We start from the raw sequence: 72,089 nt of genomic DNA, 5'->3' as shown, positions 1-72,089 counted from the left end.
GAGAGAGAGAATGTGAGGAGTACGCTTACACCGACATCATCTTATCCCATAAAGGTAATGAGAAATGTTAATTAATTTGAGAATGGAAGTCTTGTTACATGTCTAAAAATGATCAAGAAGAGGGGAGCTAATGTTAAAAATAATAAACACATATACGTAATTAACATTTAGGGTGGAATTCTTCACGTCTGCGGATCTAATTACTTGGGTCAGGAAGTGAGACGTAATAAGATTATTAACACGAAATATAAGAACTATTCATTTAGGGTGGAGAGCATTAATTGCAAGCGTAACCTAAGTCACTAATGATATTATATTACGCTTGGAATGCGGAATGTGTGTGTGTGTGTGTGTGTGTGTGTGTGTGTGTGTGTGTGTGTGTGTGTGTGTGTGTGTCTAGGTATCATTCAACACCTTTAGCGTGTGGATGTGAAGCACGCAATGTAAATAGGTCAATGGAAATTACTTGCGTTAAAGAACAAAGAACAATGGAGAGAGCAGTGTCGGGATGGCTCTTGTAAGACATGGTGATAGTTAAGATCAGATATCACCAGTTTGAATTAAAAGAAAGAGCAGGTAGAGGTGGTGGAAAACAGAGAGTAAACACAGACAGACAGGCAGAACTTGGTAAAAAGGTTGGTATTCTAAACGCTTTACGATTTCTCCAGTAGTTTCAAAGGCTGCTGAAAGAGTTAGTCGGGCTCTCATAGATATTTTCCCACTTTGTACGTGTAGAGTCTTTGTTTAACTATCACTGGAGCCACAGGAACTCTTGAAATCCCCCCTAGAATTTATAATACAGTCTGTTCATAAGGTATAGAAATGTTTAAGAATACGAGCGAGAGACTCATGAAAGAGATGAAGAATTGCCTGTGTCCACCACCCACCGGGGAGTCGAGCAGTGGCTGGTGCCTGGGGTGATAAATGGGTCAGTAGTTCTTCTTTTTGATGCACAATGTTTTTCGGTTGGCAGTGACGCAGTTGACAGCAGTGGGTAACCTGGCGTTCACTCAGCCCATGTACGAGGTGTTCGTGAGGGAGAACACGGCGCCAGTGGTCTTGCTGACACTTCACGCCACCACTAACACTTCGGGTAAGTGCATTAAATTACATTGTGGTTAATATACTTAAGCTCTTTACAGGTTAACTTTTTTTTCACAGGTTTTGATATGGCTTGGCTAAAGAATATTTTTCCCTTGTTTTCCACTGATCTTTCAAATATTATCTCATACTGAGGTATAAAATATTCACATTCCTGTAAATATCTAGTTATTTTAGGGTTTACATTTCCATCTTTTCTGAAATTCGAGATATCACAGGTGAGGGACTGCAGGCCTAGATCAGAGACCAACGCTGCGAGAAACAGAACAATATTTTATGATTCGTTGTTGTCTGAAAATAATAAAATAGAAGAAAAGGAAAATATTATTGAAATCGGAATGGATTTCTCTCGTCAGCGTGCATTCGGGATACGCGAGTGTCTGTAGCGGGAAAAATTGAAAATATACTTATCAAAATAATATCATAGTTAATTAATCCAAAAAAATCCTGCAGGACTCGAAGAATTATAGACAACAGGGAAAATCTGTAATGACAAATTTTCGAGCAGCACGGAATTTTTTATCTAGGTGAAAATAATGGCAAGGAATTCAGGAATGACATTTTTGACGCGCCATCACTCTTCTGACACAAATGGAAGGAAGAACTTTTTTTCATGCCTTTGTTGAAAAATCTCAAAAGAATCTATTGTAAAAGGAAACTATTTATTAAATTTATGGTACAGAAACTTTGCATCTTTCTGGTCAGGTTTATTGTTTTATTTATGCCGTCGATACTTTTTCTTTTATTTCTTTATTTGCTTAGAAAAGAACGCTGACCTGAATCTGCAAGCCAAAATTATTTCTCTCCTCTCAAGAAAAATATATCTCTCACACCCCCCTGAAATATAATCAAGAATTTCATTTATTATTTTTCTTATTCTGGTACATACTATTGTTGTTATACATCTTTATATCATCATCATCACCGCCACCACCACCTATGCTAATCCACAATTTTTTTTATTGGTTCGTGGTTCTCAAGAGGACAGAAATCTTGCAACCCTGAGCATTCGCCTTCTGACCACAAGGCATGTCTAATTGTGACGCCACGAGCAGGAACACAGACAATTATATTCGGTATGGCGCATCACCCGGGGGTGTGGCTTCCAGTGTATAGCTCTAAATAGCATGTCACTTGCTGGGCCATTGTAAAAACAGTCTTATTAAACCTCTGACTGCTGATGACACATTAGACATTGTTTTATGAGAGTAACCCTGAAAAACTTTACTGAGATAAAATACAGTTACATTTAGAGATTTTTCAACTTCTTCACTACTTTTAATTTTGCTGTCAGGGATATCTTTGATAATTAAACTCTAAACTTACACCAGACTATTTTTGTCGAGTCCAAGGAGAAGCCGCAGCAATGTAAAAGGGTTAATTTGGCTTCCTTTTAAAAGTAACCAACGTAACCTCAAAATTAAGTTCTCCGTTTACTCGTGCAGTTTCTCATCAAAATTTTACATACCTTGCTGCCGCCAGTTAGTAGAAGAGTCATATACTTGGCTCCCTTACAGTTTCCTTCATGACTGCGAGAGTAAGGCATCCATCCATTCATCAGTACGGTTCTCATCGAAATTTCAGGTCACTTGCTTGACCCGTGTAAAAAAAAAGTTCCATTAGTTTGTCCGTTTTCAAGTTTCCTTCGTAACTCTGAGAATATGGATCATGTTTACCTATACTGACCATACTGTAGAAATGTACTATATGCCTACTATACTTCGAGACTTTCTTACGTAAACAGTTTCAGCTTATTATTTTTCTTCTCCTTTCCATCTTTTTTTTTTTTTTTTATCTATAGGAGCGCCTTATCACTTTATTTGTATTCGTTTCATCTGATCTTGTTTCTTTTTTACTCAGTGTTTTACTTTCTGTGCAACAAACACATGCATGCAAGGAAACACCGCATCTTTTCAATGGTAGATGATGGTGGTGGTGGTAATGGTGCTGATTGTTGTTGTTGTGGTGCTGGTAATGGCGGTCTGCTTCGGCGTCTCTAGGGAGTTTATTTCCTCATCTATCATGGATACTCGTACATAGTCTGCTTTAATCTGCATTATTGAGCACTTCATTCCAGGAGAAGCTTGTTTTTTTTTCTTTTCTTTTTCTTTTCCTTTTTTTTCTTTTTTCTTTTTTTTTTTTTACGTATTCATGGGAGACTGCAGTATCTGGAACACAACCGGAATGCTGTGCTTCATGTCCTCTGGGAACATTGTCTTTCTTCGCTGATTTTCGTGGAAGTTTCTCTTTTTCTTGGCAGTGGCGAATGTTGCAGGTCGGCCCATGAGCAGCCTTGTTGATAGAGCATTTCTGATTGGGAGTCTAATGGCATCCTCTTTAGAATAAGTGCTTTATCGTCAGGAAGGTAATTGTAGACAGACTGCGAGATTGTTTTGCTATTTCTGATGGGGTATCTTATTTTCTCTGATTTATATAGTTTTGGTCAGAAATCAAGGAATCTTATCATTTCCACCGTGTTTGGTGTTTCTCCAAAATCCTAAGGACCTGATCTGCTAGAATCCATCGGTTAGCATGCTTTGTTACAGCTTGTCACTGGATCAGAGGACTTATTGTTGGGAGAGAACATATACACAGTGGAAAACCAAGAGTGATATGTTGTTTGATTCCTGAATATTGTTCTTTCGTCTTCCAGGTCTCTAAACTCATTATTTCAGGATTATGTAATGTAATATCTCATCTTTGTGCTTTGCTGAGTTAACTAATTACGTACCTGAGCCCCTTCATAATGGTTCGAAAAACTACCTTAAATAAGTCAAACCGTAAACCAAGTTAAAATTCGCATGCACTAGTAAATTTAGGTGGTGAATAAGTTTTTTTTTTTTTCAAATGTTTCAAACGTTTCGATTGTTATGACAGTTTTCTCCACGATCTGCTGAGAGTTTAACAAGTGACAGAATCCTTTGCATGAAAATTTGCATGATAGTGTTTCAAAGCTGGTGTCAACCCGAAGAACAGCAAGCCTTGTTGTGTGGCCTGGCTGCTGCATAAGAGCTCATGCCAATTCAACAACTGACAGATGCTTGCTTGTCTCATAAGTGCTTCATGTAAAAACTCTGCATGATGGCCTTTGGAGGTCCCAAGGCTGCTGGCACTACCGAACAGTAAACTTTGTAGTGTGACATGGCTGCTGCATAATGGAAATGTTCTGCCTGCTGTGAGTCTGGTGCTTGGGAACGCTGTGGTTTCCATGAAGCTAAAATTAGTAGCTACAACCTTGCCATTCGCACGCGCCCGCACCGATTGCAGGCTTATTGTGGTGTGCAGCTAAATGGATTTCGGGGAATCTAAGTTAATAAGTCAATACACAATAGGTCAACAATCGTAATTAGTGTTGAATGTGCAGATATTCTACATTACTGATTAGTTTTAGTATGATTGTATTTTATGTGTGAAAGAGTCAGGCCACTGAAAACAATGAATCCCGCTTATTGACCGCTTTCCCTCTATTCTCTAAAAAAGAAAGAAAAAAAAAAAGAAAAAAAAAAGAAAAACAAGGAAGACAAACCGCTGAGAAGAGTTTGCAATCCTTCACAGTGATCCCTTTACCCATTTCTTCTTCCACTATTTACTAACATTGAAGAGTCTAGTGAATTACTTGTGTTATTTATACGAGTGATAATAGTAAGGACATTTTTCTGCAGTGCCCAAACATCCCAGGTGTGTTGCCAAGGGACGAAGGATGAAGTGTAGCTTTCCTCCAGCCAACACCCTTGAATTCTCGATGAACATCTGCCTTTCTCATGCCTTCAATATCTTATTCGTTTCTCAGAACAAAATTAAGAAAGTCCTCTCCTCTCTAATCGCTGATGAAATTAACTTACATCGCTTCGTATTCTCACAATTAAAGCACTGACAACGATAAATGCTTAAAGTCCTTCACAGTTTTTGTGTCTGTACATCTTTCCGTCCGCTGTGTGTATAGTCGTGGCCAGTTAAGCGCACTCGGTTTTCCAGCTCTGACCTTTTTCCTTTTTTTTTTTTTTTTTATGCGGAAAGGTTACTGACCAACGGCAAGGAAAAATAGGGAAGAGAAAAAAAGAGCTCACTGAGAGTGCCAGTCCCTAAGGAAGACAGTCCGAAAGCAAGTCCAAAATCAGAATGACAAGTGTTTTTAAATCTACCGACAATCTCCTTACGAAACCTGATAAATAAGATAAGCCGATCATGGGACTTGAGACTGACGGAAAAACTAACGAAACATGAAAAAAATGTGTGTGCTTAAGGTTACTTTGACTAAGAACTATGACTGATCATGTCTGGTAGAGCAGCAAAAGAATGACTTACGAGTACAAAATCTTTTAATGTGTGTAGTGGAACAGACATGAACAGGACATTAAGCACACTACCTACATACATCCCAACAGCTGTCCACGACCACAGCGCCAAAACCCAAGAAGGAACAGACAAACTATCCAATACTACCAAGGCAAACTATCCAATAACGGTATCTAACTGCCACTGGTCCTGTTGTTGATTTTTACTTTTCTCTGTAATGTTACTGCCTTTGTTCCTGTTTATGTAGTTCTCGGGAGTGACTCTCTCTCTCTCTCTCTCTCTCTCTCTCTCTCTCTCTAGGTATTTATAGCCTTGTATGAATCTTCCTTCCCTTTTGTGTACATCTTCTGTTATTCTTGTGCCGTATTTTATGATGTCGCAAAACCCGTGTCTTTTTTTCCTTTGTTTCCTTTGACTACCCCTCCTTGCTTTTTTCCGGCCCAGCATTTGTATATTACATCCGTGTTTGTGTTCGTGTGTGCGTGTATTTGGTGCTCTCTAGATGGCGCTGTGGATATAATGTCCAGGAAAAGCTTCTCTGCCTTTCGTATGGTCCGATAGTCCACCTGTGCCATTTTTTCGTTTCATTAACTATGAACTTCAACCCCTGACCCGCCACGCCGTGCCTAAAGAAGAGCTTCGAACAGCGACTCGAGCACCGGATGAACCTAAGCGCGATGAACTGGGAAAGACAGTGATGTGTGAAATTGTAAGAAAGAATCATGTTCGTGTCTCTATGTATACAGGCGCAGCGCATCCATTGCTTTCATCGTTTATCAGAATATGCAATTGTATCTAAGTAAATGACTCTACTCTGCCATCCGACGCGAACCGCTAATGGGGAATCCGCTAATGGCCAATCATTTAGCAATTTTTCAAAGTGCGCGTGAGTTGGTGAGCACACTGGATGTTTTTATTGGGGAAGTGTAATCGCGCACCAGAGTTATGTAAAATTTACAGAAATAGGCCACACGACCTCATAGCTCAACGGACATCTACTTGAAGGAGGTAATGGTCGAGTGGATATCTTTTTAATGAATTTGTCGTGTTCCACAGCTCGCCTGGGGATGGAAGCTTATTCCTGTTCGCTAACGACGTCGTTGGGGAAGAAATATTTGGTGTATTCTAGCTGTATCTCTGCTTCTCTTAAATTTCATTCCTTCTCCTCGAGAAGTGTAATCAAATAACACAATTTACTTGGATTAGAATAAGCAAGGTATTTGAAAACTTCTATGAGATGCCGTTCCTCCAGAGAGACCATCCAGATCTTTCTTTGGGATGTTTATTGCGTAATGAAGGAAAAGCTTCCTTTCCTTAAACTTATTATTATTATAAATATGTAGTTTGTATATATATATATATATATATATATATATATATATATATATATATATATATATATATATATATATATATATATATATATATATATATATATATATATATATATATATATATATATATATATAGCTTACAGTCTGATCCTCACATAGTAAGAATAGGTAGTGTTGAGTGATTCAGCTGTATCATGTAGAGCGAAAAGTTCGTTATGAAATAACACACCCGAAATAACAGACACATATACGTGATATCATCAATACACGTGCAATATTGTATGAGTGTTAGAATATAAATGTTAGTGTTTTACATAAAGATTACATTTAGGATAACGTAAATAACTGACGAATTGATTTCGACGGAAATTTCAACTTGGTGAGCGATCATAAAAGCTTGGTAGAGGGAAAAAAGATTAATTTTAAACAGAAACAGAATATATTATAAAGCAGGAATGAAGGAAAAGTAAAAGTGTAAAGTGGAGTTGCCATAAATTATTACCTCATTACCATTTTATGACAAGAGAATGACTAGAGAGCTTTTGCCCTATTAAACTTGGAGAACTTAAGAAAATACTCCTACCACACTCCCTAAGTATGTAAGGTAAACGTTCTTCTCTGCAAGTAATATTGTTCTCCTACACATTCCCTTTATTTATAGTCACGTTAGGTTTCGGGGATAGAGAAAAACTGGCGATACTAAGTGTTGGACGGCACTGTAGCCCTGCCCTGCTTGGGTACAGCAACACATATTTTCAGAGCGTAACACTAACGATTTACCGCCGCGATAACAACACTCAACATCAACCGTGAGAACGCCCGCCTCGCTCACGTAACGTTCACTTATGGTTTAATGGTTTCGTGCTTGTAGCCTGTTGGTGCAGACTTATGGAAGCACGCCGCTCGCATCACGAAAGCGTAAAGACTTGTGTGCGTCAAAAATATCGCTGCGTAGAGGAAATGAGAGTCGGTTTTACTTACCTAAACGTGATTTTAGCTCGATGATACTCTGAACTGCAGACGAGAGTACGTTCTGAGGAATAAAGAATGAGAAGCCTGCGGTCCGTGTTCCCTTCACCATCTTGTAAATAAATCTAGCTATTTACCAGGCTGGAATAGTGTGACTTATACACCACTATTCCTATCGTCACCAAATTCAAATCTGATACACACGCAACCTAATACAAGGAACCATACACGTCACTAAGATGTAACAGTGTATGAGTTGGTCCTCCGCACTCGTATAATATCAAATTCAGATCTGATACACATGTTGTTTAGTATATCTGCTTTAACACAAATAACTATATAAACTAATCCATCCACGTCCACGAAGATGCGATATTGCGAGTTGTCCATTCGTATTGACATCAAGTTAAATTCTGAAGCTTGCTGACTTGATTTAACCTGGGATGTCTGAAATCTGACATGCACTGTCCATCACCACTATCAATAATAAAAATTCAAGTACTATAAATGCAATTTCTTGTAAGTAAAGAGATTCAAAGAGCCTTTAACGACAAAGGTCAACATGATAATGTAAGTTTATCGTAAATAATAGAGGCTCCTTTTTAGTGTATCAGGGAGCTCGGATATGGGAAAATAAATAAAAGAAAAAATCTATCAATCAATAAATTAATTAATTAATCAATTAATCAATGATAAACTAATAAATAATTAAATGAATAAATAAACTCCGATCTAATGCCGTTCCCCCCACCCCCCCCAAAAAAAAAAAAAAAAAAAAAACAGGGAAACAGCATATAACAAACGCTCTTGTGAATTGTATTGTTTTTCCCTCAAGCTTAAGTCCTTTGGTGTGCTGACAATCTCCTCACCACACATGACAAGTAATATATTTCACCTCCTCTGAGAACTCACGAATGCTAAGAAGTTAGAAATACAATGGAACTAAGTGATGGAGGTTACTGACTGTATTTTACTGCTTTTACGCAAGACCCACAGAAGCTTTCCTAGAGCTTGACTCTACGTATATGTTATGTCCATGTGATATTATCAACTTCATAAAGTAAGGTGCTGCATATTCATTTACTCACTCTTTCTGAGAATCAAAACCAAAAGCAAAAATCATAATAACATTAGAATTCACAGCAAAAATAGTTGGAATCTTGATTTAGAAGCCCGGGTGAGTGTTTTGCTTTAAATATTAATTTTACCACGTCATAGGATCAATGCATGACAGGACCAAATATTGTGAGCATAAATCAGTTAGAATTTCTGTTGTTATTATTATTATTATTGTTATTATTATTATTATTATTATTATTATTATTATTATTATTATTATTATTATTATTATTACTATTATTAGTCATTATTATTACTACTACTATTATTATTATTATTATCATTGTTACTATTGTTATTATTTTTGTTCTTGTTATTATTATTATTGTTATTATTATTTGAAGAAGCAACTCCTATGCTATACCTGAAAAGAGATCCAGGAATTCGAGTCTGACGAATGAGCAGCAGCAAAAATTAATGATACGGACCTTCCCAAGATTCTAATACTTCGGAAGTACGATAACCCAAAAAATAATTATGTGTGCGTGAAGGAGGAGGCAAAAGGAATCGAAAAAAAAAAGCGCTAATATGGCCCTCTAAAAGTAATTAATCGTCCTAAGAGGGAAAAAAAAAAAACCATCCGATCAGAAGACCACAAAGAACTTACGTAACACTACAAAGTTGTTAAAATATGAATCACTTGGAAAATTAAAGATTCATCATACATAACTGAGACAAGTTACACATGGCAAGAACGGACTGTTCTTCCTGAAAAAAAAAAATCACTCGTATAAACCACAGAGAAGAAATCATATACTGAAATACTACTAGAATATGAATCATTAGGGAAAAGTAAAAATTTAACTTTTATATTCGAGAAAAGCTGCACATGGTAAAAATGGGCTCTCTTTCCTGAGTGAGAAAGAAAAAAAAAAGACCCCAAAGATGAAATAGCATAACACTTAAAAGTTATTGAAATATGAATCACTAGGAAAAGTAAAGATTCATCCTACATAGTTCGAGAGAGGAACGGAACTCCTCAATGAAACACGGTAAGAAATGGCGACAATGCTCCTAATTATGCAAAGGTTTGGTTCACTAAATTCATCGAGCGCGGGTATTGAATTCTATGCATCAGATGCAGTTCGCAGTCATGTACCTCGACCTATACGAAATTACAGACATAAATCGCCTCGAATGGTCCATAGGATGTGTAATTTGCAATTTTACCACACTCTCGTTCTCCTCTCTCTCTCTCTCTCTCTCTCTCTCTCTCTCTCTCTCTCTCTCTCTCTCTCTCTCTCTCTCTCTCTCTCTCTCTCTCTCTCTCTCTCTCTCTCTCTCTCTCTCTCTCTCTCTCTCTCTCTCTCTCTCTCTCTTTTTGTGTGTGTGTGTGTGTGTGTGTGTGTGTGTGTGTGTGTGTGTGTGTGTGTGTGTGTGTGAATGTGTGTTTGCCTATACGTCTGCCTGTGTTTCTGACTGTCTTTGTCTGTCTGTCTCCTGGTGTTTGTCTGACTGCCTGTCTGACTGTCGCCCACCCTGCCTCCTCCCAGTCTCTCTCTCTCTCTCTCTCTCTCTCTCTCTCTCTCTCTCTCTCTCTCTCTCTCTCTCTCTCTCTCTCTCTCTCTCTCTCTCTCTCTCCACATGACTGGTAAATTCAGACAGTCCGGGCGTGGAATGGAAACGCTCTGAACTAAAATCAAGCTTCCTCGTCTGTGCAAGATTATTCTTTTATGCTTCCATTTTTTCAACACATTTTTTATAACAAGATTTAAGAACACTTGCCGTACTTGCAGTACATATTTAAAAACAGTTACACGGACATTCAATTGAGTTTGAGAGGAAAGAATAATTTTCCTTGATTAGAATGTGCGAAAAGTGAGAGAGAGAGAGAGAGAGAGAGAGAGAGAGAGAGAGAGAGAGAGAGAGAGAGAGAGAGAGAGAGAGAGAGAGAAAACAGGATTCCTTTTTTTTCAACAGGATTAAGAAGAGGAAATCCTGAATGGAAAAATAACAAAGAAACAGGCAATAGATTTACAGCTATATATATATATATATATATATATATATATATATATATATATATATATATATATATATATATATATATATATATATATATATATATATATATATATATATATATATATATATATATATATATATATATATATATATATATATATATATATATATATATATATATATATATATATATATATATATATATATATATATATATATATATATATATGGCGTTCACCATATTACCTCAAGGATTTTTTATATTACTTCATTTAATCATTTATAAACGGGCTATGTTGTCATCTGTAAAGCGACGGAAGTTGTGAAAAAAAGACGAAAAAAAAAGTGTTCGTACTCAGCTTATGGGAGAGAGAGAGAGAGAGAGAGAGAGAGAGAGAGAGAGAGAGAGAGAGAGAGAGAGAGAGAGCTTTTTCCTCACTCCAGTACTGTTCATCCAGTTCGCCGCGGAAAGAGAATGACGATGATGACGAAAACTACCGCTGCTGACGATGAAATAAAAAGAGGGAAAAAATACAACGGTGATGATGGCGCTTTTTTGTGGTGTGGTTGTTTCCTGTGGTTTTTATCCTGTGTTACGGCGTTGTATTGATGTTCCAATCCCGGCAGAGCTTTTAGTGTCGGGAGATAGTTGTCTTGTTTGTGTGTGTGTGTGTGTGTGTGTTTGTGGGTGGGTGGAGATGTGTGTGTGTGTGTGTGTGTGTGTGTGTGTGTGTGTGTGTGGGTGGCTGTTTGGGTCGGTGGGTGGATGGATGTGTTTCTCAAGTAATTACAAATATCGTGCCTTTCAATATTAATTAGTACTTTGTTTTATTTTATGAATTTAGATAATTTTGATTTTTCCATTTTATCTTTGTGTTGCATTTTAAATAAGGAGGTTTTCTTTATGATTTTCTGTGAATCATAAGAGGGTACGTGTGATTAGGTGTATTATGATTTTTTTTCCTTTTTCTCATAATTATTGTTTGTAATGGTGTACAGTACTTATGAGCATTAAACTGTCTATCTATCTATCTGTGATGGCGTCCTTTTAAAGTCAGGTTTATTTTCCCTTTTTCTAACTACTTAGCTGGATCATAAACGTGATCATAAACTGGGCAACACGCAGAAATGGTTCAGCAGTTGGCGACTTAGCATGGACTTCTTCCGGATCACCAGTGGTTTTCCGGCGATAAACTCAACTTTGGTGATGATGGAAGAGCGTTTGAAATGACTTCCTGATTAATTAATTAGTTGTCCTGTATTTACTCTGGTGAAATAAAGAGATTCGTCACCTCTCAAACATCATGATAAAATCATTAAAAGCTTGTACGGATATGGAAACACAGACATACATTACGAATTTCCTAGGAAATTCCAGGTTTGGGAAGCCTCCAAATGTTTCCCTGGAAGTTTTCCACCATTGTGAACTAATCATTTTCACCAAGTTCAGATTACAATCATACACTGCAGCTGCCTTACCTACAAACATGATAAGACTTTCACTGCTGCAAAATTTCAATGTGTGCAACAAAATAACCTGTTTTGCAACAGACTGATCCTCACACTAGAATATATTTCATCACATGTGAACGCCACTGTGAGCTGTACCTGTTCATCCATTATGAAAAAGGAAAAGGCATCAAGTTTCCATATAAAAACTGCGATGTACCTATGAAATGGCAGGCTTGTCGCTGTATTTGCTTGCGAATAGTTGTTACCTGTTTTGTTGTCTGTGTTTGTATTTTTCAAGTAAATTTCATGCGTGTCATTCACAGCGAAAAAGAAAGTTTTGCATATGCATCGACTGGAACAAAACACTTATATGTCTAATATATATATATATATATATATATATATATATATATATATATATATATATATATATATATATATATATATATATATATATATATATATATATATATATATATATATACTTCGCGAAAACGTTTTCGTGCGAATGTCGGTCGCTTGGGACGCAGTACGAACGCCTTACCGTCCACATATCCCACGCCACAGTACCGAGCTTGACGTGGGTTTTGAATGTTATGCTTTGACCTTAAACTCGTCCCTCTCATGATGATGATGATGATGATGATGATGATGATGATGATGATGATGATGGCAATGCTGCGCAGTTCTTTTCACGTGTTCTAGACATAAGCGTGATATGTTATTTCAGTCCCAAGTGGAGAAGATTCTTACCGCGCTAATATCTGTAAATCAGCGGAAAATTTCGGTCCAATTTCGTTTTAAGTACATAATACTGATAAGTCTTTTTATGCTCTCTCTCTCTCTCTCTCTCTCTCTCTCTCTCTCTCTCTCTCTCTCTCTCTCTCTCTCTCTCTCTCTCTCTCTCTCTCTCTCTCTCCAGACGCCTCGGTGGAGTATCGCCTAGTGAGCGGGGCTGCGGGGGGTCTGTTCGTGGTGGGACGCCGCTCCGGCCACCTCACCCTCACAGCGCCGCTTGATTATGAAGCCAAAAACAGGGTAAGTCTCCTAATTGAGTTCACTAGTGTACAGAGCTGTGGGGGAGCGCATAGCGGATTTATTACTTATTTGGTGCGGTTGGAGGTGTATTTTCTTTCTTTATTGCTAACTCCAAGAGATATAACCGCACCTGATAGCGTAATTTGTCCATATTAGTTCACTCTCTGCCTCGAGGAGTGAAATTGAGTAGTGAGGCACTGCAGAATACAGAAGCACAGGTACCTTCACCTCCGACCTCTAAATTAAGCAGTGGGTGGCCCGGATCAAATATGGAGGAACAGTATTCATTGCTCCATTATATTCAATAGGAGGGAGGAACGTATGAATACACACAACACGTATCTTAACCTCTGACCTCTCCATCTAACCATACGCGGCACAACCAAAATTATAAAAAAGTATATACAGCTTTTATTTTAGTATTATATTCTATATGAAGGAAAGGTGAATGATCAGCCACTGGGTATTCTATCAGCATAACAAAGGTTACAAATAGAATTTTTGATTGAGTAGAAATACACATATACACTAGGCCGAGCGCTCGGTGCAAAACAGACTCATAAATTTCAAATCAAAGGAAGACATAGGGTGGGGTGAGGAGTGGTGCCCCGTAAACACACTAATATAATGGAGAGTTTGTCATCTCTTTCTTAGGAGAAACGCACGTGGTCTTATTTTCCGTCAGTATTATATTACACAGCAGAATCTTGTACATTATGAATGAGAAATCAAGTGTGTCTTAAGTTCTGAAATAGAGACTCACCAATGGTCAGAAAAGGGATACAACGGAATAAATCATAGATAGCTTAAAGTGGATGGACGTGGCAGAAACATCACATAACTATGAAATGTGGAGAAACCAAAGCTATTTGTCCCACTAGGAGAGCTTGAAGGAAACAACGGGCGTCAGGAAATAGAACACCAGGTGAGGACAGTTGAGACGAGAGGTAGGATCATGATGGAGAACTAGGACTACTATGCTATACTATACATATGTAGGCACGAGACGATAAGGAAAAATCACTGACGTTTGTTACTACGCGCGCGCGCGCGTGTGTGTGTGTGTGTGTGTGTGTGTGTGTGTGTGTGTGTGTGTGTGTGTGTGTGTGTGTTCGTGTGTGTGATACTAATGTTTAGCCTTGATGTCAGTACGAGATCATAGTGGCGGGTCTGGCTGGGGAGGAACGAGCCTTCGTGCGAGTGTCAGTGCGAGCGAAGGATGTCAACGACCTCGCCCCTTCCTTCCCTCGTCCTGTGCTGGAGACCCAAATCACAGAGGAGGACGACAGTCACCTCCCTAAACTCATTCTGCAGGTAAGCCTTAATTAATCAGTGTCCATGCTAATTCTTAATATAGTGCCGCTTTTTTGTAATGCTGAATTTGAGTCCGAAAGATCCAAACCTTTTCATCTCTCGTACTTCAGTGTTGATCATTTGATAACTGAATTGTCGCTACTTGCCGCCCACTCAGGTATCTGCACGCGATGGAGACGCGAGTGACCAGGGGAGGCTTGTGTACACGTTGGAAGGGGACGGTGTCTCTGCCACTCACCCAAGCTTCTCCATCAGCCGCCACTCGGGGCACCTCCACCTACTACAGGTTAACAAATTACTGTGATGTGATTAGAAAACGTATTTTCCTTGTGAAATAGCTAAAGTTTTAATCTTTTATTTTACTGTGCACTACATATTTGAGTCCTTTTTTGTTTCACACATTATCGTGACTCAGGTGTTTTCACGCTTTACCTTTTGCCGCAGGCACTGGATCGGGACGCGCCTCGGGGGCGCGCTCGGTGGAGGCTTATGGTGTGGGTAACGGACGGGCCGCACACAGCCAGCGCCGAGGTGCACGTCAACGTGAAGGACATTAACGACAACGCACCGTTTTTTCCCCAACATGACCATCAACGCTACAGTGCCTGAGAATGCCGAAGCAGGCAGGTACCTGCGGCGAACAGACGTGGGAAAGCAATACAGCTAGTGGGGCTAGATGGTAGTCCACTCATTATATTTCGTGTTTCGATATTAGCTTTAGTTTCATCGCACAGTCCTCACTTTGTTTGTTTTCTTGCAGTGCAGGAATTTCTCGTTTCCACACTTGACTGTTACTTAATGTTCCAATCTTTTGCCTGTTATCTGCTCTTTCCTTCGCCTGCCTCGCGTCCCGAGAGAATCGACGCTCTCTTCTCCTTTAGTGTTCACGACCAAGGGACCCTAGATAAAACCAGCAAATGAATCAGCCTCCGAAATATGCCATGCTCCATCAGGAAGACCACATGCAAGTATTGATGACTCACCTCAGTCACGAAGAATCTCCTCCGTATTGTTGTGGTTATCTCGCATGGCTACGAATTAGCGGCTTCATTTGCAATCCAGAACGGACCAGTCGGCGCACAGCTCACTGCCTGCTTATCCCTCCTGGCGGGCTGGCCGGTAAATGTGCGCCTGGGGGAAGGTAAACAGTGATAACCCTTGACCTATGGGCCTGGCTGAGGGCCACATACTCAGGCGTCAAGAGTACTGAGGCAACGCGGGGCTTAATGTATTTGACCTCACTTACAAGCTGGGTCGCATTTAGCATTTATTATTTGTACGAGTTAACTTATTCCGTGAATTAGTAAAGGAAGAATTCCTTTTGCAGAAACCCCAATGGGTCGATTGTAATATCATGTCACAATATTTGCTTTTCGTAATCCATTTAATGAAATCAGAAAATATCCTAAATCTTACTCTTTTGCACCATTTCTGATAATCCTGTCTCAGGATTCTTACGCCTCGCATCTCAGACTGATGGAATTCTATTCTAAAATTCCCTCCTCAGGACCTGACTGATGCATTCTAAGGAAATCTTATCGACTTCATTATCAGGCTTCATTCTTTAATATATTTCTTCTCATTTTCATACATACTATAATGTTCGTAATATAAATGTATTAGGAAATCTAGACATTGATATTTCTATTTCGTATAGCATCCGTCACTCAGCCGTCGTGACACACCACTTCAATATTAGACAAGTTGTGGTAGGTAGTCTCGGAAATAAAAACTCCTCTATTCTAGACCATTTTGAAAAAAATATATATACGATTCACTACTGTTTATTACTCATTTATACCACGAAACTATAACTGGACTAATTATGCAACCTACACAGCAGCCGACAGTGTGTGAGGCCATCCAGCGCACAGTAAACACCACACTATTGGTTTTACCGTCTTAGCCTGAGTGGACAATTACGCATTCCAGATTATAAATTGCAAGTAAAAAACAAAAAAACAGACCCAAACCCACTGGACAAGATTAAGTAAATAAGTAAATATGAGGCGAGGCGGGTGACGATGCTTCTTGTGACTGCAGGGTGGGAGGTGACCAGTGTGACGGCCACGGACTTCGATGATCCGCGGGAGGGAACTAACGCCATCATCTCATACTCCGTCGAGAAGAATGTCATTGATGAGTTCAGCGGGCAGCCCATTTTTGACATAGATTCCGTCTCCGGCAGGTAATGTTATTATGATTTATACTGACTTGTTCATAATTGTTTGCTGGAACTGACTGAGTGAAGTGTTTAGTATTACGATTTTCCTAGTTCTAAAAGATTTCTTGGGGCTCTCTCTCTCTCTCTCTCTCTCTCTCTCTCTCTCTCTCTCTCTCTCTCTCTCTCTCTCTCTCTCTCTCTCTCTCTCTCTCTCTCTCTCGTGGCAGCTCAATTTCTCAAATGTAAAAACATGCTTTCTTATTTGCATTTTGTGTTCCGATAATTTTGATTTTACGATTCCTGGATGTATCGAACTGTGTGTGTGTGTGTGTGTGTGTGTGTGTGTGTGTGTGTGTGTGTGTGTGTGTGTGTGTTTGTGTCTGTCTGTCTGTCCGTCTGTCCGTTTCTACATCAAAAATTAAATAACATGTCATTTAATCAGGTATTTTTACTAACTGCATTAAAGTTATTAGCTTATGTATCTTCACAAACTTAAGCAAAAACACGTGTAATCTAAACTTCCGTCATCGCTATATGTTATGCTGTTTTCTGTTCATTTCCCATATATTTCAGATCATCACAATAAATTAACAATCCCTGTATCAGAAAAACCTTAGTCACTTTCTTCCCTATAACCCTCCCCCTTTATTTTTTTTCCTTCTTCTTCTTCTTTTTCTTCTTCTTCTTCTTTTCTCTTCTCTCCTTCTGTGTGGGGTTCGTGTTTCCATGGTGTGTTGGGTGCGAAAGTCTGGGAACAACCGCGCCTGAAATGCCTGCCCTGTTGTCTTTCTTGGATGTGAAAAGAACAGATGCTGAAAAGTTTTTTTTTTTTTTTTTTTCTTTTTGGGGGGTCATCAACTGGTGCCTTCATCATAGCAGCATTCAAGGTCGCTTTGTTTCAAGTGTATATTTTATCTTTTTTGGACCAGTGTTTAAGCACGTTTTTTTATTTTTTTTTATTTTTATTTTTTTCCTTGGTTGATTTTTCTCATTCATAAAAGAAAAAGAAAGATCACTTTCTTTTCGTTGACACACACACACACACACACACGCACACACACACACACACACACACACACACACACACACACACACACACACACACACACACACACACACACACACACACCTCCCCTCTGGCACAATATAATGAATCCTCATGTAAAAATATACACATGGCAGTGTGAAAAATATATAAACGAAAAACCAAAACTTTCCACCGCTCAAAAACTTGGGCGGCTGACATGGGAAGGGCTGTCTCTCACCATGAAATTTCAACATGTGAATGTCATTTTATATTCTTAATTCCCACCACTGTTTCCTCTCTTTCTAATTTACGAATCTTCTTGCGTTCATTTCCTCCTTTCAGACTCGTCTTATCATTTCTTACAGTCGTTCCTGGAGAAGCAAGTCTACATGCTTTGTTATTTCTTGCCCCCAGAGTCAGCACCGCTCTGTGTTGCCTCGACCGTGAACGAACACCCTTTTATGCCATTCAGGTGGTGGCGTCTGACGGCGGCGGACTCAAAGGTAAGTGAGAGTGAGATCGTATTCTGCTGTGTGTGTGTGTGTGTGTGTGTGTGTGTGTGTGTATGTGTGTGTGTGTGTGTGTGTGTGTGTGTGTGTGTACTATTTATTTCATGATTGTCAGTCACGCGTCAGCTGCAGGTTAAAGGCCTTTGACGCCTATTTTTTTTTCCCAGACTTTTTTCCCCACTACAAATAAAGCTGTGCTCCATTACGCTTCAAGGAGTTTTATGATTTAGTCTGCCTTTTTATACGCCGTGACGTTATTATCCGCGAGAGGCTTGCTATTCCGGCGGCGCAAAACATGAGCAGCCGATCAGCCGTCACAAATCCTGTGCCTAATATAACGTTTCCACACTCGTCTTTGGATACACGAGTGTAATTGTACGTATCTTGAGCTTCGTTTCTATCTCTGTCCCCTGTTATTATTCCTGCAGATCTACATCATGTGTTACAGTATTCACTTTTTTTTTTTTTTTTACACATTAGTTTCTGATCCCTAGGACAGGAAAACTTTCAGTTCTCTTCAATGTTCCAGTTTCTCCTTAATTATTCATAAATCTACATTTCAACACATTGATTTCTCATTCTATTAAAGGAAAACATTAAATCAAGATATTGTAAGAAACTAAATGGGTGATGACAAATACTCACTTTGTCATATATATATATATATATATATATATATATATATATATATATATATATATATATATATATATATATATATATATATATATATATATATATATATATATATATATATATATATATATATATATATATATATATATATATTGATGGGGATGATTATGCAAATAGGAAAGCATGTTTTATACTGGAACTGCCTCGTGTAGGTCTGATGGCTTCTTATAGCTTTCCCTATTTTCTTATGCTCTTTTTTTTTTTTTATTCTTAGCTGACAGCTGTCACCGAATAGCTTTTATTAGACGCGCTTATATTCGTGACATAAAAGAAAAGAGAAAGAAAAAAATTAAAAAAGTAAAAAAAAATATTGTTTTCATGACCGCCCTATAAACAGTTGCCGCAAATTATTGAATAAATAAATCGGAAAATCCATTCCCACACGCCACCTTTAGGTTCAATCTGGGCGTAGCAGTGTTATGAAAGCTGAATCTGTTTTCATTCGTAACATCGCACTCTTAACTCTCAAATTTTCGTACATGATAATGATAATACGTTTTCTTCCAAAACGAGGAATGTTTCGGTAAGATGATTGAAAGAATCCCATACTTTTCCTGAATCTTCCTCCCCGTTCTTTTCATATGGTAATGGAGGCATATTTTAAGGGAATTATGTAATCTGTAATTCATGCTTGTTTTTACTTAATATTTTCATGCTCTCACGGCCTCAAAGCTCAAGACCTACTACTGACTCCCACCATTATTCGTCCACCTCACTAATGCAAGAATTAGTTGATACCTTCATTCTTTCATCCTTCTCGCAAATTAACTCTCACTTTCTCTCCCTGTTTTTTTTTTTTTTTTTTTTTTTACAAGAGGTGCTTCGAGACAATTAGCTACCCTAGGTGTTTAAATGTTTAAATCGCTTTTTTTTTTTCATCACTGTGATATGCGACAATTAACAGCACTAAAAGCAATGTATGAAATCTTTATAAGCATCTACAAAAAAAGAAGGGGATAAAAAAGTTATAGATTTTACTATGTTTAGCCTGTATAATGTTTGAAGATGGCTGTAGAATGAAAAGAAATGTCTCAGAGCGGTTGAAAAATGTGCCAAACAGCAGCGAAAGGGTTAAAAGCAGCATTTGACTAGGCATTTTTTTTTTTTTTTTAATGTAGGAGGGACACTGGCCAAGGGCAACAAAAAATCCAATAAAAAAAATGCTCACTGAAATGCCAGTCCCATAAAAGGGTCAAAGCAGTAGTCAAAAATTGATGAATAAGTGTCTTGAAACCTCCTTCTTGAAGGAATTCAAGTCATAGGAAGGTGGAAATACAGAAGCAGGCAGGGAGTTCCAGAGGGATGAATGATTGAGAATACTGGTTAACTCTTGTATTAGAGAGGTGGACAGAATAGGGGTGAGAGAAAGAAGGAAGTCTTGTGCAGCGAGGCCGCGGGAGGAGGGGAGGCATGCAGTTAGCAAAATCAGAAGAGCAGTTAGCATGAAAATAGCGGTAGAAGACAGGTAGAGATGCAACATGGCGGCGGTGAGAGAGAGGTTGAAGACAGTCAGTTAGAGGAGAGGAGTTGATGAGACGAAAAGCTTTTGATTCCACCCTGTCTAGAAGAACAGTATGAGTGGAACCCCCCCCCAGACATGTGAAGCATACTCCATACATGGACGGATAAGGCCCTTGTACAGAGTTAGCAGCTGGGGAGGGTGAGAAAAACTGGCGGAGACGTCTCAGAACACCTAACTTCATAGAAGCTGTTTTAGCTAGAGATGAGATGTGAAGTTTCTAGTTCAAATTATAAGTAAAGGACAGACGGAGGATGTTTAGTATAGAAGAAGGGGACAGTTGAGTGTCATTGAAGATGAGGGGATAGTTGTCTGGAAGGTTGTGTCGAGTTGATAGATGGAGGAATTGAGTTTTTGAGGCATTGAACAATATCAAGTTTGCTCTGCCCCAGTCAGAAAATTTAGAAAGATCAGAAGTCAAGCGTTCTGTGGCTTCCCTGCGTGAAATGTTTACCTCCTGAAGGGTTGGACGTCTATGAAAAGACGTGGAAAAGTGCAGGGTGGTATCATCAGCGTAGGAGTGGATAGGACAAGAAGTCTGGTTTAGAAGGTCATTAATGAATAATAAGAAGAGAGTGGGTGACAGGACAGAATCCTGAGGAACACCACTGTTAATAGATTTAGAAGAGCAGTGACCGTCTACCACAGCAGCAATAGAACGGTCAGAAAGGAAACTTGAGATGAAGTTACAGAGAGAAGGATAGAAGCCGTAGGAGGGTAGTTTGGAAATCAAAGCTTTGTGCCAGACTCTATCAAAAGCTTTTGATATGTCCAAGGCAACAGCAAAAGTTTCACCAAAATCTCTAAAAGAGGATGACCAAGACTCAGTAAGGAAAGCCAGAAGATCACCAGTAGAGCGGCCTTGACGGAACCCATACTGGCGATCAGATAGAAGGTTGTGAAGTGATAGATATTTAAGAATCTTCCTGTTGAGGATAGATTCAAAAACTTTAGATAGGCAGGAAATTAAAGCAATAGGACGGTAGTTTGAGGGATTAGAACGGTCACCCTTTTTAGGAACAGGTTGAATGTAGGCAAACTTCCAGCAAGAAGGAAAGGTAGATGTTGACAGACAGAGCTGAAAGAGTTTGACCAGGCAAGGTGCAAGCACGGAGACACTGTTTCGGAGAACAATAGAAGGGACCCTATCAGGTCCATAAACCTTCCGAGGGTTTAGGCCAGAGAGGGCATGGAAAACATCATTGCGAAGAATTTTGATAGGTGGCATGAAGTAGTCAGAGGGTGAAGGGGAGGGAGGAACAAGCCCAGAATCGTCCAAGGTAGAGTTTTTAGCAAAGGTTTGAGCGAAGAGTTCAGCTTTAGGAATAGATTTGATTTTAGAAGGTTTAGGACGAGAAAAAGAGTGAGAAATGTACGCCTCCATGCCAGACACTATCACCTCTGTTATGCGCTCAGCACACAAAGAAGACGGGTCCCTGACACGGAAGCAGTAGTCATTCCAAGGAAAATCAGCAAAATACCTCCTCAGGTCCCCTCAACTAGCAGAGGCAAAACACCAGAGGCACCTTCGCTTAGGGGGATTATGAGGAGCGATTGGAGCGATAGGACAAGATACAGATATGAGATTGTGATCGGAGGAGCCCAACTGAGAAGAAAGGGTGACAGCATAAGCAGAAGGATTAGAGGTCAGGAAAAGGTCAAGAATGTTGGGCGTATCTCCAATACGGTCAGGAATACGAGTAGGGTGTTGCACCAATTGCTCTAGGTCGTGGAGGATAGCAAAGTTGTAGGCTAATTCACCAGGATGGTCAGTGAAGGGAGAGGAAGGCCAAAGCTGGTGGTGAATATTGAAGTCTCCAAGAATGGAGATCTCTGCAAAAGGGAAGAGGGTCAGAATGTGCTCCACTTTGGAAGTTAAGTAGTCAAAGAATTTCTTATAGTCAGAGGAGTTAGGTGAGAGGTATACAGCACAGATAAATTTAGTTAAAGAGTTACTCTGTAGTCGTAGCCAGATAGTGGAAAACTCGGAAGATTCAAGAGCGTGGGCACGAGAGCAGGTTAAGTCATTGCGCACATAAACGCAGCATCCAGCTTTGGATCGAAAATGAGGATTGTTTGTTTGTTGTACTTCATTGTACCGTTGGTCAGCATATCTCACGTAAGATATTCGTGAACTTGAGAAATTAGTATATTCTGTCTAATAAACTTGTAACTGATAGTGTAAATGTTAAATATGGGTTTTTAAAATATATTTCCATCTTGTCAAAAATTTAAATTCTCGTTCGGAAAGAGTCAATAAAAAAAAAACAATACTGTCACTTTTTTTTCAATCTCTCTCTCTCTCTCTCTCTCTCTCTCTCTCTCTCTCCTCTCTACTCTCTCTCTCTCTCTCTCTCTCTCTCTCTCTCTCTCTCTCTCTCTCTCTCTTTCCACCCCCTACCCCCATTCCCCTCTCCCCTCCATCTCCCCCTTCCCCTCCCCCTCCATCTCCACTCCCCCACCACCCTCCTTCTCCTTCTATTCCCCCCTTCCCCCTCTGTCCCCCCTCCCCCCGCTACCTTCACCAGGCACAGGCACGGTGCTAGTGACAGTGCTGGACGACAACGACGTATCGCCGAAGTTTACGAGGCGTGACTGGCATCTGCTGGTGCACGAGATCACGGAGCCCCTCGCCACCGTGGCCTTCCTCACCGTCTCCGACCCGGACCTCAGCAACGAATTTGAGTTCAGGGTAAGTGTGAGCATCAGACCAGATTAGGCAAGTGTTTCATGTTTTGTCCCTCCTGTTTGTTTAAAGCTTTCCGTGACACACACACACACACACACACACACATACACACACACACACACACACACACACACACACAAACACACACGTGGTGCATACACATACTATGCACACCACACACACACACATACACACACACACACACACACACACACACACACACACACACACACACACACACACAACACACACACACACACACACACACACACACACACACACATACGTGGTGCATACACATACCATCCACACACACACACACACACAACACACACACACACACACACACACACATACACATACGTGGTGCATACACATACCATCCACACACACACACACACACACACACACACACACACACACACACACATACGTGGTGCATACACATACCATCCACACACACACACACACACACACACACACACACACACACACACATACACACACACACACATAAGTGGTGCATACACATACCATCCACACACACACACACACACACACACACACACACACACACACACACACACACACACACACACACACACACACACATTCCACAAATTGAGTGCGAACATTTTTTTATCATGCAACTCCCATCGCTTTACAGAAGAGAGCTCTGTTCGCTGCATATATGAATTGATATGTATACATACTCAGAGAGAGAGTGAGAGAGAGAGAGAGGAGAGAGAGAGAGAGAGAGGAGAGAGAGAGAGAGAGAGAGAGGAGAGAGAGGAGAGAGAGAGAGAAGGGAGAGAGAGAGAGAGAGAGAGAGAGAGAGAGAGAGAGAGAGGAGAGAGAGAGAGAGAGAGAGAGAGAGAGAGAGAGAGAGAGAGAGAGAGAGAGAGAGAGATCAGAGTGAACATGGACATTGCAGATAATTCCTGAAAGTGGCTTTGGCTGGGAGAAATTTCGAATAGTGAGCTCGGAGCACGGAAGCGGCGCTCTGCAGGCGGTCCAAGACTTGGACTACGAAGATCCTGGGCAGAGACGAGGCTTCAAGTTCAGAGTGCAGGTATCTGATAAGGTGAGTCCGCTGCGCTGCGTCTCTACTTTGTTTTTTCCCCTTTCTACGACGTTAATTGTTTTAGAAAGAATATTTTTATACCTTGAGAACTGAATTGGCCCAACATTTCTTGCTCTGTCTTTAACTTTTTATTTTATTTTATTTATTTTATTTTTTTATTTTATTTTTTTTGTGGGGACGGGGAGCAACAAATTGAGAGGGCATTTTTCTCGCTTTTTTTTTTTGTGTGTGTGTGTGTGTGTTCTTGTCCAGTGTTCTTTGTATGTTAAAAAATATATGTGTGTGTGTGTGTGTGTGTGTGTGTGTGTGTGTGTGTGTGTGTGTGTGTGTGTGTGTGTGTGTGTGTGTGTGTGTGTGAGTGTGTGTGTGTGTGTACTTGTTTCTGTCTGTCTGCCTTCCTGTGTTAATCAAGCAAATATAGAATTTCCACCTCGTGTTTACACCAGAATCTATTTAAGGGATACGATTACACGTGATAGCTTTCCCTTGTAACTGAGACCACTGAGCAATTAGGAACACCAGCAGTATGTCTAAAGCTTCCACGAGTCCGTCAAAACACACATAAGCATTCAACTCGGCACTTCCACATTTCACTTTTCCACATTCTAAAGTAGCTTATTCTTTAACCTTTGTGGCGTGGATGTTACTTCAACAAAAATTATAGAATGTAACAATTCAGTATTACAATTATTCTCTTCTCTCTCTCTCTCTCTCTCTCTCTCTCTCTCTCTCTCTCTCTCTCTCTCTCTCTCTCTCTCTCTCTCTCTCTCTCTCTCTCTCTCTCTTGCATACATAGCCTTTAAACTTGTAATTACTAACCATTCATATACACCCACCTTCACTGTGTTGCATACCAGCCACGCCTTACATTCACGCCCTTTACCAAAATACGTATCCCATCACACTCTCGCTTAGATCACGTTCTTTTTACAGTACTTTCTCTCCCTGGCTCTCTTGCAGGCGGCCAATCGATGGAAGGACGACGAGCATGTGGACGAGGCCTGGGTCACCTTGACGCTCGTGGATGACAATGACAACGCGCCCTTTCTGCCCCTAACGAGTGTTAACCTGACCCTTCCCGAGGACACGCCCGTTGGTTACTCCCTGACGACTTTCACAGCTACGGATCTTGACCAAGTGAGAAAGAGTTGCTGGAAATTTTGTACGTGTTTTCTGTTCACTTTTTTTTCTTTTTCTTTTTTTTTAAGGAGGGTACAGTATTATAGGATTTTTTTTCAGTATTTCTTAGTCATTTCCTTTCAACGTAAGTGCAAGAGAAATTTTCTTGTTATTTTTTTAGTAGTTTTGTCTGTTTTCTTTCTTTTTCCTTCATTTTTTTCTCTTTTTCTTTCTTTTTTTCCTTTTCTTCATTCTTTATTTATTTATTTTCTTTCCTCACTTCCTTCCTTCTTTCTTTTTTTCTTTCCTAATGGAGTGGCAGTTTAATTTCTCTTACTATTTTCCATATTTGTAGTCATTTGGCCATTCTCTTTTACACACGTATAAAAAAAATCCAGGTTAAATTATAGATGAGTTTTATGAAGCGAACAGGTATTACATATATATCGTATGACTATTAAAAAAAAAAAAAATGAAATATAAAAATACGGAGTTTGTGAACAAGTATATGTTAATGCTGCTTACTGTCTAGCTGGCTGGCTGGCAGACATTATCCGATTACATCGAATTTACAATAAACTTACTCGTTCCATCGTGCATTAAGAAACTAAAGTGGCCATCCTTCCTGATCCGTCTTCTGTTTGCTGGCTCTTCTGTTTCTTTTAAGGAGTGGCATTGAGAGTAGGTTGTCTGAACTTTTCTTTCACCAGTGCCAGTCTTTCTTACATGTAAAATAAAAAATATAAAAAATCTTACTAGGTATGGCAACTGCAAGTTTAGGTAATCCGGACCAACAATAATGATAGAGACGTGAAGCTGAACGTGCGTCAAGTGTTTCCAGAAATAGTGGCATTAAACTATTAACTCTTTCCCCTCTGAGCCTTACATCCTAGGGCTCAGTTCATGCTTCAGTGAGTTTCCCTTATCAACACATTTCTGATATTACGCAACTTTCATGCAACTGGAAAGCCATTAGTAAACAAGACTTTTTTTATGTGCAAATATACGACGCGATTTTTTTCTTAACTGGGAGTTTTTTTGTTTTTTTTTTGTGTATTCTTTCAGTAAAATAAATATCTAATGTGTGAACTCGTTCTAATCACTACATTTGAATAAATAAAATAGTTGATAACGAAAGGCAGCCATGCTTACCAGATCTCCCCTCTCAGCCCTTCGTCTTTATTTTTACGTATGAGTACGATCAGTTTTGCTTCAATTACGTGTGTTGACTTATCAGTATCCATGACTTTTTGATTCACTCCACTCCGCTCTGTAATAATCTGTGAATATTTCATCATTATTTTTTTTTTCTTTCACGTGTCTAATGAAAGAGCAAACCAGTGCAAATTTATTTTGTGTAATATGAACTAGGTAGGATGCAATGTGTGTGTGTGTGTGTGTGTGTGTGTGTGTGTGTGTGTGTGTGTGTGTGTGTGTGTAGCGTAGGAGAAAGATGATAATAGTTGATAATTATCATGATAATTATTATGATAACAGTGATGATGATGATAGTGATGATGATGATGATGAAGAGGAGGAGGAGGAGGAGGAAGAGGAGAATTAGGAGAAGAAAAAATGAATAAAAGCAGGATAATGATGATGATGATGATGATGATGATGGTGATGATGATGATGAGGAGGAGGAGGAGGAGGAGGAGGAGGAGGAGAAGGAGGAGGAGGAGAAGGAGGAGGAGTAGGAGGAGGAGGAGGAGGAGGAGGAGGAGGAGGAGGAGGAGGAGGAGAAAAAGGAAGAAGAGGAGGAGGAGGAGGAGAAAAAGGAAGAGGAGGAGGAGGAGGAGGAGAAAAAGGAAGAAGAGGAGGAGGAGGAGGAGGAGGAGGAGAAAAAGAAGAGGAAAAGTAAAAATGGACAGGAGAAGGAACACTACACATTTTTCCAGCCTTCCTCCTTCACAATCCCGCGCACACACGAGGCTGCAATATTTCCTCCCCAGGGCGGCGAGGACGAGGTCAGGTACACCATCGACCCTCTCAGTGATCCCTTCCGTCTCTTCGCGGTGGACTCTTCGGGTCATGTCTGGTTACGCCGCACGCTGGACCGAGAGTCTGCCAAGAGCCACGCGGTGAAAGTGTTAGCCGTGGACAGCGGTGTTCCTGCTCTCACCTCCACCGCCACTCTGCTCCTTGCTGTCACGGATGTAAACGACAACGCTCCCAACGTAGCAAATCCCGACACGCTGTACATCCCGGAGAACAGTGGCCCGAGACACGTGGCAGACCTGTTACTGGATGACGCCGATGACTGGAGCAAGGGACACGGCCCGCCTTTCTCCGTCACCCTCGACCAGCGGGCCCCCGATGATATCAAGAAGACCTTTGCCGTCGATTTCAATGCAGGTATGTTGGGTGTGTTTTTTAGGTTAAGCAAGGAGTGAGAGGGCTGTGAAGAGAGACGGAATTCATACTAGTTTTTATTTTCCTTTTTTTTTTTTGTCTGACTGTTTGTCTATCTGTTTTTTTTTTCTGTCTGTCTGTTTGTCTTCTCTTCTCCCTGTCTGTCTATATGTTCTGTCTGTCATTAGGTTTCTCTCTCTCTCTCTCTCTCTCTCTCTCCTCTCTCTCTCTCTCTCTCTCTCTCTCTCTCTCTCTCTCTCTCTCTCTCTCTCTCTCTCTCTCTCTCTCTCTCTCTCTCTCTCTCCCTTTCTCTCTCTGTTTCCCCCAGCACATAACAGTCATTTATCTCATCCAGTAGTGCTACACATTCACGAATGAACCGCAAGTTTCCTCCTCTTCACCCAGAGGGGGATGAAGGGCGCGGCGTGGCGGTGGTGACATCCCTGCGGCCACTGGATCGGGAGGAATCGGTCACCAGACTCCTGCCCTTGGTGCTCGGGGACGCGCGGCGACTTACCACAACTGCCACCATCACTCTCACGGTGGCTGACGTCAATGACAACCCGATGAGGCCTGGCCACAAGACCGTCAGTGTTACCAGACTCATGGTAGGTATAGGGAGTGAATGGGGGACAGTTGCCTTGTATCTAGCTGTTGATGTTTTGTTTTGTTCTTCTGTCAGGTTCTATTTCTGTTTCCTTTGTCCGTCTTACTTTCTTTATCTGTGTCTGTCTCTCTTTCTTTCTCACAAGGAACTTAAAAGAATAGGGGAAGCTGCAGAAATTAATCAAGCCTAGGCATGGCAGTCCCTGTATGAAACATGTCTACTGTACCTGTTTCCTGCCTTATCGTAATCACTTGATCAGGAGGGTCTCTCTCTCTCTCTCTCTCTCTCTCTCTCTCTCTCTCTCTCTCTCTCTCTCTCTCTCTCTCCTCTCTCTCTCTCTCTCTCTCTCTCTCTCTCTCTCAAGCATCACCTTACCTTCCTATTATCCCTTTTTTTTCCAGTGCGCGATAGTAAGTTTTAAGGTCGTCTCACAAGTTTTTTCTTTTTTTTTTTCTTTTTTAACAATATTATTTGGCCAAAATATGTTCGTCGAGATTTTGAAAGAATATTCAGCCAAATTTGGTCATGCGTAGTTTCTGGGATGTTATGCAAAGTTGTCATTATCTTATCTTTACTTATCATTATTCGCACATTAACACTCCCAGAGTGATGCAGCTGTTTCCAAACTGTGTTGTTAACTTCATTTTTTTTTTTTTTTTACTTAGGAACGAAAAATTTGCTGAGGAATTAAGAAGATTTATATAATGGAATTGCAGAAAATTTTAATTTTTTCTAATGCAGGTAGGCGGTAGGCGCACACACTTACACACACACATTTATACTTATACACACACACACACACACACACACACACACACACACACACACACACACACACACACACACACACACACACACGGATTACTTTAGATTACTAACTTTTTTCGTCAGTCACAAATGAGTGCATCAAATCAAGACATCTGGAGAGAGTTTCGCATGACGACTAAACGTTTACTGCACTTGCACACCAAACACAATTTTCACGCACAACTTGAATAATGAACATAGAAAAGCGACAAAAAAAAAAAAAATAAAATAAATAAATAAATAAATAAAAAATACTTTCCTATACGAGTTCCCTCTTAACCTAACAGCACTTGAATACTAAAAGACAGAGAAATAAACACGTTGCTTTCATTTTCTAGTGAGAGGCAAAACCCCACCAGACAACACAAGCATCTGGCCAAGTGTGCTGTGAACTCCCTAAGTGCGTAGCGAGTTGGTGCTGCGACTAATTCCTCGTGAAAAATGTATAGTCATGACGCCGAGTCTTCCCTCCCTGCTATGAACGGCCACGAGCTGTACTGAAGTGTTATGAGAGGTTGCCTTGTATCTTGAGAGGTATTCATGTGACCGCTACCTGACTACCCTGCAAATAGTACTCTCTCTCTCTCTCTCTCTCTCTCTCTCTCTCTCTCTCTCTCTCTCTCTCTCTCTCTCTCTCTCTCTCTCTCTCTCTCTCTCTCTCACACAAAGAAAAAGGAAGAGTGGTGCCTAATTTCCTTCAGAGAGAGAGAGAGAGAGAGAGAGAGAGAGAGAGAGAGAGAGAGAGAGAGAGAGAGAGAGAGAATAAGCATAACAGCGCAGAATTACAGACATGCCGCCTTACAAGATTCATACAAACATTATCTATTATGCATCCTCCCGGCATTCACGGAACTAAGGTAAAAGCTGATGGTGGAGGTGCATACGTGATGTTGCCGGGAGATTGCTTAGGCGCCGTGGTCATCTCTGCAACCCTCTACCCCGCTCTTTACCACTCTCTCTCTCTCTCTCTCTCTCTCTCTCTCTCTGCTGGCTGGGATCCTGAACGAAACTATTATCCTTGCTCTTAGAAGGACGCGAACGCTTCATTGGTTGCGCCGTCTTTTCTTTACGCTGATAGATCTCATGTGTGGTGATGTACGAATGGCTGATAGTATGGAGCGCTCTCTCTCTCTCTCTCTCTCTCTCTCTCTCTCTCTCTCTCTCTCTCTCTCTCTCTCTCTCTCTCTCTCTCTCTCTCTCTCTCTAAATTAAGGACACACTACCCATTTGGACCCGTAATCTCGGTTTCTATGTGTACTTTAAAGTGTAATTCTCTCTCTCTCTCTCTCTCCTCTCTCTCTCTCTCCTCCTCTCTCTCTCTCTCTCTCTCTCTCTCTGTCTCTCTCTCTCTCTCTCTCTCTCTCTCTCTCTCTCTCTCTCTCTCTCTCTCTCTCTCTCTCTCTCTCTCTCTCTCTCTCTCTCTCTCTCTCTCTCTCTCTCTCTCATCAGCGGACAACGCGTCCGTTGTTTCCACAGGTAATCTTTTCCGGAGTCTATTTTTTTTCTCTCTCTTTCTTTTCTAGCAGTGGGTTGCCATATGCTCGTATATGCGTGTGTGTGTGTGTGTGTGTGTGTGTGGTGTGTGAACATTTAATTTCTTTTACATGCATACATTTATTTAATGAAAAGGAGACAGGCCAAAAACTAAAGAACAAACTGAAGAAACAAGACCTCGCTGAATGCAACGAAAGGAGGAATAAGAAAAAAAATTGTAAGAGCGTCTGAAAGCGAGGAGAGAGAAAGAGGAAAAAAAAAAAAGAAAAAAAGAAAAGCGAGAGGAGGAGGAGGGCGCCTTGACTTTGCTTGCATGAACACAGAAAAACAGAGTAAGGTAGAATATTCCAGTGCCTACCTGTGAAGAGGGTGAGGGAAGATTGGAATTGGTCAACTCTTGGAAAGAATATAGATGAGGCCGGACTTTTTGCAGCGGTGTCCAGGGATAGAAAGCGTGGAAGGCATGCATCTAGTGGCTTGAAAAAGAAAGTAACCATGAAAGCAGAGGAGAAATTAAAGAGGGAAGCACTTCAGCAGCCTGGGAAGTTGAAGACAGGCCAGGGAGAGGGAGAAACGTGGAAAGGTATGCATCTAGAGGTTCGAAAAAAGGAAGTAACCATGAAAGTAGGGGTGAAATTAAAGAAAAAAAGACCAGTGCAGCAGACTGACATGTTGACGGCAGTCCAAGGAAAGGGAGCGAGTGGAAAGGTCTGAATCTTATTCTAGATGATCACTTGTTGTAATAGCTGTAGTTGTATCTATGTGTGATCCCAGGAGTAAAAAGGAAACGAGATGTAAAAGAAATAGATTTTATAAAATAAATTATGTGCTGCTGTTCAGAGAGGTAGGGTGCAGCCTGGCTGAGACTGAGCTCACTGACCGCGTAGCCGGTCAGATCCGAGCGTCAGGTCACGGCGTCAAATCACGGGCTGCGTGGGAACCGGAACAATCTAGTAGCTTGAAAAGGAAATAACCATGAAATTAGAGTAAAAAATTAAGGAGAGAGAGAAATTGTAGCAGACTGACAAATTGAACTCAGGAAAAGGGAGTGAGTGGAAAGATATGCATCTAATGGCTTGAAAAAGGAAGCAACCATGAAAGTAGAGGTGAAATCAAAGAAGCAGGAAAGGGGGAGAGTGGAAAGGCATGCATCTAGTGAATTGATAAAGAAGGTAACCGTGAAAGCAAAGATATAATTAGAGAGGGAAGCACTGCAGGAGATTGGCAGATTAAAGACAGTCAGGAATTATGGACACCTTCATGCATACCGTTCCATATCCCGGCGTGTTTTACGTGACAGTGGCCAACGATTGAGTGATTTTACGTCTGACGTTTGTGAGATTTGCTTGAAACTTGCTTTCATTCGTCACTCTGCAGGCAATTCGAGTGAAAAATTTTATGTATGTCAGTCTATCATTTCATGCGTTCACTGGACATTTCTTTCAAGACGAACTGAGACCCGAAGGTTGTTTATTTATTTATTTATTTATTTATTTATTTATTCATTCATTCATTTATTCATTTTATCTTTTCTGATTTCTCATATGAAACGCAACTATCTTATTTAATCAATAGGAGCATTCCACGTTGGTCTTCGGTCCCTATAGATAAAATATTAAAATATCCCTGTGTCTTTGATCCATCACCCTGGACTCTGTTGCGGCAGTATTCAAACCAGTGCATTGTCGTGCAGGGTGAGGAGATGGCTATCCCGCTGGGACGGGTGTACGTGGACGACAAAGATGACTGGGATGCTGGAGACAAGACCTGGGCGTGGCGGCGAGGAGAGCACCACCCTCTCTTCACGCTGCACGCCCGCACCGGCCAGCTGATGATGAGCGAGCACGCCCACGACGGCACGTGAGTCACTGGTGGTGTAGAAGTGTGTCGCAGTCAAGGCTGCCACTGCCACCACCAATAAAACAAAGCCATTATGCCATTAATAAAGCGTATTTAGTTTCATAACCAGATCGCAGAAAACGTGTTAATAAGTAAATGGTAAATTCTAGAAAGGTATTCAATTAATCATAGTAATTGCAAAATCACAACAAACTGAATTATGTTATTTTCTTAACAATTTTCAGTTTGTTTCTTCAAAAAACAACTGAAAACGAAGACAGTAATAATATATATATATATATATATATATATATATATATATATATATATATATATATATATATATATATATATATATATATATATATATATATATATATATATATATATAAAATTTAGCTAGTAATCAAATGCATAAAATCTTATTGAAATTTCGTAAACAGAAAAGCAAACCCTCCATAAAACTGACAAAAGCTGATGTCCATAATGATGGACAACACTGGCACGCACTGAGTGGTGTTTTGTAATGCATATCTGAAACGGATCCAAGTGTTGAACTAAAGTGGAATCCACTTTTTTTTCCCATTTTCTTTTTTCCCGAAGCCGAGTCACCCTTGCACTGCATTAAACATTTCCTTTAAATATGCACTGTTTCTCCTCCTAGTCGGCTTCCTCGGGTTTTCTTTGCAATGCAGCAGTATCTGAACAGTTTTTTGTTCCCTCAGTAGTGGTGATCTTTAGGTCAGAGGGAATCATCCACGAATACAAAATACATGGATTTTCAGCTGAATTATGAAGCTTCTTCCTTTTCGTGGTGGAAGGAAATCATTGTGGTCACCTCATTTAAATACCGATAGTGTAGCAGCTCCCAGAAAAGAGAAACTTCGGGTACTACCTCTAAGCAATTACACGATAGTTGTTATTCCAGTAGTAGATCTCATTTAAAATCAACTATTAGTAGAGAGATAATTTCCAGTAGAGAAACTTCCGGCTTCTATCTCTCAGCAATTACCTCTTCTATTGCTTCTTACGCGACAGTTATTACTTGACTGGAAGGTAGAATTATTCATACTAGATCAAATATTGGTAGAGGAACAGTTCCCAGTAAAGAAGCGTGTCTGGCTACTTCTATTGCTCTTTACGCGAAAGCTTATATTTTATTGATAGAATTCAAAGTAGATCATTGTGTTAGAGATGCTTGGTCATATATGCGAGACGATTTAGCAATGCATGATTCATATTTACAATGGGAGCTGTCACACTTTAAGTAAAGTCTTGCATTCCTTGTCTTAGTAAGGCAAGTGGTAAAGTAGTGCATTTCTGTTGTAGTGGTTGACAACTCTCCTTTACAATTAATTTTCTATTCGCCTGCATCCTTATCTTCCCCGTGCTATCACTGCAAGACAAAATGTGAGCTTCAAATTTTCCTCTCAGTTTTCTAGTGAGGTCTGAGAGTTTGCCTTCCTTAACTTTTCGTTTTCTTTCGACATATCGTATTTTTACTTCATTCAATTACTGTTTACTCCTCAGGAATACCTTAAGGTTGTAACACGTATCCAGTATTGGATTTTTGTAATGTCCAACCAAGAATTTTCTTATGCACAAGGTAAAAAGATAAAGGACAAGAAAATCATGAAAAGAAAGAAAAAGTTCGCTAATCATCTCAAAAAAAAAAAAATCCAAAAGGAAGAAGCAATTCAGGTTTGGAAGGGCCTTGAAATTCTTCTCTTAAACACGCCTTACCATCTTCACTCTCCATTTTTCGGGTGCAGATACCAGCTGTCGTTTTGGGTGAGTGACGCGCACCATGGCCAGAAGAACGTGGAGGCCAACGTGACGGTGGTAGTGAAGAGTGTCAGCCTGGACGACTTGGCTTGCGCCGTGCCGGTCACCGTCACTTCCCACCCCCCAGGCCGCCTCATCACGCCGCTAAAGGTAACAACGATGTAATGCGAAGCATTTAATATTTCAGTTTGCTCGGAGCGACTATCATAAGCAAGCCTAGTCAAGCGGATTCAAGTATTAGCAGTCGATATGCTGCCCGAGGAGAAAAAATCTGAAAAAAATACGTATGATTGCCGAGGAAACATTTGTTCAGGTGGAATCTGTTTGATCTCGGAAATGGAAGTGGTCTCTGTCTATGTATCTGTTTACAAATGTATCAAAAAATGATTTCGATGAGAGAGAGAGAGAGAGAGAGAGAGAGAGAGAGAGAGAGAGAGAGAGAGAGAGAGAGAGAGAGAGAGAGAGAAAGACAGTCAGACACAAACACACACACGCCCAATGACAAACAGAAAGACAGACACAGGCACACAGACAGACAAATAGACAGGCAGACAGACAGCTAGATAGATGGATAGACAGACAAACAAAACAAACAATATTCCATCGTTTTTCTGTCCACATGTAGGGGAGCGGCCAGGCACCACTGGAGGCCTTGCGCGCCGCGGTGCAGAGTGTAGCCAAAGCGGGCGTGGAAGTGGTGTCCGTGGAGGCGGACTCGGATATTGGCGGGACATCGGGCACTCGACTGTGGCTCACGGCGCTCTCCAGACACCCGCTAGACCAGATCCTCCTGCTGCACCGGAAGAAGGTAATGTAATGATAAAAGTAGGTAATAATAGTGGTATGAAAATTATGATATTGATAATAATACGAATAAGAATAATTAATAAAACAAAAAAAAAGTAAAAAAAAGTACTCGATAACTTAGCTCTGTAACTGCTAATTAACAAAGTAGTACATAAATGGAATAGTCTCAATAGTCAGGTTGTTAGTGTTGAGTTAGTAGGGTACTCTAAAAGAAGGTTAGACAAATTTGTGGATGAGGATGATAAGTGGAAATGGGGAGGTGTTTTACACAGGGACCTCTACTTGTCGCCGGCCTGATAGGTTCTTGCAGCTTCCCTTATTTTTTTATGTTCTTATGTTTTGCATAAGCATAGTGCATAAGCACTAGCTAATAGTCGTGTTCTCCATTTAGCTAGACGAAATCCGGAGCACAAATCCCCTAGGCAACCATCAATAACAATCATTTATCAAGAATGGCAGCTTCCACACATTTCCTGGGACACATCATGGTCACTAATACTTGCGTCCTTCCAGATATCAACTCAGTCTAGCGTGACGGTGATGTGGGTGGGGGTCAACATGTGCGTGGCTCCCTTCGCCTCCAAGCGTCACCCTCACGACAGAGTCTGGGTGGTGGACGCCAATAGCACGGCTCTGGTCACGCCACGCCTGCAAGTGCCGCGGAGTCAGTGCAACTGCTTCCCCCAAGGCTCTCGCTTAGGCAGACAGCAGCACAAACCAGTCAGCTTATCAGGGCAGCCCAGCGTAGCGGCCGTGACTCACATTGTCTCCTGCCACCCCAACCCTTGCCTCAACGGGGGCCGCTGTGTACTACAGGCCCGCGTGTCCAGGTCAGTCTGCACAGCTTATGCAAGACGCTTTCGTAATTTGTGATAAGCACGCTGCACTAATGCACCGAGTTGATGAGACTTTTACACACGTTAATGAGTACCAGAGGAGCGATCAGTAATCTTCTAATTCCATTTATTCATATATTTAATTTTTTGTCTTTTGTAATTGCATTGTGTAAATATCTTATCCTCCGAAGTGGATGTCGAATAATTCAAACATGTATAAAACAGAGAAGATATTGAAATAGTAAAAATCGAAAAGAGAGAGAGAAAAAAAAAATTGCATAGCACAAAACTTACGGCCCTGCGATGAAAATATTGTCAGGCAAAACCGAGCACGTAAAGTCCGGCATTGCATATTTAAAGATTAACTGCCAAAATCCATTTGTAATTAAATTTCGCTGTGCCGGTTGCGGATGATATAGGTGTTGTTGTTTTCAGCAAATACCACCGAGTAGGAGTAGAATATGAGAGGGAAAGACGGCGACCGCCCCAGACTGTGGAATAATCTCATTAAAACCCGCAGGTGCGTGTGTCCTGAAGGAACTAGCGGCTCCATCTGCAAGCAGTTAAGTCGACACTTCATCGGGAATGGATGGGCATGGACGGCGCCCCTTCCATCAGTTAATCGAGCCCATATTTCGCTGGAATTCCTCACTTTACGAGAGGAGGGTCTGCTGCTCTACGCGGGGCCGCCAGACGCTCCCCACTTGGACGCTCCCCTCATGCAGGTAATATCGCATAGAAATCTCTTTAAGAAAAAAAAAATGCGTGAAAAATTGTGTCAAGGTTGATTCTGGCCCTATGCTACTCGCACCGTGTTGCCGGACGAGGGCAAGAGTTGTCCCTTAACTCAACGACGCGCCATTTCCCACATGCACTGTTTTATGGAGGGGAAATGTAGGTAGTGTCCAGTTAAGATAAATGGTTCAAACAAGAGGTCACTGTACTCTAACAATATTTCCTTTGAAAATATACTAGCTGCGTTTTTTTTTTTTTTTCAATCAACTTAAATGTTTTCACCAACCAGTGTTTTTTTTTTTTTTTTTTCATGTGTTCCAGTCAGGCATCCTTTCATAACTTAATAATATTGTATGTGATACGCTAATATCGGCGTGAAGGTACATACTTTTATGTGTAACGTTATATATATTTTTATTTTTTCAAATCTAGCTACAAAATTTTAAGGTTTCTTCAGCTCTCGTATGGCTTAATTAATTTCATTTTTTCACTTCATGTAAAAGTCAGTCATTAGGATTTACCAAGGCACCGTCAAAGTGAATTTTGAAAGTTGATGAATATATATTCTGGGTGAAAAATGAGAGAGAGAGAGAGAGAGAGAGAGAGAGAGAGAGAGAGAGAGAGAGAGAGAGAGAGAGAGAGAGAGAGAGAGAGAGAGAGAGAGAGAATTTCCAATCACGTATTTACTTTCTTGGTCTGTGTGTGTGTGTGTGTGTGTGTGTGTGTGTGTGTGTGTGTGTGTGTGTGTGTGTGTGTGTGTGTTTAGGAAGACGTGCTGAGCGTGGAACTTGAGGACGGACGGCCGCGGCTGCTGCTGGATGTGGGGAGCAGTCCTGTACTGCTCGCCGCCTCCCCGGGCCACCCCCTTCCTCGCCTGGCTGACGGGCACTGGCACCGCCTCGATGTGGTGTGGGGAGCGCAGGTAAACGTTTTTGTCATCTTTTTAACGCCATACATTCATTAATTGAGTTACAATCCCACACTCCTGTATTCCAATATATTTGCGGCTATTGATTATTCATTATACCTCCTGACTGTTAATGATATGACACTTGTTGATTCAAGAACCCTACATGATTTCAGTAGACGCACTACAAAGTTTAAACTACTCCCCTCCCTGCTTTCAGTGTAAGTGGTATCTTTTGAAACCGCCTCTGACTGCTAATGATATGACACCCGTTGATTAAATCACTATACATGACTTCAGTGGACGCAAGTATACTTACAGACACTACAAAATTCAAACTACTCAATCTTTCCTGTCAATGTCGGTAATGTCGTTTGAAATCTTACCCTAAACATCCAACATAACATTTTACGAAGCTTAAAGAGAAGCCTTAGCAGCCAAGAGATTAATGATATATCACGTATCGTACAAAAATACAGCCCAATTACGAAGCTTCAGTTTTCAGACTATATTGCATCAGAAAAAATGTTGTTTCAGAGAGTAGAGCTTATCGTTGATCGATGTGAGGCAGGAGGGGAGTGTAGGGTCGCCGCTCCCCTGCCGCCCCAAGAGCCCGTGCTGAGTGTAGCAGCACCCCTGCAGGTTGGAGGGCTGGCACACGCGGCCCCAGACGCCCTGCAGCACGGGTGGCCCACGCAGGTCAATGGCCACTATTTTCATGGGTGTATAAAGAATCTGAGAGTGAATGGAGAGGTAGGCAATATTCTATAAATTATTTAACTGACGAGAAAATTTCTTATCGAAGTTTCTTTCCTTGCTCTTACTATAACAATATATATTTTTTTATTCAACTAGAACACTTTTAAATGAATAGTAAGATCCAATAAAGAGTATATAAAGTTTTGTTACAGTACCGTAGCTTCTCAAAGTTGACCTTCACTTCCAACTTTCATTATACTTACAGGAAGTAAAATCTTGAGCAGTTTCTTAGTTTATTTATTCATGAATCATAACAGATCATGAAGATTAAAGAACCCTTACTGTTATAAGGGTGAACCATGAAAAAAAAAAAATCTTAGTAATAAGCCACCTTCACTTCGACTGTAAATTGCGTCTTCTCATGATCTTTTGCCGTCTGATTTCTCTTGAATATTTAGGTCTGGAAAGACGAGTTTCAGCAGATCAGAGAAATTAAGATTCAGGAAAAATTTTGAAGATAAAGTCGAAAATAGTGTGGCACGGTAACAGGTTTTTCACCATTATTATATAGCACTTTATATAGTATTCAAGGTAAGTCGGTCATATTATGGCAAAAATGTGTTGTTGACAGCTGCGTGATCTGGGCGAGGCGGTGCTGGGGGAGGGCAGCTCGTCCGGGTGTGAGGGCCACGACCCCTGTGCCCTGGCCGGAGGACCCTGCCCGCCTAGAGCCAGGTAAGCCCTTTTCTTGAAAGTCACGGAGGATTTCAGGGTTCCTAGTGTATCGATCAGGACGCACAAAGCGTAGTAATTGTTTTGTCAAATTTTATGGGATTACCCAGAAACTACTTTATTTAGACAGTTATCGAGACGTGCGGGACAGATACTGTCTCGTAACATAATTCACTACCGTCTCCGATTTCCGTATATACGAAGCAATATCACCCAAAAGCCATTTGTTCACAACAGGCAGCGATTGGTTGTCACTTCCACTGGATTAAAACATTGCTTGATAGGGTGGCAATCACATTCAGTGAGTTATGCGCTCGAGTCTGAGTGATAGTAAAGCAATGCACCTCTCTTGCAACACCACTTTAATTCCTTATCACGGCGAAGGAATTTCATGACACACTTAATGCTAACGCTTCGATAAAACACACACACACACACACACACACACACACACACACACACACACACACACACACACATACACAGGGACACAGTTACCGTCTAGTTCGCTAAGATAGACCAATGTTCCAATGTCACGCGGCAGGTGTATGAGGATGGATGGCCAGTGGGTGTGCGGGTGCGAGCCTGGCTGGGCGGGAGAGGACTGCCACACCCACACCCAACCTGCCTACTTCGCCTCCAGCAGCTACGTCAAGATGGCGCTCTCCTCCATCCCTCCTGCTCAGTCCACATTTATTCAGTTACGGTAAGACACATTGAATTCTACGTAAGATACTGTTATAAGCGTGTAACATTATCAAGCTGTGTTCTGGTCCTGTTAGTCCCTGGTATTCTTGCCCTTGCTCCAATTTGCATCTGCTGTACGAATGCTACATGTTGACTTAGGCAGCATCACCCTCAGACATTCTAAACATTTTGTACATTGAATTCTCCAATTTTTGTCTTTTCCTAGTTGTCAGATGCCACAGACCCTTTCCATTCAACAGGAAAGTGTCAAATTTTGTCATACGCACCATATCTAAATGTCCGTACTTAGATTCCGAACGTGGGAGGCGTGGGGGCAGCTGGTGGCCGTCACGTCTCAGCATGGGCGTGACCTAGCGGCGATACACCTGCTGAACAGTCATGTGTGTCTCCAGATGCGGCTCCATCCAGCCGCCCTCACCCATCTGTGTCTCTCGGAGGTCCCTCTGGCTGACGGAGAGTGGCACACCGTCTACGTCCACAGGCGAGTCATTTTGATGGATAGACAAAATATACAGGGAGACAGTTTACGAGGTGTAGATTCCATGACTTGCTACACGACACAAAAAAAAAAAAATGTTAAAATAATAAGTTGCTAGGTGGAAATTTTACGATTAATTAAGTATTGAAAAAGACTAATTTATGGATACAAAAATAGATATAAAGATAAAATAGTGTGGAATATAGGAACTAGATTTGACGAATCCCTAATTATGTGACACTGAATAACTAATGGATTTATCGACAAATAAGAACATAAGAACATAAGAAATAAAGGAAGCTGCAAGAAGCCAACAGGCTTACATGTGGCAGTCCCTGTATGAAATATACCTACTTATTTCCACCTATCATCCCCATCCATAAATCCGTCTAATCTTCGATAAATAAGTAAGTATGTTAGCAAGTACGAAGTAGATATCATAATATGTAACTTTTATTTCTGTTTTGTACTGATGAACACAATATCAGGGAAAACGTTTCTCCTTCACAAGATATGTCGTACAGCAGATTGAAAAAAAAGTGTATCATAGATTCGTTTCTCACTAACTCTGAAGTAATAGATTATTACTTACTTGAAAATATTTTTGGTTTTATATTTATCGAGCGGTGCATATCGTAAACTAGATAAATAGAGAAGTAGTATCACCTGAAAATTCTTGTATGCAAAATCATCAAATGTTCTCGGTAAAGAAGAAAAAGAAAAGAGTAATTCCACAGAGAATGACGATAACGTTACATTATTTTACAAAGTGTCGATACTTTTCCCTTAAAGGAATTCGGGTCTTCGGAGAGCCGGTGGGAAAAAAATGCGGCAGACTGCTCCAGAGTTTATTGGTGAAGAAAAAGAAAAAGATGAAGACTTATTTACCTAAGCTGTTATTCACTTTTTTTACTTGATTAGATGCTCATTAATTACATCCAGGTATTCTAGTAAGTCACATGTTTATCTTCTTTCCGATTCTCTGTTTGAGTAACTGAAATCAAACAGAATTAATGAATAATAATGAGAGGAATTTGTACCCCTCTTGTGTGTGCGCGTGTGTGTGTGTGTGTGTGTATGTAGTTAGGTCCTCCGGGTGTTTGTGAAGGATCCTGACTATTGTGTAACCCTAGACAAGGCGAGTGGGCGGAGCTCCATGTGGATGAGGGAGACGGACCACTGTACAACGCTACGTCCACCCCAGCGGCGACCCAGGGCTGGTCCACGTCCCTGCTGGTGGACAGACAGGAAGGAGTTCACGTGGGCGGGTCTCCGGAGTACGTAGGCGTCAGTCTTTACATCGTTCATCATGATTTTCACGATGGTGAGGAAATGCACTGTAAATCGCACTGAAATTTAAATAAGAGTAGCAAGGAAGTTGTGTGGCAGTAACTACGGTTTTCACTTTTATTCTGTGTTAGTTAACCCTTTGGTTGGTATGGGGCCTCCTTTCCTTAAGCTGAGCAAAATAGTCTGGTGGAAGTTCAAAACATTACTTTGAGAGATAAAACTTACGGCAAAGGAGTAATAAAGATCTCAAAACGCTGCACTTCTTTCATTGATAACAGTTGTTGCTCTCGTTTTTTCTCTCTCTTCTCTCTCTTTTCTACTCATCAGTCACTTGTCTGCTGCAGGTTGTTTAGACGACCTAAGGGTGTCTGGGCTGCAACTTCCTTTGCCTCCACTTCTCAACACCTCCTCCCTGGCTCAAGCAACGATGTTTACCAATGTCTCAGCGGGATGCAGCGCCCCCTCGGCGTGCGCTAACGTAACCTGTGAAGAACCTTTCTCGTGTATCGACATCTGGTGGAGATATGAATGCGGGTAAAATAAATTTATGTCACTATCATCTGCAAAAAACTGAGGGCTCTTCCTTTATTGCATGTTACACGATAGTGATTTTTTTTCAGATAGGTAGCTTTTGTATTGTACGTAAATATTATATGAGTTTGTTATATCGCATTTCTCACACCCAGTACCTGTTCATCACTGTTGAAAGCCTAGCCTTATTACGTGAGGTGCTTCACGAAGGCTCTCGTGCTCTGCTCCCAACAGATGCCCGGTGGGATCGCAGATTTCCCACGGGGGAGGCTCGTGCCAGGACCTAGATGAGTGCGAGTGGCTACCCTGCCTGAATGGTGGCACGTGCGTCAACAGAGAGCCGGGCTACTCCTGCCACTGCACGGCCTCTCATGGCGGTGAGTCCTGGCTGGCGAGACCTGCGAGGTTTTCTCTTTCAACTTTTAAATAGTTTTATTGAGAAATTAAGAAAAGATATTGTATTGGAGAGAATAACGAAGTAATCTATAGACAATAATTGCTTAGGGTAAAGGAAAACTCTTTATTAATTGTCTTTTCTCTCACATTTCACCATAAATAATTTAGATAACAGCTGTTTATAAAATAAATCGCTACATTCATAATAACAAAACTGCAACATATTCTTTGTATAAATACTAACATGAATTAGTAAGCAAGCCGATGAACAGATGAATAGATGAATCATTTGAAACTAAATCGCAAGTCGCAAGATGCAATCATTGAATTTCTTAAAAATTTAATTACTTTCCAATTATTCTGTTCCTTTCACTTGCAGGCGAGCACTGTGAGACTGAGAGAAAAGACGCAGCAGTGATGGTATTCCCCGTGACGACCCTGGTGGTGGTGGTGGTGTGGAGCTTCCTCCTATTGGGTCAGCATACACACACACACACACACACACACACACACACGCACACACACACACACACACACACACACACACACACACACACACACACACACACACACACACACACACACACACACGCGGGCGCGCGTTAGTTTCTTGCGTGCCTTATGTGTTATAATAGTAACTGCTGTGGTAGTTCTATAATATTTCGAAATTTGTGCCTGGGAAAGCATTAGGAGCAGGATAAACCCACAGAACCAAATGTTTACATGCAGGATTGACAAAATGACTTGCTGACACACTATCAGCACACTCATAATTATAACTGGGTACGATGTGCACTGCTTCTTTTCTATTAGGCAATTAAAAGAAAGAGGAAAGAATAACGCCCTACCAGCTAATCGATCAATCAAGCTGCCAATGAATACGAACTATAAAAAAAAAAATATATATATATATATATATATATATATATATATATATATATATATATATATATATATATATATATATATATATATATATATATTAAAAAAACTACCTTAGAGTGGCACCCGTGGAAATTAACATTCTGTTTATATTGTAATTTTCATAAATATGCATTTCTTGTTGACTCTTGATTGTGTGGAGTACATTTCTGTACTCACAAATTAAATTTTCATATAATTATGTCATTTCCTTCCATGTGGCGTGTTAGGACTGGTGGTGGCGGTGTGCATATGTCGGCTGAGACGGCAGCACCAGGGTAGCAGCAGCGGCGGGCGCGATGCACTCAGCGCGGGCGGGCAAGGCTCTGATAGTAATGTGACAAGCATGCCAGCCGAGCAAGTGGAGCTGACAGTAACCACAGCGTCCGCCCACCCATCCCCACACCCACTGCGACCTAAAGTGACTGGTAAGATTTGGCATTAAAGAGTTAAAAAAGGATTACAAAGGAAAACAAGCAGCAACAGGCTCCCAGGTTCTTGTTAGGCTGCTTGATTTCACCATTATACACTAATTACTAGCAGTATGTAGAGAAAGGACATAATAATGGAGGGCTCCACGAAAGCATAGTATTATTGTTATGTTTTTAACATATCAATAAATTACAGCACTGAACATGATTCTTCAGCCAAAAGGTTTGTAATGAGCTGATTCCCATCTTTTTAACGCAGAAGAGGTTAATATCCTTCGGAAGAGCTTGGCGGCATCCCACGGTGAAGGTCAGCCTGGTGCGGGATGTGGTTGCCCACCCCTTCCCACCCTGGATGACCTCCGTAACTATGCCTACGAAGGTGACGGCAGCTCTCCGGACTCCCTCTCCTCGTGTTGCTCCGGTGAGCAACTATATTGCTACGAAATTAATGGAATTAAAAGTAAATAAAACTAAAGTAACCCAATACTCCCTCTATTGAAATTGTTCATTTTTAATTGGGTGCTGGAAGAGTAAAATTGAAAACAAACAGAAGAATGAAAATGTTGGTTACGCATGCACTGCAGACCTGGCTGGTCAATAGTAATGTGCGTTACTGACTTATATACGTAGTACATAACATTTCTGTACTTTGAAAAACAAAGTTAAATCCTGTTCTTGAAAGACATTTTAATAATACAATATTCAATAAGATGTACATAATGCACAACTGATAGCCTCACCTATTTTACTAACCATGGTAACAAAATTTTTACCATGGCATATACGACCACCAGCCCCAGTCCTTTAAAGTTCATTTCAGATTTATGCAAATAATCTCTGTTTAATTTTAGGTGGACATTTCGGGGGAGAGATTCGATTTATAGGAGGATTCCAAGAAGTTTCGAACCTACTAAGTTGTCTGAGTACACCGGAGACAGCAGACCCCTCGGCCCGGGGAGGCGCGGCTCGGGGCTCTGCTGGGGACATAAGTAACTCCAAGCACTCCTCCAGCCAGACGCTACTCCACGTTCTCCAGTCGAATCTCAAAGCCGAGGAAGGTAAATGTGACCAAACCAAGAATAATGGTGTCAGAATCGGAAAAACTGAAAAAAGAGACAATAGTTTTGATAGAAATATAGTGAAGCACTCTAGTGTGGGTCATTACTCCCCGTCGGTGTTGGGAGGCTCTCCATTCTGCACCTCCATCATACAGACAGGAAAGCACGACTCTCTGAGGGTAAAAAAGGAAGTGTTTCATCAATCACTGAAGAGAAAGAAGTCTGACATCAAAGTGACGTGTGTGTGCACTGACAGCATCGATGGCCCCACTGGCTTCAGCTGGCAGGGGAAGCATTTGGACCAAATGGCGCGGGAACAGTCGCCTAACCGTCACTTCCACTCCTTGTGTAGAACCTGTATCATACTGAGTGCTACATATCCATCCAGTGTGCAAGGAATATGTCGACACAGCCAGTCGACTTCCAGTTTGTACTCCGTTCTTGCCGCCGCGACACAAGCTGGTGGCGAACAGGTGCGCGCGGTGCGATGCGGCAGTGCTGGCAGCGTCCTGCGTTGTGTTCATTCTCATAATCACGAAGGAAATCAATGCAGCATAAAACCTTATTGCCGAGAATGTTCAGTGAAACTACTGGGTATGCATAAAGAGAGGACTGCCGAGACCAATATTTTCCAGAGCAACGACACCTAGTTAGGAGCTACGCTATTACAGGAGATGGCTATGAATAACGAATCCCGATGTCTCATACCAATAAACATCTACTTTGAATGTTTTGAACATCGTGGATGATTAATTTTGTAGTTTTATAACCAAAAGAGTATTTAATATTGCCTCCTGAAATTTTGTAAAGGTTGTGGAAGATTTTCATAAGGAAGTATCTTGTAGTATTTTGTAATGTGTGTGTGTGTGTGTGTGTGTGTGTGTGTGTGTGTGTGTGTGTGTGTGTGTGTGTGTGTGTGTGTGTGTGTGTTAATATATGTATACCTACAAGGAAGGTACGGTGTTTCAGGAACAGTACAGATATATCAGGGTCTAGTACCAAATATTATATAAATATTATGATTCATAATCGGTCTGGATGAGATTTCGTTTGCTGGTACGAAGGCAAGGTTGTTATTTCGTCACGAGGTCACGTGGCTGAAAATGAAGCAGCAGCACGAGCTACTTACGAATTCCTTCTTTTCTTCTGCTTGAACGGTTCAGTCATTGTGAATGTGGTCTGTTCATGGTGAGGAGGATTAACACATTTAGCAAGCGCATCAGCCAGGAGGCCCACGTTCCTTCAGGCCACATAGGCATCAATTATAATTGCCATGACCAGGAAGTTACTACTGATGTGAGTCCCGCCTCAGTCACTCTTGAAGAGTTATGAAAGGAATACTAATGATAAATCTGTATGTTTTATTCTTTCTTTTCCAAAGTAATACAAATAAGCTTTAACTGTGATTTGAAATGACATCTGCACTTTCTTGAATGTTGTGAAAGGCAATTAGAAAATGCCTTATACATATGTAGGTGTTGAATTATTACATCCTTGTCTCTGAGTTGAGCAATTGCTAGTGTTATGCCATGTTAGGCTTTGAGGTCATTACTTTGAGTCTATTTATGTATCATCAGGATTATAATTAAAGGATGCTTTCGAATATTACTTATATTAATTATTATGTCCTGAAGATCATTTGTTAGTCGACCATGATTAAGCTTTACAACATATGATGACATTAATGTGAAGTCTCTGGTACTCAAGTTTGATTTGCTTCCTTGTACCTTCATTGAGGCCAGGAAAAAAAAAAAACGCTTTCTTGTAAGAGTTAAATTCAGAGAAAGACAATGAAAAAATACAAGAATAAATAAACAAATAAACAAGTAAGATCACGTGCCATCTTTCTTTTCTTTAACTGCGCTTTTGAAAGTTTTCCCCTCCTTTTCAAACTTTTCGTTTAGTTCGGACGAGTTTAAACATATTTTCTTTTGTTAAAAAATGGATATTCGTTCCAATTTTTCCTGTGGTGTAGTTTGCTGGTATATCGTTTTCTATGACACGGAATTTCATTATCGCTGCTGCTGTTGTTGCTATTACTGTTGTTGTTGTTGTTGTTGTTGTTGCTGTAATGTTAAGGGGCCTTTACACAGTCAAACGGTTTGCCAAACCCGGTTGTCCAACCTGCTTGTCAAGCGGTTTGAAGAGGTGTCAAACAGTCAAAGCAAACTTACATCAAACCTCAGTCCTCAGCTCAGTGTGATTCGCGCTTTTGTAAAGGAAAGATATGCCTCTCGACTAGGACGATTTAATTGTCAGTGGCTTAGCGGTGGCACTAAGGGAAAAAAAAGATCAAAGTGGACAAAGGACTGGCTGTTAAAAAGAGATCAACATTCACATACCAACCTGCTTGTTGATTTGAAATCAGAGTCAAATGACTGGCGTAATTATTTGAGGATTGACGAAGAAACATACATAGATCTACTTTCCATAAGGCTGAATGATCTCTGTAGGTATGTATGAATTTCAGTAACACATCCCTCTCGTGCCTCTTTCCATTTCTGTTCTCCATATTTCAGCTGTAAGATATGACCCATCGACTCCTTGGTTTGAAGCGCTACTGAGGTTTGATGTTGCATGTTCTCACACGCAAACTGTTTGTGGATGAGTTAAGCCCCGCCCACAAAAGTCAGGCTCGATCAAGCTTTCTTCAAACCGTTTGGCCAACGTGTTTGACAACCTAATACCCCGTTCGCACGTTCAAACATCACTTCAAACACGTGTTTGTCAAACCGGGTTTGACAAACCGTTTGACTGTGTAAAGGGGCCTTTACGCTGCTTTCCTCCATCGGTCTATCCCACTTACTCTTTAGGCCCGTTTCTGCACTCCTCAGAAAGAAGTGGAATGAGTGAAGACCGTAATAGCTACACCACTGAACACAGCATCGACAAATGAAGTCCTCAAAAGTTTTAATAAGTTTCTTACACAATGTTACAATCGGCAGAAAGCGTGTGTGAGACGTCAAGAATCCCGTTGCCTAGTGCACAGGTTGGTAACTTGTGGAATATGAATCTTGGCAGCAACATGTTTTAGTGATGATTATAATGATACCAGTGATTCAGTGCCATTAGGATCTGTTTCAGCTATAAGAGGGATCAGTTTGCATATTACTGTAGTAGACAGTCTTATAGTAGATTATCTTTTTCTTATATTTGTTTATCTTATATTAATTTTCTCTCTCTCTCTCTCTCTCTCTCTCTCTCTCTCTCTCTCGTTTGTTTACTCTTTTTTTCATTTCTAAAACTTAGATTATCTATTCCTGGTATTTGTTTATATTCTCTCTCTCTCTCTCTCTCTCTCTCTCTCTCTCTCTCTCTCTCTCTCTCTCTTTGTTTCTTTTTTTTTTTTTTTCCTTTATAAAAACTATCACGTAGAGTGTTGCCGTACGATTGTCTCCATCTCTAACACACACACATCTATCCCGAATAAATCTACGCATGTGCAGGTATTTGATATCACTGGCAGGGATAGCATGAACTAGTTAGCAAGATTCTAGATTAGGTTTGTTCAGTGGTGGACGTGGTGAGGATGACGGAACAAGACTACAAGGTTGAAATCAAATTCAGGCAACAGAGAACGAAAAGCTGTAACATTTCTACCGAGCATCTATTAATTGTTAGTCAGTCACATCCTTATGGTAGTGTTATAGAATGAAATTGGGAATACAGGATGAAAGAATTATATCCCTATCTATTTATCACTATTTAACAGTCCTGCAGTATGTCATGTTTTCAAGAGGCTCACCTTCAGTAATAATAACTACTTGTAGTCGGCAATACAACACGAAGCAAACACGGTTACCCATTTACAATCTGGAACAGAAAATCTGCGAATATGTAAAAGAAAACGTGCCTAAAATCAAATTTATGGGTAACAATAGCATGTTGCGGATTGAGAACCATGAGGACAAAGTATTGTGGTAGTCTTTGCTTAAAAATATCCCGAGATTTATTCGTATTCAACCGTGAGAGACAATAAATGACCTACACGAGAAAGAGTAACAGGTTCAAGGTTGAGAAAAGCTGGATTTTAAATAAAGAGATAGGGAGGAACTGGTTATCAAATAGAGTGGTAGATGAATGTAATGGACTCCGTAATCCGGTTGTTTGTGTTGAGTCATAAGAGGGCTTTAAAAGAAAATTAAAGAAACTTATGGAAGGCGATGACAGGTGGAAATAAGTAAGTATGTTTCATGCAGGCAATCCCATGTGTAGGCCTGATGGCTTCTTGCAGCTTCCCACATTTTCTTATGTTCTAACGAATTCCACTCCTGAAGAAACACTTGAGATTCACGATACTTCATTTGAAACAAGATTATCACTGAGGTTCATGTGAACTTTTATCCTCCTCTATTATCCCATTATCACAATAAAAGCGATACAAATGGCGAAATATGTCATCACTATAAAAAAGACCGTAAAACTATCTATAATCTTCAAAGTGAGCTTAATCTCTTTAAATTATATAAGTGTGATCAAATATGTTTCGATTTTGTTTGCGAACTAAGCTGGACTCTGTTTATCATAATCCGGATGCGGGAACACTTGCTTTTCGCAGGTGCCTCGCCCCAGGAGTGAGACGCCCTCTTTCTGTATAATTATTAGGCACTTTTATCTAAGTTATTAGGCCAGACTCATAAGAGCATAAGATAAGGTAACATAAGCACATAAGAGAAGTTGCAAGAACCCATCAGACCTACACGTGACAGTCCTTGCATAAAAACATGCCCACTTGTTTCCAACTACCTATTGTCTCTACGCATAAATTTGTCTCTTTTGAATCTCCCCCCATTCACACAGTAGTAACAATCTGATTACATAGCTTAATCCAGTCATCTACCACTTTTTATTTGAGAACCAGTAAATTCACTATACTGAGTGATTCCGTCAACTCCATTGGTTGCCAGTACCAATATCAAATTAAATAATACTGCTTTCATTAGACTGAGCACGGGGCAGTCCAGCGTCCTCGCTCCTGTAATGAAGCATCGGTTGCCCGTTTCATGCGGATGTGAAACTGGCAATGACAAAGCTCGTCTCGTATAAATCATTCTATTCTCATGATTCCAGTACAGCCTTAGCAGGGTTCAGTAATGCAATTTACTTTCCTTATTGTCTGGTCACATCTCTGCCTTATGCATTCAGTTATGTAGTACTTTATAATCTTCCTCCATTGTGCACTAACTGGTGCGTTAAGAACGGTCATAACCTGGTGTGTTGTTAAGAAGAATTGTCATAACCTATTTCCTCACGCTATTCTCTATGCTCTAAAGGGATTTCATCCATCTCTCTCTGCTTCGTTATTCCTTTCTCACTATTATAGCTATTCCAACCAAATTTTCTCACCACCCATACGTCTCAATTTTATTGGTCTTTACCTTTTTCTTCAGTGTTACATCATCCGTAGATACCTACATACTGGTTTTATTCCTGTTTTACCCGATTTGTTAATATTTTATTAATGAACTTGTTTCGCCTTATTCTTCCGTTCTCTCGGTCAAGTTTTCACCCTCCTGCTTTCTCTTAGTTTTCTACCATACATTTGTAATTACATGTAGTCCTCGATACCTTATGCCAACAGAATTCGATTGTTGGATTATATTTTCAGTTTTCTACCATACATTTGTAATTACATGTAGTCCTCGATACCTTATGTCAACAGAATTCGATTGTTGGATTATATTTTCATTCTCTAAATAACTTGCCTTAAGATCGGACCTATGTTCCTTCATGAATCGTATGAACACTAGAGTGAACCCCAGTCTCTCACTTTGTTCCGCTCACCAAACCACTCACTCAGACATCACCAAGCTGCCCACACACACCACACACACACACACACACACACACTGGAAATTTATACACAAAGGAATCGGCAACACATTTAATTCTTAGCATTATAATTTACTTCAATGACAAGACCTCACATTACATTCTTCACAGGGCGCAAGTGCACCTGCCATCTGCTTCACTAGCCTCACAGCCTCGCTGCCTCATCCCCAGCTGAATTCCCACCAACTGTTACTGATCTTACTGCAATAAGAAAATAGGGCATTAAATCCAGAAAACTACTTGACAGAATATTCTATAAAGACGAAAGATAGAAGATAAAACAACAAATAGAGGAAAGATAGAAAAAATAGAGAAATAGATAACATAAAATGGAGAGAATATAGAGAACAGACAGAGAAGATAGAGAAAACAGAAATGGAGAAGCGAGAATGAAGAGAGAATATAGAGAACAGAGACAGAAGATAGGGAAATGGAGAAAGAACATAAAGAAGGAGCGAGTGTCTTTATGTGTATGGATATTTGTGTCTCCTGTCTCCAGGTCCCCCTCACCGAAGTGAGCATTATCCCCTCAAGGGGGGGGTATCACAGTGGCGAGCTGCTCATTGTTGCCTGGTAACGCCATAGGTAATAGAGTCAGAGTAGAGGGGAGAAACTTGAAGTAGTGGTAAAGATATTAATTAGTTTGACCTGCAAGAGACAGAAGATATTAATTTGACCTACCCTGCAAGAGACAGCCCTGCAAGAGACATTAGTTTGACCTGCCCTGCAAGAGATATTAGTTTGACCTGCCCTGCAAGAGAGATATTAGTTTGACCTGCCCTGCAAGAGAGATATTAGTTTGACCTGCCCTGCAAGAGAGATATTAGTTTGACCTGCCCTGCAAGAGAGAGATTAGTTTGACCTGCCCTGCAAGAGAGAGATTAGTTTGACCTGCCCTGCAAGAGAAAGATTAGTTTGACCTGCCCTGCAAGAGAAAGATTAGTTTGACCTGCCCTGCAAGAGAAAGATTAGTTTGACTTGCCCTGCAAGAGAGAGATTAGTTTGACCTGCCCTGCAAGAGAAAGATTAGTTTGACTTGCCCTGCAAGAGAAAGATTAGTTTGACCTGCCCTGCAAGAGAAAGATTAGTTTGACCTGCCCTGCAAGAGAAAGATTAGTTTGACTTGCCCTGCAAGAGAGAGATTAGTTTGACTTGCCCTGCAAGAGAAAGATTAGTTTGACTTGCCCTGCAAGAGAAAGATTAGTTTGACTTGCCCTGCAAGAGAAAGATTAGTTTGACTTGCCCTGCAAGAGAAAGATTAGTTTGACTTGCCCTGCAAGAGAAAGATTAGTTTGACTTGCCCTGCAAGAGAAAGATTAGTTTGACTTGCCCTGCAAGAGAAAGATTAGTTTGACCTGCCCTGCAAGAGAAAGATTAGTTTGACTTGCCCTGCAAGAGAAAGATTAGTTTGACTTGCCCTGCAAGAGAAAGATAAGTTTGACCTGCCCTGCAAGAGAAAGGTTAGTTTGACCTGCCCTGCAAGAGAAAGGTTAGTTTGACCTGCCCTGCAAGAGAAAGGTTAGTTTGACCTGCCCTGCAAGAGAAAGATTAGTTTGACCTGCCCTGCAAAAGAAAAAAAAAAATTGACCCGCAAAAGAAATCATTAGTTTGACATGCAAGAAAAAAAAAATCTTACCTGCTTCACCTTAAAAAAAAAAAAAAATCGTTCGTTTTACCCGAGAGGCAAGATAGAACCATTCCCTCACCTTTCCCATTGTCAGAACGCCGTGAGATTTTCCGACTTCCATTCAAATATCTTCTTTTTACACCTTTGCGACTCTGGTCTAGTTTTTGAGTTTGCGTCTTCGCGACCATTTCTTCAGGACACGCACCAACTCAGTTAAAATAAGTGGACACATCTCCCACGCAATCCTGAAAAAAAAAAAAATAATAATAAACAACCTAGTACAGTACGGAAAGTAACACCGTATAAGCATGTATAAAAGAACCAATCGCTCACCATATGAAAGTAGCACGCCCGCCACCAGCACAGTCTTCCTTCACCAAATTGGAGTTTCCATCTGGTCGCCGCCACAGTGTACTAACAAAGGCATTACTACTCTGGGAAAGGCTAGATCATTCATTAGTATGTACCTGAAAAAGAACATTCATTAGATTGTACCTGAAAGGCAATGAAGATTAGCCGCGCAACCTATCGCCCTAACACCTAGGAAACAGTATCTTCACTTTACTTTTTTTCGAAGGGGTGCTCCAGCGCTGTCTGTCCCACGATGAGACCTGTGATACGGGTACTCACCTGCAGAAAGAGGAGACAATTAGTAACGTGCAATAATAATAAACAGCTAGTACTTCATTATCGAGGACAAGTATCAGTATACTTACAGGAAGCAAGTCACGTGGCTAAGTCAAAGCTTAACGAGTATTTTGTTAGTGATAATGAGGCCTAATACAAACAACAATGTCACTTGACAGCAGGCAGTACTTACCAAATCCACCGAGAAGAATATGCTGGAGGGGAACGATAAATTAACGTACACTTTTCACTTCACTAACCGCGACGCCACGCGTGCAAACACAACCCACCCGCTTTTGTCCGCCGCTCGAGTACTAGTAGACCGACTGTCTCTGTGGTTGCTGCATCATTGCCTCGGGCTCTCTTCAAATGCGTCGTTGTTCCTTTGGCTAACACACTCTTACTCCACGTCCTCATATCTCCACCACGGGATAAGATCAAGGTAAGCTTGAGGGCATTAACATTAATCTCTGCGCTAAGAAAAGACAATCCGAATGGTAGGAAATAAATGATATACCGCGCTCGATTAATTTCCTTGTAATGGTTTCGGACACGGGCATGGAACAATCGGCCGGCTAACTACTTGTCATCCTCACGCCACCCATGCCCCTTCCCTTCCCGTCTATCTACCTTCCGCCTCCCTCCACCCACCTCTGGTACTCCATCACGTACATCACGCCCGTGCTCTATACTCCTTTGCAGAGCAGGTATATCTTCCTTAGATTACTTTACATTCCGTGAATATGATAAAGAACCTAATGTTACAAAATACAGTGGGCCTTGTTATCCTCATTAAAGAACTACCTACCAGTCCAATAGCTCTTTTAATTATCAATTAACTTCGTAATTAGGACAACTTCTCCCCACAAAACTTACACGTGCATTTGCATTTCTCCATCAAAGTATGCTAGTGCGTAGAAGAATTTTTCTGAATATCGTATAGTAAGAAGCACAAGTATCACATGTAATAGACGAAGGTAGCCTCCACCCCAGGTCTCACCGGGATGTCTAGCCTCGCCTACAATAATATTATGCAGAGAAAGAATAGGGCACTTAATGTTGCATCTAAAAAAAAAAAATATATATATATATATATATATATATATATATATATATATATATATATATATATATATATATATATATATATATATATATATATATATATATATATATATATATATATATATATATATATATATCATGTGCAATTTATCATTCTGCCCATCTAAAATCAATCCCAATATTTCAGCAAGCTTCCAATGGTCAGCCAGGCAAAGGAGGCGCGGAGCGAGGCTAGCACCTGTGTGGGTGCCTCTGCCTCTGATAGTCACCTCATTATTGCAAATTATCATGATACTGCTTTATGTCAAGTGAGATGTAGGTCTTACATGACAGAGGTTAATCTCAGAGCGAAGCCGTCCTATTTTTTTTTTTTTTTTTTTTTTAGAATTATAGACGCGGTTTTCATTGTAAATGAGTCTAGTGAGTGAGTCAAGGAGCAGGCAGTAAGCTAACATCGGGAGTTACGGAAGCTCGGATCAGGCAAAACGGTAACGGTTGAGAGGAGGCTTTGCTCATGGCACACAGCAGCCTTAGATCTCAAAGCATTGCTTTCCTGTTATCTGAAATTATCGACAAGGTGTTCTCTGTAAAGAAATAAGTAGTTTAATTGGTAAGAATGAATCAAGGAGTAGATAGCGACCAGGACCAGGGAGGAGAGGGCGAGTTAGAGACCGTGTTGTAACGAGGCTTACGTGGCGCACAACAGCCTTGATCTGAGTGGAGGTGCAGTCCTTTTATCTGGAATTATCGGCGAGTTACTGGGGATAAAGGAAATAACTGTAGCCAACAGACTTTATTTCTGGGTACAATACGAGCCTTTTTAAAATGTTGACAGACGCAATACAGGAATCAGCAGTGATAATGATTAATTAACCTAAACTTACCCTAAACTTACCCTATTGTTATTTCAATATTATTCGTAACTTTCTAGCAAGGATGAAAAAAAGCAGGCAGCACCAGGATAGATCGGGCAGAGCGGTGTTATGTTTTAGGGTGTGGGAGGGTATACGGACGATGAGAGGGGGTGAGAGGAATGGAGAAAGAAAGGAAGGTGGGGGATGGAGTAATGATTGTCATTCTTTGCCATATTGTATCCTTCTGTATTGATTTCTTATAATTGAAAGCACTTCCAGATGTGTGTTATAATATATTTATGGATATCATAAGTACTTATCCTGTCGTATTGGTCACTCCAGAAAAGGTCCTCGCTGCTTAGTAACTGCATTTTTTATTCCTGTTATCATTATCATTCTCATACTTACGTACGTATTTTAGAAGCCAAAGAATCACGATAGCTTTGTGTTCAGCCATTCTGACTAATGAATTACTTTATTTTTCTATCAGTTAATGAGTTGGGTTATTAATGAGTCAGTTACTACATTGTGAGAGATGGAAACTTTTATCTATTTATTTACTTATCTATTTTCTTCTTCTTCTTCTTCTTCTTTTTTTTTTTTACGTTAGGAATGCATAATGTACAAAATATAGAGGACATCACTCTACAGCCATGTGTATAAGCATGACTGGGCTTGGGCATGATAATGTACTACCATGCGTGAATACGTGTATGCAAGCGTGTGTGTAGATTTCAACGTGGTGTCAGCATGTGCCTGCGCTGCTGTGCTGGCCCTGTGTGCTGGTGTCTCGTAAGGCCCAGAAACATGTAAGCCACAACTAGTGCCTGAATGTCCTTTGCGGTCTGCAGCAGGCTGAGTCGCTCCATAGCTGAGTGACGGTGAGTATATGTTGTACCGCTCTGTGCCACGCTCTCTCCACCTAATGGGCTAGCGGCTGCTTGTTAACCGAGTCTGTTGTCATGATTTTGTTTTACGAGTATACTGCGGAAGTAGAATAGCTCCTCCTCCTCCTCCAGACTACAGCGGCTGAGGAGCATGGCGTGGCAGCTCCGCCAGCAGCTTCGCCTGGGAGGAAAACAGCTTGTCTGATGTTTGCTGCCAGCTTGAATGACTACCACACGGCGCTGCTCATCATGCTGCAGCAGGCTGGAAGCCACGCCAGCAGGGCACAACAGCAACATCAGCCTGCCATTACCAGTAACAGTTTAGTAAATGACTGATTGATGCATTGAGCCATTGATTGATGTCAGTGTGCTATAAAAAGCGATTCACTCAGCGCCTTCAAAAAAAAAAAAAAAAAAAAAAAAAAGCTGTCCATCTGATGATCTTGCAGCTGGTAATATTCAGTGGATCCATACATAGATTTTTGGTTTATTCAGAATAACCACTCTGAAAGCTGAGAATATAGAAACCTGTGGTGTCTCTAACGAATTGACTTTTTAGTACCACGGCTGAAAGTGGTTTAAAAAACGAAACGTACTAAGAATCAGCTACATTGATATTAGTAGATAGCGACATCATGTTTGAAAAAATCGAGCCTTTACAAGGAGGGGGACATGATATATCAATCCTATCTATAAAAAAAAAAATATATATAACAATGGCAGAGAGAGAGAGAGAGAGAGAGAGAGAGAGAGAGAGAGAGAGAGAGTGTTACGTTATGACAGTTCACAGTATTTTTCATAATAATAATAAAATCTTACTATCACCACCATCAGAACATAAAAGAGCAACGATGGTATTTCCATGGGACGTTTGCATCATTTGACTTTTGAAAGGTGAGGCAAGTTGATGTAGAAGCAGGAACTAAAATTGGTTAAAAAAAATATATATATTAGTGTACAAGTTACTTGGGGAAATCACAGGGAGTGGGATGCGCACGCAGTGGGTAAAAAAAAAAGCACGAGAAAAATCCAACCTATTATTACGAGTATAAAATGTTCTCGCGTGGTGTGCTCCCTCCTTTGGTTAAATAATTCGCCTCTGAGTTCTTTCCCACGTACTGAATTAACGCTGTGTGTTCTGCGTAGAAAGTCCATTGAAAGCTGTAAGTAATGCATCTTTTTTTGATACATTTACCTGATTGACTCCTAAGTGAAAGAGTGTTGTCAGGAAAGAACACACACACACACACACACACACACACAACTAGTTTCTACGATCCAGAATTTTGTCCTATTTTTCATTGGTCGAGAGGGTGGAGCTCCAAAGGGCTTAATCTACCTACAGTAGACACCTCGGAAGACTGAAAATGCCTTTTACCACCACCACCGCCATTACTACTACTACTACTACTACTGCTACTACTACTACTACTACTACTACTACTACTACTACTACTACTACTACTACTACTACTACTACTACGATTATAATAGTACTGTACTATTATCACTGTTGTCATGTTGTTGCTGCTGCAAGTAGCCTGCTACTACTGTAAAATGTACGCAAATTCTAGAAAAAAAAAAATTGGGCATATGAAAAATATTTTCTAATGCATTACGTTAATCAAACCTATAAGGAAATATACATGTAGGTATACTACATAGAAGCGAAATATTTAAATGCATGATCACTTTCCCTTGTTTCATTCCGTCACTGGACACTCATCTGGAGGGGAGAAGGGAGCAAGGTACGTCTGGGTATGGGCAAGACTTTAATCTCTCTTGTACACACCACTACAGTAACTTAAACACATGTATACTGACGGCTCCTACACCCCACCAATACCATCCAAATCCCTTGCTGCTGCCTAGAGGTTGCCTGCAGAACTCTGCCATAAAAGAGAGCCTTAAATCTGACTAGGCCACTACTCCTCTCCCCCACCCCACTGCTTTCACACTTTTTACAAACTCTCACGGCCCTCAAACTCATTCATTGCCATTCCCACAAGACATACCACTTCCTTTACTCAGACAGACGCAACCTCTTTACCTAACTATCCATTACACAGACATCCACCTACAGTCAGTCCCCTCCCATACTGACATTGTAAAACACCGTGGCCGACTGGACGGCAAACAAGGTTCACATTGTCTCTCTCTCCCATAGACTTTAATACGGACCAGGCTGACTTTACTCATTTACCGAAATAATGGATAAGTCTTACCAATAGCAGCTCGTTATGTATTTTATCGCTGTCACTCCAGGATAAGCAGGCTTGGGGATCTGGTGGGAAAGCGAGGTTTTAAGGTGGGGGTGGAAGCTGGATTTTTTTAATCTAAAAAGTCTAAGGAGAAAAACATTGCTTTTGGAGAAAATCTCTAAAGTCCGAAAGTTTTAAACAATAGTCAACAAAAATATCCGTCCTCCATACTGATCTCAATAATTTGAAATCACAAATCTTGCAAATTGTAGACCCTGACCCCCCCATATCCATTGCTATGCTGTCCTAATCAGTAAAATTGCAGTTTAACTCGATACAATGTACTGAGTTAAACTTCTACATGTATCCTGCTGGGAAAGCAGGATTTTAGGGTAGGGAAATAAAATTATTCCAGATTTAGACATTTGTGAAAGGTCTAAAGATGCCATGCTTTGAAAATGGGGAATTTCTAGTCTAATCTAACTTTACCTAACTTAATCTAATCAGTGGGTGGTTTGCTGGTGCCATTGAGTTTTCAGTACCTAGTTGATTTTGGCAAAATGCCTTGTGTTCTTAATTAAGGAATATACAGCCAGGTCATCTTGCTAATGGAACTGCACAATAAAGTCCCAGCATTAAAATTTGCATCCACTGCACTTTGCCATTGTGACACTAAGTACCTTTGCAGTTAGCCAGCTGGCTGCCAAAGCTACATGTGGTGATTTGCTGAAATTAATTGATGTGCTACTCAGAAGTAAATGACATTTAACGACATTCTAATGCATCAATAAAGGGACAGCTCTCAACTGCTGAACAAAAGAGGTACAAGAAAACATGCACCATTCCATACTGGAAACCAACATAATAACATATGCATTACACTTTATCCCTCCAAGAGAGCATGGACTTAGAATTTGTGATGCAGCACAAGATGGATCATGTCACTGTAATGTAACCATGTGTGACCCCAAATCAAAACTCCCACACTCATGCTGTACAGTGAGTATTTATCACCATATCTGCATAATTTAGCTGCTCCATAAGGAGTTGCTATTGGTAAGATTATCCAAAGACAGTGATTTATACTGGGAAAAACACTTCGCAGGTGCCTTTCAATGCACCTCACCTGGATGCATCAGACAGGACATATGATACCACAGGTGGATCTGCTCCTCTAGCTGTGTTCTAGACATTTCAGTCACTGGACTTGGGATAGGACACATGTACAAGCTGGGACTGAAAAACACCCCTCAATGCCCCTGGTGCCCCACACAGCTAGACACTTCAGAACACTTGCTGCTACACTGTCCTTGCCACCACTCCTACTGCACTGCTCTCCTCCATTCACTAACATCTCTCCAGCTCCACAGATCAACAGTAGCAGACCTCCTGGGTGGTTCCCAAGATCCTGACCTGGCCTTCAAGACACTCAAGCAAACTAAAGACTTCCTCCAGAAGACAAGACCAGAATCTAACCAGATAACCTATATTTGCTACCAGCACCCTAGGGGTACTAGATGCTGTAACACCACAGCCTGCATGACCTTGTCAAATCCTTAACATGAACAAGAGCCAGGTAGGTTACATTCTGTTCCACACCTTACTATCCCTATATAAAACACACATCCACAATAATAAAACTACAGTTCTACATCACCAACCATTCTGAAAACTATTGACACAGCAATGCAAATATCACTGCACCTTCTACTCGTCTACAAGTATTGCTTTGCAGGCTGGATCTAATCTCGCACATCTCTTGAATAATGAAGATACTTGCAGATGGCCACAGCATACAACAAACTTATCTCTGCCCCAACACCATCCAGTACATTACCCCTTCACACACGTTGTATAGCAACACAAAATTTTTTGCCCCCTCGCCTTCATTCCATACATTCCTTTTTAACCAGAGACCTCATTGGTTTTGGTAGAGTTCATCTCTCCCTATCTTTTATATTCTAAAAAAAATAAATAAATAAATACTCGCATTGTGGTTCTTCAAACACTTAAACACTTTATTATGCTTGGCATGTATACATATATCATTACATACAATTTTTAATAGGTCAAACAGCCCTTTACAAGCAGGAGCCTTATGGGCAATAGCAAGTAGAAATTTTAATTTTGGAAATAACATATTTTATAAAATAGTAGAAGAGGTAATACAAGCTAATAGGAACTATTATTATTAATATAAATCAAACTAATGATACAGCACAATGATGGTAACTCTAGTAATGTAATATAATAATACTATAATATCTATGATAATAGTGTAGAAATGTATCAGTATTTATTATCTGTAGATTGCAATGTGTCTCTTAAATTTGTCTTTAAAAGACAATAGGCTGGGTGAGTGTTTGGTATGACATCGGTATGTTATTCTATGTTTTAGGTCCAAGATACATTAATGAATGTTTGTATAATGTTAAATTGGGTCTGGGTATATTTAGTGAGTACTGGTTCCTGGTTAGGTAATTGTGCACAGGTTGTGTATTGTAGTTACTAGAATTTATTCTTTGGTACATGTAAGATGAAATACTGAGTTTTGATAAGCCAGCAAGGTTTAAGATATTTAATTGTTTAAATAGTGGGGGTGTATGTTCACTGTAATCACTGTTGGTTATTATTCTGATAATTCTTTTATGTAGAACATTAAGCCTGTACAGATGACAAGAGTAAGTTTGGGACCAAATAGGATTACAGTAGTTGAGATGAGGATATATGTGGGCATAATACAAACATTTAAGAACATTATTTGTTTAGTTGAGTGTCATTGAAGAAGAGGGGATAGTTGTCTGGAAGGTTGTGTCGAGTTGATAGATTGAGAAATTGAATTTTTGAGGCATTTAACAATACCAAGTTTGCCCTACCCCAATCAGAAATTCCAGAAAGATTAGAAGTCAGGTGTTCTGTGGCCTCCCTGTGTGAAATGTTTACTTCCTGAAGGGCTGGATGTCTATGAATAGACGTGCAAAAGTGCATCAGCATAGGAATGGATAGGACGAGAAGTTTGGTTTAAGAGGTCATTGATGAATAATAAGAAGAGAGTGGATGACAGGACAGAACCCTGAGGAACACCACTGTTAATAGATTTAGGAGAAGAACAGTGACCGTCTACCACAGCAGCAATGGAACAGTCAGAAAGGAAACTTGAGATGAAGTTACAGAGAGAAGGATAGAAGCCGTAGGAGGGTAGTTTGGAAATCAAAGCTTTGTGCCAGACTCTATCAAAAGCTTTTGATATATCCAAGGCAACAGCAAAAGTGTCACCAAAATGTCTAAAAGAGGATGACCAAGACTCAGTAAGGAAAGCCAGAAGATCACCAGTAGAGCAGCCTTGACGAAACCCATACTGGCGATCAGATAGAAGGTTGTGAAGTGTTAGATGTTAAAGAATCTTCCTGTTGAGGATAGATTAAAAACTTTAGATAGGCAGGAAATTAAAGCAATAGGATGGTAGTTTGAGAGATTAGAACGGTCATCCTTTTTAGGAACAAACAGGCTGAATGTAGGCAAACTTCCAGCAAGAAGGAAAGGTAGATGTTGACAGACAGCTAAAAGAGTTTGACTAAACAAGGTGCAAGCATGGAGGCACAGTTTCGGAGAACAATAGGAACTACCCCATCAGGTCCATCAGCCTTCCAAGGGTTTAGGCCAGCGAGGGCATGGAAAACATCATTGTGAAGAATTTTAATAGGTAGAATGAAATACCTAGTCAGAGGGTGGACGAAAGGGAGGAACAACCCCAGAATCATCCAAGGTAGTTTTTAGCAAAGATTTGAGCGAAGAGTTCAGCTTTAAAAATAGATGTGATAGCAGTGGTGCCATCTGGTTGAAATAAAGGAGGGAAAGAAGAAGAAGCAAAGTTATTGGAGATATCTTTGGCTAGATGCCAGAAGTCATGAGGGGAGTTTGATCTTGGAAGATTTTGACACTTTCTATTAATGAAGGAGTTTTTGGCTGGTTGGAGAACAGACTTTGCATGGTTCCAGGCAGAAATATAAAGTGCATGAGATTCTTGTGATGGAAGGCTTAAGTACCTTTTATGGGCCACCTCTTTTATCATGTATAGCACGAGAACAAGCTGTGTTAAACCAAGGTCTGGGAGGTTTAGGTTGAGAAAAAGAGTGAGGAATGTTTCTCCATGCCAGACACTATCACCTCTGTTATGCGCTTGGCACACAAAGACGGGTCTCTGACACAGAACCAGTAGTCATTCCAAGGAAAATCAGCAAAATATTTCCTCAGGTCCCCCCAACTGGCAGAGGGAAAACGCCAGAGGCACCTTCGCTTAGGGGGCTCCTGAGGAGGGATTGGAATGATAGGACAATATACAGATATGAGATTGTGATCGAAGGACCCCAATGGAGAAGAGATGATGACAACATAAGTAGAAGGACTAGAGGTCAGGAAAAGGTGAAGAATGTTGGACAGTCAGGAATACAAGTAGGGTGTTGCACCAATTGCTCTAGGTCGTGGAGGATAGCAAAGTTGAAGGCTAGTTCACCAGGATAGTCAGTAAAGGGAGAGGAAAGCCAAAGCTGGTGGTGAACATTGAAGTCTCCAAAAATGGAGATCTCAGCAAAAGGGAAGTGAGTCAGAATGTGCTCCACTTTGGAATTTAAGTAGTCAAAGAATTTCTTATAGTCAGAGGAGTTAGGTGAGAGGTATACTGGGTCTCCTCACAGACTTCAAGTCTGTTGGCTCCTCATCACATCCCATCTGCAATTTCCTGGTGTCAATTGTGAGTAGATAAACTCATACTAACTAAGGCCTAGTAAACAGATATTTTTCCATAACAAACTCTGCCACTGGTAGGCAATTTTTTCCCATAATCACATATTTTTTTACACTTGATTCTTAAAGGACAGATTAACCTTCTATTTTCTTGTTATGTTCGTGTAGATAGCATTTTACAGTGCTTTAAATGTTAATAAAAGATCAAGATACTGTAGCCTTTCATGAGGCAGTACAATTTCCAGAACATTGTTTTGTTTTGTTAACCTGCAGTACTGTATCTTAGTTATCTCTGAGGTAATGAAATAATCATATAATATCTTTTATAATAATATTTTCTCAATAAAGCTCAAAAAGAAAGTCAATAACATGAGGAAATTAATTAGCCTAACTGTGATAACATCTGCTGACTGGAGAATTTTGAGTTTTCATAATGAATGAACAGTAATTTTATATAGATATTAAATGACAATACTTACCATTTTTATGGTATAATAATTGATGTTGAATTAAATGATGATAGCATTGTCACTAGGGTTTGATGTGTTTCTCAGGGTCTCTCATACACCATAAACATTTTCCCAGTAGTTTAAATGTGCCATGTAGTGTGTTTTCAGATTGCACATGACCATTCATTCATTGCCAGAATACCCTAGTTAGGATATGTTTTAAAGCTCCTCAGAGGCAGCTTTAGACATTTATCTCCCATAAAATGTGATTATGGATAAAACTGGAGAAGTTAAGATATTAATTTTTGCAGATGTGAATCCAGATTTGGATTATTTTTACCTTCAGGAAATGAAGAAAATACAAGAAAATATTTATAAATATAATAATCAAAATACACACACACATGCACACAGGAGTGTGCAGGGCCCTGATGGAGTATCTAATTGTGTGCTGAAGGAATTCAGAGATCAACTTGCCCACAAGGTTTACAAACTAATCATATTTCATTAAGGGAAGGAGCGGTGCCCAAAGATTGGAAAAAAGCAGATATAGTCCCCATATATAAGAATGGAAGCAAAGAAAAAACATCTAATTATAGACTGGTGTCATTAACAAGTGTAGTGGCAGAAATGTGGAAAAGAATAGTGAAGCAAAGATTGAGTGAATATCTGCAAAAGAGAGAGATATTAACAGACAGACAATTTGGATTTAGAAAAAGAAGGTTGTGTACAACAAATTTAATATGTTTCTACTCCAGAGTCATAGATAAAGTACAAGAAAGAAGGGGATGGACAGATTGTGTTTATTTGGACTTAAGGAGTGTTCAGTAAAGTTACCCACAAGAGACTGCTGTGGAAATTAGAAATACTTGGTGAGAGGTTCATTCCTACATTGGATCAGTGACTTTCTGAGAGGAAGGGAAATGAGAACAGTGGTCAAAGATAGGAAGTTCATCATGGAGAGAGGTAATTAGTGGTGTCCCACAGGGTTTGGTTTTAGCACCAGTTATGTTTGCTATCTATATGAACGATATGATGGAAGGGATGAATAGCAACATGAGTCTATTTGCTGATGATGCAAAATTGATGAGAAAAGTGGAAAGGATAGAGGACTGTGATGCCCTACAGGAAGATCTGAATGTGATTTGGGATTGGAGTGGCACTTGAAAAATGTAGTTTAACATAAAAAAATGTGGAGTGTTGAAGTTTGGGCATAGTTGTGTAAGGTCATTCTTTAGTTATAAATTGGGTAGTGAGGAAATAAAAGTAGAGTGAAGAGAAAGACCTTGCAATTACTGTCACTGATAAGCTGTCCCCAGAGGTATATGTAAGAAGAAAGACAGGGGAAACATGTAATCTGGTGAGAAACATGAGAGCAGCATTCAACTATCTGGATGAAGAGGGTTGGCTGTGGCTCTCTGCTTTGGTTGTGGGTCAACTTCCAACTTGCATTACCTGAAAGCTGTTGTTGTTGCTGCTGTACACTGTGTTACTGCCTCAGTGAGATGGTTGACCTGTCCCTGCTGCAGATCACTCTCTGCTATGGTATGTACTCTGTTATAGTTACTGCTTATAAGTGTGTTCCGAAATGCTTAGCTCTCATCACGACTTTTCAAAGGCCACAAAAATGATTGGCATGGTTCTCAAGAGTGTTTCTCCTGTTAATAATGTAGATATCTTGTTAATCTGTCACAAGAAGCACAAAAGCAACCTTAAAAATATGTATAAATTTAAATTGAGCCTTTTTAAATGTAGTGGTGGTGTGGCACTGAAGCATTTCAGATTATGGTCCATAGTGTGAGTGGGTGTGTGTGTATGTAGTTGTATTTACCTGTTTTTGACTTACAGGAAAGAAGCTATGTTCATGCTCTTCTTTTTACAAATCTTCTTGTATCACATCATGAATACTTCTTGTATGGACCACTCATCCAGATTATTCTTGGCTTGTATCCTTCCTTGGGTATAGCTGTGCTTCTTGATGTCTCTCTTACAAGTGGTCCCCTTCAGCCTTTGTCCTTGCTCTCTCATTTCCATTTTGTTCTGCACACTCAAATTACTTCACTTAAATATCCTTTCTCCTTTCTCATTTCTGAGGTTGGGAGTTGCAGGCTAGATAATCTCATGTCATCAGACAGGTCTCTCAGATTAGGTATAATTTTGGTGTCTGCTTCCCCTACTCTTGCCAGTTTCCTTTTACATCTTTTCTTTATTATTATATTATAGATGATCATATCATTGCTGCATATTAAAGCCATGGGTATATAATTTTGCATTTTTTCTTTTCTTTATCAGATAAGTAAATACCACTTGTATGTTCCTTAATAGCTTGAGAGTTTCAATTTTTTCTTTTTTTCTCTGATAATAATCTGTTTGAAAATATCTCTCAAATACTTTTCCTTAGTAATCTTACTGATAATTCATTTTCCAGTCTTTTATCATGCATAAATTTCCTGCTTTTGTTGAACCTTATCCTTTTTGCAAAACCTAAAATTAAATTTTATATGATACCTATAATTCCATTCCTATGTCCTATAGTTCCTCTTGTAGTATTCCACAGTCCTCATAATTTTTCACATTCTTCAGTAGTCTTGCATCATCAGTAAACAAGCTCCACTGTATCATTTACATTATATATAAGTATAATAGTAGAGGGATCCCTCATGATAGGAGTCAAACCCTCACAGCAGGGCATCAGTGCCACCAGGTCACATGGAGAATTAGAAGGTGAGGCACCAGGGTTTCTGGTGCTTTATCCTCAATATCTGTAGTATACAACTTGTCACCTACCCTGTGCTGTGTCATAGCCACCCCTATCAAGATGAGATTGGACCTCTGTGTGGCACTGATGCCCTGCTGTGGTGGTACCACTCCAACCAGTAGGCATCACTATTTGCCTTTATATAACACACACACACACACACACACACTCAGTCCAACCCAAAGATTGGTCATTATGAGCTCAGCTCCTTCCATAGGAGGATGGCTGGCTGTCTTGAGAGAGACCAGCAGCAGACTGTACAGTGAATACACATACACATGTTCTAGAATAGATCCCTTTGAAATTCAGATAATTTAATGCTGTGCACCATGCACAAAGGAAAAATCTGTCCTCACTTATCTCATTTATTTACATAAGTCTTCCATTCATTTAGGAGACCATCCTTCACCTCTTCAGAGTTTTCCAGGTCACTTAATAAAATGATGTATTTGTTCAGTTTTGGTTTGTGAGTTTTTTTTAGTTTGATTATCTGTTTAGAATTTGTCAATTTGGGATTTATTCTATCCTATGAAAAATGTACTTGAATTCAGTTATTAAATTATGTTGTAAAGTAATGTTGAACATAATGAATTAATTTACTGAAAAAAATTATATCTGGTATATTCAAATATAAAAAATACTGATCCATTATATTCAAATATGAAAAATACTGAATGTATAAAAATCTTGGATAAGTTTGTTTGTGTAAATGACTTAATTACTCCACCCTACATTGGTGCTGATTTGTCCCTCAGTGCCACATTACTTACCACCTGCTTTCCTACAGTGAGAATCCTGAGAATCCTGCAATTTCAAAACTTCAGCAGCATGGATGAAAATTTGTCCTAGAATATCTAGACTACAGCATTATGGATGAAGATTGATTCTGAAGAAAGATTGAAGAAGACTGGTTCTGAAGATGGACTGTAGAGAATTTGTAGACTTCAGCAGTATGATGAGGATTTTGGGAGACTTTTTGGCAAGAACTTTTATTAGAAAACAAAGGGGTTGTGGGATTGGTAAACAAACAAAGGGTTGGTGGGGAAAAGATTGATGATCTAAGAAAGATATGAGAATATGATATCTAAGAAAGATAATCAATATGATTATTAGATATAAGAAAGATGAAAAAAAAAATATGAGAAAAAAAGTGAAAGATTTATGATAGATATAATAGATATTAGATCTATAATAGATTAGATCATGAAAAAAAAATATGAAAAAAAAAATGATTATTAGATATGAGAAAAAAGGTGAAAGATCTATCTATGATAGATATAATAGTTATTAGATCTATCATGAAAAAAAAATCATTATGAAAAAAAGTGATATGATTATTAGATAAGATGAGAAAAAAGGTGAGAATCTATTAGATAAGATGAGAAAAAAGGTGAGAATCTATTAGATAAGATGAGAAAAAAGGTGAGAATCTATTAGATAAGATGAGAAAAAAGGTGAGAAAAAAGTGAAAGATCTATGATAGATATAATAGATATTAGATCTAACATGGGAATTTGAAAAGATATAATAGATATTAGATCTAACATGGGAATTTGAAAAAAAAGTGAGATTATTATAGATGATCTAATAGATCTTAGATCATTATAGATCTTAGTCTCTAGATCTTAGAAATAATCTAAGATATTAGATGAGAAAATAAAAAAAAGTGAAAGATCCTCAGAACAAATAGATATTAGATCTCTAAGATATTAGATGAGAAGATAAAAAAGTGAAAGATCCTCAGAACAAATAGATATTAGATCTAACAGATGTAGATTATTATAGATCTTAGAAACTAAGATATTAGATGAGAAAATAAAAAATATTAGATAAAATAAAAAAAAGTGAACATTTTATTAGAGAAAATAGTGAAAGATCCTCAGAACAAATAGATATTAGATCTAACAGATGTAGATTATTATAGATCGTAGATTATTATAGATCTTAGTTTCTAAGATATTAGATGAGAAGATAAAAAAGTGAAAGATCCTCAGAACAAATAGATATTAGATCTAACAGATGTAGATTATTATAGATCTTAGTTTCTAAGATATTAGATGAGAAAATAAAAAATATTAGGTAAAATAAAAAAAAGTGAACATTTTATTAGAGAAAATAGTGAAAGATCCTCAGAACAAATAGATATTTCAGAACAAATAGATATTAGATCTAACAGATGTAGATTATTATAGATCTTAGTTTCTAAGATATTAGATGAGAAAATAAAAAAAAGTGAACATTTTATTAGAGAAAATAGAGAAAATAAAAAAAAGTGAAAGATCCTCAGAACAAATAGATATTAGATCTAATAGTAAGAAAAATGAGAAAAAAAATTAAGGATCAATTAAGAAAGATCAGAAAATACAAATCTCTTCTCATGAGAAATCATCCTCTTCTCATGAGAAATCATCTCTTCTCATGAGAAATCATAACATGTTGATGTTACATGACATAAATGTCGTCTAGTGGTGTTCAAGCCAGTGTTGCAAGCCAAGCATGAGTGAGGTTCAGGTGTTCATTCAAGCCAATGTTACAAACCAAGCACAAGAACAGGCACATAAGCCAAAGAGCCATATCCCACAGCATACAAGTCCAAGTCTGAGCCCCAGCCCTCCAATCCCAGTTTTCCTGACCCTTTTGCTTTTTACTATATAAAAACCTTTTCTGTTTACCAAGCCAGAGAAGACATGATGGATTAACAATACTAGGAAGACTCTCCGGAGAAAAACTACACACTTTATTGGCATAAAATTTTTATTAAAAAAAAAAAAAAACAAATTTAAGTTGTGGAGTCTAGGACTTTGAACATTGAAGCTTATGTACCAGCATCACAGCTAGCTAACATCAAGTCTAACACACTCATTCATAGGATGACAAAGGATAGGACAGACAGCATTCATAGGCAGGATGATAAACCCTTGCAATGGGTGGCTCTTTTTCATGGCACCCATTTCCTGATGCAAGATGGTGGTGTTGATATGACAGGCTGGCAAGGCACTCTGTCCAGAATCCAGTAATTGCAGCACCTGTTAGAAGTAATAAATGTAGGGAGTCATACAAATTTTCTACCAGCTACACCATTACACACCAAGAAAACTATGAAACATGAATTGAGAAGACTTAAGTTTCAACTAATTAGGAAAGCAATCTTGATCCTGATACAATGATGTGCTCTTAAGACCTTTTATGTAATGATATATGTAATGATATATGGCAAAGACAATATGAAACCTTGTGTGATAAGGCAGAAAATGAAATTGATAAAATACACTACCTACATCAGACCCTTTTTTTTTGACCTCTGATCGCCTCTTAAGTTCATTTAAATATCAATCTGTTATACCCAGAGAGTGAAATCCTTCCTGTGTGTTGTTGTCAATTAAGTTTAATCGACCTCCCATCACAAAAATATTTACCAAAATTATGAAAAATGAAGGCCGAGATCACGCCACTGCTGGATCACTGGGCTGGCACGTGAAGGACTAGCGTAGTTGTTGCTAGTCATCCTTGATCTGATGGAAAAAAAAAAAAGTATGCATTATATAGTGGCCAGCCGACATCCAGGAGGGAAAGGTAACATTTTGTGCACCATAAAAAAAAAAAAAAATGACCACTTGTGCAAACTCGTCTGCGTTTTTTTTTTTTTTTTTTTTTTTTTTTTTTTTATAGGTCCATCACGCATCTGCCAGTTGTACACTGACATTATCCTAACAAGCAACAGGCATCTAGCGTCCCTAATCCTGACAATCCCCTTTCCCAGCCCTCGCCATTTTCATGCGTTACACCCTTCGCCCCTACCCTCGCGCTCACCTCTACGGAACAAAGGCAGTAATGTAAGTTTACATTTGATTTGCTATTTGAAAGAAACTACTTCGTCGAGAAAGTTAGATTACAAGCCCAAATCTAACAAGACCAGAATAATTTTAAACAACGGCACTTCACACCAGTTAACAAATCCAAATCTTGAGTACAATAATAATAGTTTATTATGAAATCCTTAAGTTCCTACAAATAAATTTGGGAAGAATGCAAAACGAAGTGATATTAAGTTCACAGTATTACTATAGACAAGTAATCTAAATAAGGGATTTGATCTTACATAACGGGTGTTCAACGAGTCTGAAGATATCGCCGAGAACGCGCACTTGTGCCGAAATAACGAACATCCTTTATGACAAGGGGTCAATTATTTAACGAGAGTTCAGCAAGCCTAATGTCCAGAAAACTTAGCAAACAGATCTACGTAATCGCAACGCCAGGAACGTTTTATTTGATTGAAAGATTTTCAGTCATTTTCAAACGTAACTTTTACATCAGAGATCCCTATGCAAAATAGAAAAACTACAAAGATCAAGCACGAGATACGGCTGTGCATAAGTGTTTATGCCAAACTAAACTTACCCCATTCGCGGTCATCTCAACCTCCACTGAAAACACCGTTCTTCCATCCAGGCCACGAGACACCTCCCACCCTCAACCTTCCTATCGCCTGCCTTCCTGTCATTGATCGAGTTCACCACCATTCCGTCACACAGCAAACCTCAATTGAAACCACAGTCTAAATATGCAAAAAACACACAAAACACCTCACCTCACATTTCACTCCCACGACATTCCAAGATGACACGTCTTCCTCGTGTGCAGTCTTTCGGGAAAATGCATAAATATCTTGCCTCCCTTCCCGACTTTGCCTCTCCCCCTCCTCCTCTTCTTCCTACCAGTTTCGTGCCCTTCGGCTTCATGAAACGATCCTTTGTAATTATTCGCTGCAAGCATTGTTCCATAAGTACTGCTTCTCGTGTTACAAGGTTACGACAGATAATGCCCTTTCTATCTGTAATATTAAGCTAATGTAAGCATAACGTCTGAAGTAGCTCATAAAAAAGTATTCCAGAGAGAGAGAGAGAGAGAGAGAGAGAGAGAGAGAGAGAGAGAGAGAGAGAGAGAGAGAGAGAATGGCACTAGTTAACATACAATATACTATTACATTCCGTCGCTAATTAAGTCTTAAACCACGAGGCTTCAGTGTCAGTTATAACGTTCACGTGAAATGATCAAGAATATCGTTAGTCGTGTACTAAATTGCTACTACAGGAAAGGCTGTGCGTGACCTGCCTTGCTTATTAACTGCTGCAGAGACTTAATGGATGAGCTCCCTCAAATGGTACTGGAAGAGGCGGCTGCGGTGGTGGTGGTTGTCTTGAATCCTCATAATGGTAGAGGACAAGGAGGTGTTGGTGTTTCGTTCATGACTGACACACAAAACGGTTTCTGATTCATCCTTTGCACAGACAAGAATACCTTTGTTTTATTCTATTCTATTCATTTTACGTGTCGGGTGTAGAACATAAGAACATAAGAAATAAAGGAAGCTGCAAGAAGCGACCAGGCTTATACGTGGCAGTCCCTGTATGAAATATACCTACCTATTTCCATCTATTATCCTCATCCATAAACCCGTCTAATCTTCTCTTAAAGCTCCGTAATGTTCTAGCACTAACAACATGATTACTGAGTCCGTTCCACTCATCTACCACTCTATTTGAGAACCAATTTCTTCCTATCTCCTTCCTAAACCTAAATTTTTCAAGCTTGTTCTATTTCTTGTTCTATCCTGGTTGCTGATCCTAAGAATTTTGCTTATATCCCCATTGTTATAACCCTTATACCACTTAGACTTCTATCAGGTCCCCTCTTAACCTACGTCTCTCTAAAGAATGTAAATTTAACAGCTTCAATCTCGCCTCGTAAGGAATACTCCACATCCCCTGTATCCTTTTAGTCATTCTCTTCTGTACTGATTCTAATAGACCTATATCTTTCCTGTAATGTGGGGACCAGAACTGCACAGCATAGTCTATCTAGATGAGGTCTGACCAGCACCAAATATAACTTTAATATTACTTCCGACCTTCTACTTTTAGTACTTTTTTTTTTTTCGGCTTAAGGCAACAAGCTATAAAAGTTAAAAAATAAAAAGTGTTGGGTAGTTTTGATTCATCAGTGTTTCGATACTCCTCCTTATGGTGCTTGTTTGCTAAGACTTAAGTGGGCCATCGGATCTTGTTTCCTGGTACGTTATAAGGATTCCCGTTAGTGCGAGTATATATATTTTTCCCGGTATACATTCTAATAAATAAATAAACAATAAATAAAATAAAGAAACAAAATTAGAAGAAAAAAAAAAGGTAAAAAACTATATAAAACAGAAAACGTAATAAAATAGAACATGATTAAT

General features: G+C 39.9%; 1 protein-coding gene and 3 long non-coding RNA genes across 6 annotated transcripts; 2 read left to right on the top strand and 2 right to left on the bottom strand.

Moving 5' to 3' along the window:
• Positions 1 to 15,034: 15,034 nt before the first annotated feature.
• On the top strand, positions 15,035 to 46,413 carry LOC135110980 (neural-cadherin-like). Of its 3 annotated transcripts, none has more exons than XM_064023791.1 (25): positions 15,035 to 15,211; positions 16,632 to 16,776; positions 18,194 to 18,282; positions 23,032 to 23,195; positions 24,127 to 24,276; positions 25,237 to 25,413; positions 27,348 to 27,750; positions 28,153 to 28,355; positions 32,349 to 32,515; positions 34,267 to 34,429; positions 34,905 to 35,087; positions 35,600 to 35,916; positions 36,443 to 36,647; positions 37,424 to 37,579; positions 38,102 to 38,317; positions 38,895 to 38,998; positions 39,540 to 39,701; positions 39,993 to 40,184; positions 41,315 to 41,505; positions 41,816 to 42,005; positions 42,237 to 42,379; positions 42,778 to 42,873; positions 43,550 to 43,747; positions 44,010 to 44,171; positions 44,602 to 46,413. In XM_064023791.1, the coding sequence occupies exons 1-25, from the start codon at positions 15,172 to 15,174 to the stop codon at positions 45,456 to 45,458; spliced, it is 5,073 nt and encodes a 1,690-aa protein (XP_063879861.1). In that variant the 5' UTR covers positions 15,035 to 15,171; the 3' UTR covers positions 45,459 to 46,413. The 3 variants fall into 3 exon arrangements, with proteins under 3 accessions (XP_063879861.1, XP_063879840.1, XP_063879851.1); XM_064023770.1 differs by having other exon boundaries at positions 44,010 to 44,210; XM_064023781.1 differs by having other exon boundaries at positions 15,067 to 15,215; positions 44,010 to 44,210.
• A 5,907-nt stretch (positions 46,414 to 52,320) lies between these two features.
• LOC135106575 (uncharacterized) lies at positions 52,321 to 53,238 on the bottom strand. Its single transcript, XR_010271369.1, has 3 exons — positions 53,088 to 53,238; positions 52,601 to 52,897; positions 52,321 to 52,512 (listed from the first exon to the last, which is right to left on the bottom strand). It is a non-coding gene; the product is annotated as an uncharacterized LOC135106575 (long non-coding RNA).
• Positions 53,239 to 58,512: 5,274 nt separating this feature from the next.
• LOC135110974 (uncharacterized) lies at positions 58,513 to 67,592 on the top strand. The gene is made up of 3 exons (XR_010273513.1): positions 58,513 to 59,477; positions 59,637 to 64,638; positions 66,639 to 67,592. It is a non-coding gene; the product is annotated as an uncharacterized LOC135110974 (long non-coding RNA).
• Positions 67,593 to 68,587: 995 nt separating this feature from the next.
• LOC135106570 (uncharacterized) lies at positions 68,588 to 70,600 on the bottom strand. Its single transcript, XR_010271368.1, has 3 exons — positions 70,443 to 70,600; positions 69,268 to 69,363; positions 68,588 to 68,877 (listed from the first exon to the last, which is right to left on the bottom strand). It is a non-coding gene; the product is annotated as an uncharacterized LOC135106570 (long non-coding RNA).
• Between the last annotated feature and the right edge of the window lie 1,489 nt (positions 70,601 to 72,089).

This window comes from Scylla paramamosain, chromosome 2 (assembly GCF_035594125.1).
Source record: "Scylla paramamosain isolate STU-SP2022 chromosome 2, ASM3559412v1, whole genome shotgun sequence".
NCBI classification, from domain to species: domain Eukaryota; kingdom Metazoa; phylum Arthropoda; class Malacostraca; order Decapoda; family Portunidae; genus Scylla; species Scylla paramamosain.
Note: the sequence above shows the minus strand (reverse complement) of the source record. Positions and strands in the feature narration are given on the sequence as shown.

Bases quoted from the DNA above. Each gene is read 5' to 3' on its own strand.
- LOC135110980 (XM_064023770.1), top strand. From the start codon at position 15,172: ATGACCATCAACGCTACAGTGCCTGAGAATGCCGAAGCAG. The intron at 38,318-38,894 runs GTAGGCAATATT...TGTTGTTGACAG, and splicing joins ATCTGAGAGTGAATGGAGAG to CTGCGTGATCTGGGCGAGGC. The intron at 40,185-41,314 runs GCGAGTCATTTT...GTGTAACCCTAG, and splicing joins CACACCGTCTACGTCCACAG to ACAAGGCGAGTGGGCGGAGC.